Source organism: Lycium barbarum, chromosome 11, assembly GCF_019175385.1.
Source record: "Lycium barbarum isolate Lr01 chromosome 11, ASM1917538v2, whole genome shotgun sequence".
Lineage (NCBI taxonomy): Eukaryota > Viridiplantae > Streptophyta > Magnoliopsida > Solanales > Solanaceae > Lycium > Lycium barbarum.
Window position 1 is genome coordinate 36,096,479 of NC_083347.1, and position 60,948 is coordinate 36,157,426.

The window sequence follows — 60,948 nt, forward strand, 5'->3', positions numbered from 1 at the left end:
TTTCGGACAAGGTTTGTGTTTGCTTTGTCTTCTCGCATATTCAACATGTGGCTCGCACGTTGAGCTCGCAAATCGTGCAACCTTTCTTCTGAATTCCTCAGTGGCCTGTCATGATATGCGGTGCACTTGTGGCTTTACAAGCATGACATGCGGCTCGCATGTTGTGCAAGGTATGTCCTTGCCCATTTTGCTCCATTATGCTCTCCGAACATCTTATCCTAGAAACAACATAAACACACGAAAATTAACACCAAAAGTGCTTGAAGAGTCACAAAATCCTAAGAAATTAACATCGAATATGCTGTAATTTAACGGCACATCAACACCCCCAACTTAAAGTATTTGCTTGTCCTCAAGCAAATCAAAACCACAATCTCAGTGAGGATCCTTCAATACAAGCTTAGGTAGGGCTACTATCATTTTCAAAGCACATTCTTCTTCTAAGCACAACTCTCATGACTTTGGTTGGTACCAACAATTAGGCTACAAGCATGTGACCTTTAACCAATTAACTCCCTCATTTCAAAATACAATTTCAAGAATACAAAGAGATTCAAAACAATCAAGCAACAACACTCAAGCCTCAATAAGTGACTCAAAACCACTAGCTTACTAGATATGCTCATTTGACTTAACTTGAAATTTTTCAACATCACCAATCTATCGTAGTCCATATGCCCTCATAAGAAAGAAAGTCTCAAAATCACTATATTCACAACAACAACTACACAAGGGACATATACACAAAGTCACTCACACTCAACAAAGAAATTCTAGTGCTGACAATTATCACACCATAAGCTTGCCCTTATTTTCAATCATCACTAATTCAAGAACATTCGGTTGGAGATCACATAGGGACTTTTTAAGCTGTAATGTAGGCTTAGGGAAGGGTAGAATAAGTATTATGGATACAAGTGGCTATTCCCTCCTTGAACACTCCACAATACCTTTTGTCCACTCTCCTCTTCATTTCAAAACAACACTCCTTCCTTTGCATACTAGTTTCCCCAATTATTCCAATTTATTTTTGAGCAACCATTTTCTTGATTTCTAATGTTTTTGTTCTTTTCCAATTCCTTTTTCACAAATATACATTTTTTTGCACAAAAAGTTTGCAACCTTTTTGTATTTTTTTTCAAATTTTCTTCCTTTCTTTTGACTTTTCCACAACACCAACCTTCACTACTTCTCAAGCAACACTAACACCCCCAACTTAGGTTTTTGGCCTCAAATTCACAATTTCATGTTCAAGGAGGGAAAGGTTCAAAAGAGAGATTTTTCATCAAAAAGGGTAAAGGCTTGTAATGTGGCAATCAAAGAAAAGGTCATAGGCTCAAATGGGGTTACTAGTGATATTATTAATGCAATGATAGGCTAGAAAGGCTAAAGTGACGGTTTCAAAAATAACAAAGATAGCCCAAGGTCATCTCTCCAACCAACATAATCAAAATTAGCATTGAAAGATTAACTGGGCAAGTTCTACATGATAAAAGTAAGCACAAGAATTATTCAACAAACACTCACTACACATGGCATATGAACTAGTCAAGATGGAACAATTTCACTTCCTAAGCAAGAACAACTAGAGCAATATCTCATAATCCAAAGTAAACCCAACTAGTAGGTAAAAAGTCACCAAATGAGCCAAAAAGTTGTCACAAAGATTATTCTTTCCAATGCACCTTGCTTTTTAACTTTCACAAAACATTTGGAGGGGTATTCGCATTTCAACATTTCACATGCAAGAGACTAACTCTATTAGTACCAAACAAGCCAAGATTTTTCACATTTTTCCTCAAAGGAGAACCTACATTTAAAATTTTGAAAACGACTAATTTTTTTTTAAAACGATGGGTTGCCTCTCACCAAGCGCTTAATTTAACGTCACTGCACGACGATTACCTTTACCACTTTTTCTTCCATTTGGAAGATATGAATTTGCACCTCAACTTTGAATCAAGATTATGATGACGATCATGGGGCAGTGGTAGAAAAGCAAAGAGGCCAACTCTCGGGTATCGCATTTTGCACTTCTTGACCCGTAAGTGAGGCATACCATTTTGTCTTCTTGGCATAGCAAACTTCAAAATAAAAATGCTTTGATCTTCATCTCCAAAATTCTCCATAGGCTCAGTTCATTCAACTTCCATATCACCCACCAAGCACAATGTTGAAAAATGGTTAGAATGAGGTCTAACGCGCATAAATTCCAAACTTGCATGAATTTTGACATTCTCACCCAGAAATGAACTAGAGTCTTCAAAAATTATTTTATGAACTTTTTTATGCAACTCTAGTATCTTTTCTTCAACTTCAGCATCATTCACTATTTTTGGGTTGGTTGGTTGGCAATTCACCATTAGCTCATGAAAATCAATCTTGACCTCTTCTTCATTGGAAACCAACTCAAAAATAAAATCCATGGCCCTTTAATATTGAGCATCACATGCCTCAACCTTTGCATTCAATTCGGCCTCCAATTTCGGGATAGCAATTTCAAGTAACTCCAATCCTCGACTTTGCTCAACATGCATTTTTAGAAATTCTTCCATCATCCATGAAATGCCTTCACGGTGATCCCCATAGGCTTCAAGTTGTTGAGCTTGATTCATTAGCCAATCTTGGCTAAAAATTTCCATTCTGTCAAGCTTTTCTTCTTTGTGAGAGTCGTCCAACTCTTGTAAAAATCAATCCACGGTGAGATACACCTTTTGGATAGTTTCATCATCTCCATGTTGAACTTCTTCCCACAATTTGGTCAAGACTTGTGTCACGACCCAGCTAGGGGCCATGACGGGTACCCAGATCTACCCTAGCGAGCACCAACCATCATACTTACCAACAGACTCATCTTAAGTGCATTTATTATTCTCAACACAACTCGTCATAAGGAAACCGTTATCACTTCCAAAAACATATTTGCATCTACGTGCATAAGCCCCTCAGGCTATTAACATGATATACAAATATACAATGTGGTTATCATGGGACATCTACCACCCACATGTACGTATCTACGAGCCTCTACTAGAGTACTAAGACATAAGGACGGGACAGGACCCCGTCATACCTAAATATATATATACACAAAAGAATATGACCATAAGTAGCACCTCCGGAGTAGTGGAGTGCTCCTGTGAATCCACTGACAAACTCCTACGGGTCTGCACCGTCTCCCTGTCTACCTGTGGGCATGAACACAGCGTCCAAAAGAAAAAGACGTCAGTACGAAAAAGGTACTGAGTATGTAAGGCATGAATAATACTAGCACAATAAAAAAATAAAGAAACATGAGGCGAAGATATAACCTGCTTAACCTTTACAGGTAAACACATGCTATGCATATCAAATATACCATCATCGTTTACCAGCGTCCGGGTAAATATCGCACGCCGCCCACTAGTGGTGTCATGTCCAGCCCTCTAGGCACAGTGTAATCATAAGCAGCCCGCATTAGCGGTGTCATGTCCGGCCATGTAGGCACGGTGTAATCATAAGCAGCCCGCCTTAGCGGTGTCATGTCCGGCCATCTAAGCGCGGTGTAATCTAATCATCATATAGTCATCATAAGGCACACATTAAAATCCATTACATACTACAACACTATCGGGGTGACGTAAGGTCGAGAACCCCCGATTCCATTATGGAGTAGTCATGATCAACATGTCTCACCTTGAAGGAACTAACATTATAAGGTGAATCTAGCAACAATGAATAACATTAAAGTATCGTATAAGGATCATTAGCTTCGTAGAAATATCGTATCATGAGCTTTAGAGTCTCTAGACTTAGACTCATCATCATTATCATCATATTCATAACATATCACTTATCTTTATCTCATGAGTAGTTCTTAATAGTCATAGGCTTATAATTTCCAGAGTATGAGAAAGTCATGGAAAGATAAGGAATTCATATTGAAAGGATCGTGCCTTAGGAAAAGAAAGAACTAGCCTTACATACCTTTTCGCCTTTCTAACTTGTCGACTAAACGCTTTCCTCCAATGTTCACGATTCTACCTTCAAGAGACTTCATACCAAGATTAGATAATTGGAACATACTTAGGCTTAAGCTAAAGCTAACGAAAATTGGGCAGCACTTCCTTTGTTTCTACAACTTCCTCCATATGGTATAATAGCTCCCAGCCATCAATAACAACATTCATAATATCATAATAAATAACTTTGTTAAGTTGTCCATTATCCAACTCTTACAATTCCCTCTCAAGTCATCCATAACCATGGTTATCACCCAACGTTGTATTCATCCACATATAATACTTCTCCAACATTCTTAATATTATTTATAACAAGATTATACTCATAATATCTCAAGAACTATGGTTCATGTCAAACTATAATTCAAGAACACCCTTATTCCCACATTTGAGTACCATATTCTACTTTCTTCCATAATCCAAGTCTTTCAACCCCTCAATATTCTTAATGACATGAAATGATCATAATACTCACCTTTGATTATCAAGGAACGGGTTTTGGATAGAAATGCTTCACTTGAAGAAAACCCTAGCTCCACTTCCAAAGAAATTCTTGACTTCTCGCAACCTCAAAGAGCTTCCTTGCACTTGATTTCCTTGGATTAATGATGTTGATCTTTGATTTTCCTTGAATTCATATAAATAGAGTGGGTGGAATATTCTAGAGAGTTGGAGAGAAGTGGAGAAATAAGAAATTAGGAATGGGAACATATTTTTATACTTGAAAAATACTCAGCCGGTCGGGTGTTATACGGACCCTTATACGGTCCGTATAAGTGACTGTATTTCACCATCAGGGAAATCCCTTCTTCTGTTGGGTTATACGGACCCTTATACAGATCGTATAAAGTTATACATACCGTATAAGTGGTCATATAACTCCACTTTTCTGAAATGATTTCCGTCGTTTCATTTGATCTCCAATCCGTATGGAACCTTCTTAGCACTTGTTTAACACTTCATTAACAATCTAAGGAACGTTAGAACCTTCCCTCAAAACATTATTAAATCAACATTAGCTCAGTACTTTGCAAACCCTTTTCCAAAACGTGACTTATGCTTGACATTCTTCAACGAACTTTCTCCTCTTGTCTCAAACGTCTTTGAATCTTAATTAGAACCGTTAAGTAACCTTTCTTACTTGTAGAAACATCATATACTTCTCACCCTGCGTTAGTCTATCTACTATACAACGACATGAAATTTTTCTGAGTTGTAACACTCTTCTCCCCTTTAAAAACATTTGTCCTTGAATTTTAAGTTCTTGGAAATTCTACAGACATTTCGCCAGAGTTTTCCCTGTAATATGGCGCTACCATCCTATCACAACAGCCCACAATAACATCGCCTCACCGGGCTACAACACAATAGCAAGAAGTTAAGGCCACATACGATCAAAAGCATAAAAAGAAAACATACATACCTCATAATACCGATGTCTCATCTTGAATCTCTTCCGGGGGTGAAATCAAGTGTGGGTACTTGGACTTCATGTTTTCTTCCGCTTTCCAAGTCATTTCTTCTCGGTTGTTGTTTCGCCACAAGACTTTGACTGAAACTACTTCTTTGTTTCTAAGTCTCCGTACTTGCCTATATAGTATGGCAATGGGTACGTCCTCACAAGTCAATTTTTCCGTAACTTGAACATCATCTACTGGCACGACCCTAGTAGGATCTCCGACATACTTACGGAGCATCGATACATGAAAAACTGGATGGACTGATTCAACTTCTGGAGGTAAGTCCAGTTCATAAGATACTCGTCCTATCTTGCGGACAATCTTATAAGGTCCAATGTATCGAGGACTTAATTTTCCCTTCTTGCCAAATCTCATCATGCCTTTCATCGGCGATACCTTCAGGAATACCTAATCATCAACTTGGAATTCTAAGTCTCGCCGATGGTTGTCCACATAAGATTTCTGGCAACTTTAGGCTGTCAACAATCGATCTCGGATATCCTTAATCTTTTCCGCCACTTGTTGAATCAACTCCGGACCTATTAGCTGTGCCTCTCCTACTTCAAACCACCCAATTGGGGATCTACACTTCCTTTCATATAGAGCTTCATACGAGGCCATTTGAATACTGGAATGATAGTTGTTGTTGTATGCGAACTCAATAAGAGGTAAGTGGTCGTCCTAACTACCACCGAAATCTAGCACACATGCCCGTAACATGTCTTCCAAGGTCTGAATAGTGCATTCGGCTTGCCCATCAGTTTGTGGGTGGAATGCTGTGCTAAGTCTCACTTGTTTTCCCAAACATTCTTGGAAATATTTCCAGAATTTAGCAGTAAATTATGCACCGCTATCTGTGATAATAGATACTGGGATACCATGAAGTCTCACTATCTCCTTAAGATATAACCTTGCATAATCTTCTGCCGAATATGTGGTTCTGACTGGAATAAAATGAGCTGATTTCGTGAGTCTGTCCACGATCACCCATATGGAGTCACACTTCCGTCGGGAACGAGGCAAACCTACAATGAAATCCATGTTGATCACTTCCCATTTCCAGGCTAGAATTTCCATGGCTTGTAGAAATCTTCCTGCCTTTTGATGCTCAATTTTCACTTGTTGGCAATTCAGACATTGAGCTACAAATTCTGCTATGTCTTTCTTCATTCCATCTCACAAATACATTAGCTTAAGATCGTGATATATCTTTGTCGCTCCTGGGTGAATAGAATATCGAGAATGATGAGCTTCTTCTAGAATCCGACGACGTAGTCCTGCAACATTTGGAATACATAGCCTGTGTTTGCACCCAAGAACTCCATCTGCAGAAATTTCAAATGACGACTTCTTTTTCTCAGGAAATGTATCTCTATAGTGACTCAACTGAGGGTCCTCATATTGGCGCTCTCTCACCTCCATATCTAAGGACGAAACAGCTGGGTTGTGAATATTGATTCTTGCATTGCCCGAATTAATTAGACGAACTCCGAGCTTGGCTAGCTGGTGGAGCTCACGAATTAATTCTTTCTTCTCCAGAGGGACCTCACATAGACTACCCATTGATTTGTGGCTAAGTGCATCAGCTACTACATTCGCCTTTCCGGAGAGGTATAAAATACTCACATCATAATCCTTTAATAATTCTAACCACCGCCTCTGCCGAAGATTCAGCTCCTTTTGTTTGAAAATATATTGGAGACTCTTATGATCTGTATAAATATCGACATGAACGCCATACAAATAGTGTCTCCACATCTTTAATGCATGAATGACCGCAGCCAATTCAAGATCATGGGTCGGATAATTCTTCTCATGTTTCCACAACTGCCGGGAAGCATAGGCAATGACCTTACCGTGTTGCATCAGTACACAGCCTAACCCAACACCAGAGGCATCACAATACACAACATAACCGTCTGGTGCTTTTAGAAGTGTCAGGACTGGTGCTGAAGTCAATCTATTTTTCAATTCCTGAAAACTACGCTCACAGGCATCAGTCCATTGAAATTTTGATGATTTCTGAGTTAGCTTTATCAATGGTCCAGAAATAAAAGAAAATCCTTCTATGGTAGCCTGCTAATCCTAGAAAGCTACGGACTTCAGTAGGCGTTGTGGGCCTTGGCCAAGTCTTCACAGCCTCTATTTTCTGAGTATCAACTCGAATACCGTCAGCTGAGATGATGTGGCCCAGAAAAGTCACAGAATTTAGCCAAAACTCGCATTTTGAAAATTTTGCATACAATTTTTGAGTCTGAAGAATTCCAAGGACAATACCCAAATGGTTTGCATGCTCTGTTTCTGACCGAGAATATACCAAGATGTCATCAATGAACACGATCACAAATAGATCTAGAAAGGGCCTGAATATGTTATTCATCAGATTCATAAACACCGTCGGAGCATTAATCAACCCAAATGACATCACCCGAAATTCATAGTGACCATATCTCATTCTGAAAGCTGTTTTGGGAATATCTTCTTCTCTAACTCTTACTTGGTGATACCCCAATCGTAGATTAATTTTGGAAAATCATTTGGCACCCTTTAATTGGTCAAACGAATCATCGATCCATGGAAGCGGGTATTTATTCTTTATCGTCACCTTGTTCAGCTACCTATAGTCAATGCACATCCTTAGGGAACCATCTTTCTTTCTCACAAATAGGACCGGTGCTCCCCACGGTGGCGAACTGGGCCTAATGAATCCCTTCTCAAGCAAATCCTTCAGTTGTGACTTTAGCTCTTTCAACTCTGCAGGAGCAATTCGGTACAGAGGAATAGAGATTGGTTTAGTATTCGGTAACACATCAATAGCAAAGTCAATCTCTCTTTCCAGAGGAAGGCCTGGAAGTTCATTCGGAAATACATTCGAAAATTCATTCACTATCGGGACGGATTAACAAGTTGGTGGCTTTGCTTCGGTATCATGAATCGGACTAGATGGTAAATATAGCCTTTGGCAATCATCTTCCTCGCCTTGAGGTAGGAAATAAACCTACCTCTTGGAGACGCTATGTTACCTTTCCATTTAAGCACTGGTTCTCCCGGAAATTGGAATCGAACTATTTTCGTTCTAGAATCCACATTCGCATAACAATAAACTAGCTAATCCATGCCTATAATCACATCAAAATCTAACATTTCCAACTTAATTAAATCAGCAATAGTCTGACGATTACATACCACCACCGCACAATTTTTGTATACTTGTCTAGCTATTACGGGACACCAACCGGAGTGGATACCTCAAGAGGCTTAATTAGCTCGGGTCTCACCCCAATACGGTCAGTAATATAGGGAGTAATATAAGACAACGTGGAACCCGGATCAATCAACGCATAAACGTCATGAGAGAATATGGATAGTGTACTTGTAACCACATCCGGAGAGGACTCAAGATCCTAACGTCCGGCTAAAGCATAAATACGGGGTTGGATACCACCTGAACTGGATGCTCCCCCTCTGCCCCTACCACGGCCTGCTAGAATCTGGGGAGTCTGCCCTACGGGGTGCACAGAAGAACCGACGACTGATCCTGTGGGCTGAGCCCTACCTCTGCCGTACCTCGAGGGACAATCGCGCATCACGTGCCCAATGTGTCCACAAACATAACAAGCTTCTGAACCTTGGCGACACGGTCCCGAATGTAACTTTCTACACTGACTACATCGTGGAACCAGTGGTCTCCTCTGGCTAGGATCACCTCCAAACTGGGAGCCTGAGATCCTCAAACTGTGACCCGGACTAGAATAAATGGGGCGATCAAATATCCTGCCCACAAATGGAGGAGGTGCATCGCGGACTGGCCCGAATAACTGGAATACTGTTGCTGCTGACCCCCTCTATACTCATTACTAGCACCGGCCGATCTAGCTCTCTTGCTCTGTCCTCTATCAATATCACGCTCACCCCTCTGTGGCTGTTGCTGATCCTTTAAATTCTGGGCGTGGGCCTGAATACGGGAAATGTCCATCCCCTCCTGTAGTGAAGTCGTCAGACAATACTCGAACAAGTGTGGCCCTAAGCCGCTCACAAATCTATGCACTATATCTCCCATGTCAGCCACCATAGTCTAAGCATACCTGGCCAATGAATTAAAATGAAGGCTACACTCCCGGGCACTCATATTCCCTTGCTTAAGATTCAAGAATTTAACAGCTCTGGCCCGTCGAACCTTGGGTGGCAAATAGTGGCGGATGAAAGCATCTACGAATTCTTGCCAAACTGGGGGAGGTGCATTTTCCTTTCTTGAAGTTATCCAGTTATTATACCAAAGAACCGCCACATCCCAGAGTCTATAAGATGCCAACTCCACGGATTCAGTATCGAAGGCATGGATGATTCTCAACGTTCTCAGCATCTCATCAATAAAACCTTATGGGTCTTCATCTGGCTTTGACCTAAAAAATTCCAGGGGATTTAAACTCATCAAATCACGGCCTCTAGCACTAGTCACCCGGTCACCTGGACCCGTACTCTGTCGCTGATCCTGAGCGGCAACTAGCAGTGTCAATAACTGAATAGCTTCAATCATTTGTTGACCCGAACTACCCGGTAGAGGAACTGGAGGTGTAGAAGCCGGAGCTGAAGCCCCCTCTTGTTATTCTATAACAGGCGGAGTGTGAGAGGTACTGGATGGAGTGTCATTATGGGATTCACCTTCTTCTATATTTATTGGTGGCTCCCTTTACATCCGTCTTTCCATCGTAGCGTTGCCCTTTTGGGCGGCTGTGGCTTTTCTCTTTACCGGCATCGCTGAAATCATAACGCATAATTAGGGAGGAGAAAATCTTATAACATGGCTCTATGACATGATCTAATAAGAAGAAGAACAGTCATTTTTCCTAAATGCCCCGCAGCCTCTTATTTATAAGTGTGTCGCGCTTCACACCCATAAACAAGACTCTGTTGGACACGGCTCGTAGACACACTCTAGGACGGAATTGCTCTGATACCACTTTTGTCACGACCCAGCTAGGGGCCATGACGGGTACCCGAAGCTACCCTAGCGCGCACCAACCATCATACTTACCACCAGACTCATCTTAAGTGCATTTATTATTCTCAACACAACTCATCATAAGGAAACCGTTATCACTTCCAAAAACATATTTGGATCTACGTGCATAAGACCTTCAGGCTATCAACATGATATACAAATATACAATGTGGTTATCATGGGACATCTACTACCCATACGTACGTATATACAAGCCTCTACTAGAGTACTAAGACATAAGGATGGGACAGGACCCCGTCATACCCGAATATATATATACACAAAAGAATATGACCATAAGTAGCACCTCCGGAGTAGTGGAGTGCTCCTGTGAATCCGCTGACAAGCTCCTACGGGTCTGCACCGTCTCCCTGTCTACCTGTGGGCATGAATACAACATCCAAAAGAAAAGGACATCAGTACGAAAAAGGTACTGAGTATGTAAGGCATGAATAATACTAGCACAATAAAGAAATAAGGAAACATGAGGCGAAGATATAACCTGCTTAACCTTTAAAGGTAAACACATGCTATGCATATCAAATATACCATCATCGTTTACCAGCGTCCGGGTAACTATCGCACGCCGCCCACTAGTGGTGTCATCTACGGCCCTCTAGGCACGGTGTAATCGTAAGCAGCCCGCATTAGCGGTGCCATGTCCGGCCATCTAGACACGGTGTAATCATAAGCAGCCCGCCTTAACGGTCTCATGTCCGGCCATCTAGGCGCGGTGTAATCTAATCATCATATACTCATCATAAGGCATATATTAATATCCATTACATACTACAACACTATCGGGGTGACGTAAGGTCAAGAACCCCCGATTCCATTATGGAGTAGTCATGATCAACATGTCTCACCTTGAAGGAACTAACATTATAAGGTGAGTCTAGCAACAATGAATAACATTAAAGAATCGTATAAGGATCATTAGCTTCGTTGAAATATCGTATCATGAGCTTTAGAGTTTCTAGACTTAGACTCATCATTATTATCATCATATTCATAACATATCACTTATCTTTATCTCATGAGTAGTTCTTAATAGTCATAGGCTTAGAATTTCCGGAGTATGAGAAAGTCATGGAAAGATAAGGAATTCATATTGTAAGGATCATGCCTTAGGAAAAGAAGGGACTAGCCTTACATACGTTTTCGCCTTTCTAACTTGTCGACCAAACGCTTTCCTCCAATGTTCACGATTCTACCTTCAAGAGAATTCATACCAAGATTAGATAATTGGAACATACTTAGGCTTAAGCTAAAGCTAACGAATATTGGGCAGCACTTCCTTTGTTTCTACAAGTTCCTCCATATGGTATAACAACTCCCAACCATCAATAACAACATTCATAATATCATAATCAATAACTTTGTTAAGTTAGCCATTATCCAACTCTTACAATTCCCTCTCAAGTCATCCATAACCATGGTTATCACCCAACGTTGTATTCATCCACATATAATACTTCTCCAACATTCTTAATATTTTTTATAACAAGATTATACTCATAATATCTCAAGAATTATGGTTCATGTCAAACTATAATTCGAGAACACCCTTATTCCCACATTTGAGTACCATATTCTACTTTCTTCCATAATTCAAGTCTTTCAACCCCTCAATATTCTTAATGACATGAAATGATCATAAAACTCACCTTTGATTATCAAGGAACGGGTTTTGGATAGAAATGCTTCACTTGAAGAAAACCCTAGCTCCACTTCCAAAGATATTCTTGACTTCTTGCAACCCTAAAGAGCTTCCTTGTACTTGATTTACTTGGATTAATGATGTTGATCTTTGATTTGCCTTTTTATTCATGTAAATAGAGTGGGTGGAATATTCTAGAGAGTTGGAGAGAAGTGGAGAAATAAGAAATTAGGAATCGGAACATATTTTTATACTTGAAAATTACTCAGCCGGTCGGGTGTTATACGGACCCTTATACGGTCCGTATAAGTGACCGTATTTCACCATCAGGGAAATCCCTTCTTCTGTTGGGCTATACGGACCGTATAAAGTTATACAGACCGTATAAATGGTCGTATAATTCCACTTTTCTGAAATGATTTCCGTCGTTTCATTTGATCTCCAATCCGTATGGAACCTTCTTAGCACTTGTTTAACACTTCATTAACAATCTAAGGAACGTTAGAACCTTCCCTCAAAACATTATTAAATCAACATTAGCTCAGTACTTTGCAAACCCTTTTCCAAAACGCGACTTATGCTTGACATTCTTCAACGAACTTTCTCCTCTTGTCTCAAACGTCTTTGGAATCTTAATTAGAACCGTTAAGTAACCATTATTACTTGTAGAAACATCATATACTTCTCACCCTGCGTTAGTCTATCTACCATACAACGAAATGAACTTTTTCCGAGGTGTAACAACTTGCCCATATTTTCCATTCCTCCCCATTATGCTTTTCAAAATTTCCTCAACTTCTTCTTTTTGAGAATTGGAGATTTCTTCTTCAAGGTTTTGCTCTTTTTCAAGTTGAACCACTTCTTTACTTTCACAACTTTCGTTGCGGTCACAAGAATTCTCGGGCTCATCTTTTAAATTTGAAATCTCTTCTTCAACCATTTCATTTTGAGGAGTCGACACTTCCATGACAATTGAGGAATTTGCATCCTCTAATGAATCATTCATTCTTTTCATAGCTTTTCCATTTTCTAAAATAGATTGCTGGATGATTTTTCGCTCTTCCTCCATCTTAGCTTCCCGATCTAAGTATGTTTGGAGCATTGCCATGATACCTTCAAATCCGGTACTTTGTCCTTCACTTGCCATTTCATTGTCCTTGTCAAACTCAAAAGCACAGCTAGCATTTTCGTTAGAACAACTTAGGGGAGGGGAGCAAAATAATTGGGACAATCACCCCTATGTCCACCTTGACCACCACATATATTGCAAATATTTCCATAATAGAATTGAGACGGTACACACATCTCTCTCCCGGGAGCATTTTCACAATCTTGCCAAAAGTGGGGTCCTCCACAATATGGACATGGGTCATCAAAATATGGGTTGCAACCATCAAGCCCGCTTTCATTCCAAGATGCCATAGTGACACAAGTAACAAAAATAAATAACAAAACTAAAAACTAACACAAAGAAACACGAAAAATCACGAACACATATTCACAAGTTTGGACCAAAGCAAGCAAGCTTAAATCCCAAACTAACCCAAATATGCCAAATTGTTCCCCGGAAACGGTGCCAAAATTGATAACGTCCAAATCCACTCCTCAAAGAGAAAGTGTACACGGTCGTATGCAATATAATTTACCCAACTATGAGTCGGGGTCGATCCCACAGGGAACAATATACTGGGCAATTAAGAAAGTAAGGAAATTTCACTTAATACGCTAAGTTAAACGATAGATAATATTTTGGTTTTTGAGAAAATTATAACTAATGCGGAAATGTAAAGTAACCTAGAAAGCAAGTGGAATGATCAATGGCCACAAGCATGGTTAATAAGAGATTACACTCAAGTAGCGATTCAACGTATTTTACAATTTTACAACTAAGAACGAGGTTATGTTAATAGATAATGATTTCTAATTTCATCAAAAGTCTCTCAACCAAATCAATGAATTTCACTCTAAGCTTTCTCAAGCCTTAGAGTGTAATGTTAAACACAATCAATTCAACCTCAAGTAACTTTCCTCTCTCGAGCTCAAGTCATTAGATGAGGGTGATGCCTCAAATCCTTGTTAACTAATCTTTCCCAAATCGATTTTTCTCTCTCGAACTCAAATCAAATTAAATGGGATAGTCCTAGGGTTAGCTAATCTCTTTGGAAACATTCAAGAATGAGATTAATTAAAGAAACAATAACCCACTTCATTAGGAATAAAATCATTCAATACATAAGTAAAATCTTATCCTACGAAACAACATAAACACACGAAAAGTAACACCAAAAGTGCTTGAAGAGTCACAAAAGCCTCAGGAATTAGCATCGAATATGCCGTAATTTCACGGGACATCAACCATATATAACTCTAACTCTTGTACTATAATACAGAGGTGGATCCTCTCATTAGGGGATCAGATTCTCGCTTTTACATACATTGTTCGTACTTTTGTCTCTGTAATCACAAAAACTATTCAAAATCTCTTAAGATCGGCTCAGGTTCGAGGCAAAAAGGCTCCAAGCTGGACCAATTAGCTGTGTTACTCAATTACCAATCAAGGCTATCTTTTTTCTTGCCCTTTACGAATCTTTGCTTGTCATTACTTATTTCATTACTTTACCAACAGATTACACCACATATTCTTTAACCACGTATAAATTCAATTGTTACCTTTTTTAGGGGTAAACAATTTGGCGCCCATCGTAGGGCGAAGGATAATAGTGGTGGTTTATTTGCAACCCTACTTTCACTTGTTCTATTGATATTTGTGATTTCAGGTTTGCTTTAACATGTCAAACCTTAGCCCATAAATCCACTTGAAAAATGATGATTCAAGTCACCACGACGAGAACCTCAACAATGGGGTACCAGCAAATGACCTGCCCCATATTGATCCAAACGGCAGCCTTCCCGTCGATCCAAATGTCGTCAATTCTAATTATGCTATCGATAATGGCACCCAAACCATTGATAGGGCATCTGTACGAAAGACACCCGATGATGCGGGGGAAGAAATTAATTTGCATTTAATTTTTAATATGTTGCAGGAACAACAGGAAGCTATAGCCTAACTCCAAAAGAAGAAAACAACACAGGAACAGCGAAGCTGAACCAAATCAATGAGCCGGTCTGTGGGGGAGATAGAGTAATTTACAATTGCAACGGGTCAGGTTCTAACGGGTCATTCAAGGTCTTGAAAATTCTCGAGGCATTGGCCAAACTGATCGACACCAATAAGAAGAAGGTATAGAACTACAACTCTCGAGTGGACCAAATCCCCGAAGCCCAACCAATTTTATCCGGGTCGGATTCCAAACGTTATATTCGGAGACCATTCCCACCAAGTGCATCCCCGAAGTTAATCCCGAAGAGGTTTAAGATGCCAGATATCCCTAGGTTGATGGAACAACGGATCTGCAAGAACACATGACTTATTATACCTGCGCTATAAACGACAATGATCTCAAAGAAGACGAAGTTGGGTAGGTGTTGTTGAAGAAGTTCGGCGAGACATTATCTAAAGGGGAAATGACATGGTATTGTATGTTATCCGAACACTCTATTAACTTTTTTGAGATGCTTGCAGATGCGTTTGTGAAAGCTCATGCTAGGGCTCGAAAGGTCCAAGCGAGGAAGGCTGACATATTCAGAATAGCCCAAAAGGATAACGAAGTACTCCGAGAGTTCGTAACAAGGTTTCAGAAGGAAAGAATGTTGCTGCCCTCGTTTCCTGATGAGTGGGTAGCCCAATCTTTCACTAAGGGACTCAATTCTCGTATCTCTACAGCCTCGTTCAAACTAAAGGAGAATTTTTTGGAGTATGGAGCAGTTACATGGGCTGATGTCCATAACCGGTATGAGTCCAAAATTCGAGTGCAAGATGATCAGCTCGAACTTCCCCCAGGTTCGGCAAGCCGAAACAAAAATATGGAGAGGCTAAAAAGGGTGATAGAAACAAAGTTGAGACCATAAAAGGACCGGTATCAGCCACACGGCCAGCCTGATAGGTCCGGCTTTAGGACGGATAGAGGAAGAATTGATCACAACCATAATTTGGTAAGAAATGACAAGCAAAATGATCACGGTTCTGGAAACACGGGTTTGCAATTCAAGAGTAACCCCGTTGGGGCATCTGACACCAGTAAGAGTCTAAGGTTGTCTAAATACAACTTCAGCGTCGACACTGCTGGTATTGTTTCTGCTATTGGTGACATTAAGGATGCGAGGTGGCCAAGGCCACTTCGGACCGACCCTGCCAACAGGATCCGAACGTGGTATGCGACTATCACGGGACTCATGGCCACCGAACCGAGGACTGCCGACAACTAAGGGATGAAGTCGCTCAGTTATTGAAGAATGGACATGTACGTGAATTCTTGAGTGACCGAGCAAAGGGTCATTACAAAAACAAGGAGGCACATAATAACGCTGAACTGGCGGAACCCCTGCACGCAATCAACATGATTATCGAAGGAGTAGAAATTCCTCGAGGTCCGACGATGAAGAAAATAAAGTCTCGATCACTCGGAAAAGAGAACCAGAGATTATGTACCGGAGGATCCATTTCCTTCGGCGACGAAGACGCGGAGGGCATCATTCAACCACATAATGCTGCTTTGGTAATCTCTGTCCTTATAAATAAATCTCAGGTTAAATGTATTTTGATTAACCCAGGTAGTTCGGCCAACATTATTTGTTGGAAAGTGGTGGAGCAGCTGGGACTGTTGGACCAAATTGTATCGGCAGCCCGGGTCCTCAACGGGTTCGACATGGCATGTGAAACTACGAAGGGAGAAATTACTCTGCCAGTAAACCCCATCGGCAACATATAAAATTCTACGTCATTGACGGTGAAATGAGCTACAATGCTTTATTCGGCAGACCGTGGGTACACAACATGAGGGCAGTGCCCTCAACTTTGCATCAGATGCTGAAATTTTTTACCCCGGGGGGAATAAAAACAATCCATAGAGAGCAACCGGCAGCAAAAGAAATGTTTGCAGTCGAAGAAGTAACTCCAGCACTGAAATCACCCGCACCCAAGGATGCTGAAGATTTGAACAGAGGGAAAAGTACCAAATAGCAATCACAGGACTCGAACCCAGCTACAACTAAAGACGAGGAGAAGATGGACATCGAGGAAGACGACTTCGGCGTTCCGGGATCGTTCGTGCTACCAGATGAATCGGACGCAACCAAATCGACTGTGGAAGAATTGGAACAAGTTATCTTATTCGTTCACCTACCCGATAAAAAGGTATACCTCTGCACAGGGTTGGCCCCGGAGCTCAAACGCAAAGTAATTGTTTTTCAAGCTAAAGTCGGGATCGTTCATGGTACCAGATGAATCGGACGCAACCAAATCGACCGTGGAAGAATTGGAACAAGTTATCTTATTCGTTCACCTACCCGATAAAAAGGTATACCTCTGTACAGGGTTGGCCCCGGAGCTCAAGCGCAAAGTAATTGTTCGCTGATTGTTTTGCATGGTCCCATTTAGACATGATAGGCATTACACCCGAGGTGACAACGCATAAGCTAAGTCTTGATCATAATTTCATCCCGGTGAAGCAGAAACGAAGACCAATGGCCGAGGTCAAATATAAATTTGTCAAGGAGGAGGTAAAGCTTTTAAAAATAGGTTCCATCTGGGAAGTTAAATACCCGGACTGGCTAGCTAATGTAATTGTTGGGCCTAAAAAAGGTAATAAATTCAGAATGTGCATAGATTATAAAGATTTGAACAAGGCATGTCGAAAGATTCCCTTCCTTTGCCTAACTTCGATCGAATAATCGATGCAACGGCAGGCCATGAATTTCTAAGTTTCCTCGACGCTTACTCCGGGTACAACCAAATTCGGATAAACCGAGACGATCAAGAAAAAACTTTTTTCATAACTAAATATGGGACTTACTACTATAACGTAATGCCATTCGAATTAAAAAATGCTAGAGTAACTTACCAACGCTTAGTTAATCGAATGTTCGAAGAACAAATAGGGAAAATAATGGAAGTTTATATTGACGATATGCTAGTTAAGTCTGTGGAAACAGAGGACTATTTAAAGCATTTGCAGGAAACTTTCAATATACTACGCAAGTACAACACGAAGCTAAACCCTCAGAAGTGTGCCTTCGAAGTAGGTTCGGGCAAATTCCTGGGCTTCATAGTGTTGAATCGGGGAATCAAAATCAACACGGACAAAATTAAGGCCATCGAAGTAGTCGACGACATAAGAGGAGTACAAAGGTTAATCGGGAGGATTGCGACCCTGAGCAGGTTCATTTCTCGATCTTTGGATAAAAGCCATCAGTTCTTTTCTTTGTTAAAAAAGAAGAACGACTTCATCTGGACACCGGAGTGTCAACAAGCCTTGGAGGGATTGAAGCAATACTTGTCAAGACCACCTTTGCGGCACACTCCGAAGGCAGATGAACAACTGTATTTGTACCTGGCGAGGTCTGAGGTCACGGTAAGTGGCGTTTTAGTTCGAGAAGAGGAAGGTACGCAATTCTCAATCTATTATGTAAGTAGAACTTTGGGGGATACAGAGAAACGTTATCCTCACTTAGAAAAATTGGCTTTAGCTTTGTTAAGTGCATCTAGGAAACTAAAGCCTTATTTTTAGTGTCACCCTTATATGCGTGGTGACCACATATCTATTAAAAATGTCAAGCATAAACCGGAGTTGTCCGGTAGGTTAGCAAAATGAGCAGTTGAGATCAGTAGTTATGATATCAATTATAAACCTAGAACGGCTATAAAGTCCCAAATCTTAGCAGACTTCGTAGCAGATTTTACACCCACAATGGTTCCCGAGGTAGAAAAAGAACTTTTGTTAACCTCGAAAAAAACCTCGGGGATTCGGACCCTACACCCGGATGAAGCATCAAACGTGAAAGGGTTCGGACTTAGAATAGTACTTAAAGCCCCTGTTGGCGATATTATGCGACAGTCCAAAGAACTTTAAAATTGATTAAAAATGAAGCCGAGTATGAGGTTATGATTGCAGGTTTAGAGCTGGCTAAAAGATTGGGAGCTGAAATCATCGAAGCAAAATGCGACTCACTTTTGGTCGTCAATCAAGTAAACGGGGTCTTTGAAGTGAAGGACGAAAGAATGCAGAAATAATTGGAGAAAATCCAAGTGATTTTACATAGATTCAAAGAATGGACCATGCAGCAAGTGCTTAGGGAGCAGAACACCAAAACCGACGCATTGGCCAACTTGGGTTCATCGGTAGGGGCGGAGGAATTTAATTCAAGAATGACTTTTCAACTGATGAACTCTGCGGTAGAAAGCAGCCATGCCGAGGTAAACACAACTAGCTTGACTTGGGACTGGCGCAACAAGTACATTGATTCTCGAAGACGGGAAACTGCCCACGGATCCTAAGGAATCTAGGGCTCTTCGGACCAAAGGGGCAAGGTATTTCCTGGTCAAAGGCAAATTGTATCGAAGATCATTTTACGGCCCTTTGGCTAGATATTTGGGGCCTGGAGAAACCGATTACATCATGTGCGAAGTCCATGAAGGGACTTGTAGAAACCACTGTGGAGCAGAACAGTTGGTTCGAAAGTTGATTCAGGCCGGATATTATTGGGATCATATGGAAGAGGATGTAAAGAACTTCGTTCAGAAGTGCAATGAATGCCAAAGGCATGCTCCAATGATCCATCAACCGGGGAATTGTTACATCCGGTATTATCTCCATGGCCGTTCATGAAGTGGGGGATGGACATTGTCGGCCCTTTACCTTAGGCACAAGGTAAGGCTCGTTCCATAATGTTTATGACTGACTATTTTCCTAAGTGGGTTAAAGCACAGGATTTCGAAAAAGTCAGAGAAAATGAGGTCATTAACTTTATCTGGGACCATATCATCTGTCGGTTCGGTATTCCAACTGAAATCTCATGCGACAATGGCCGACAGTTCATAGACAATAAAGTCAATGATTTCCTCGAGGGTTTGAAAATAAAAAAGTTAATGTCAACTCCGTATCATGCAAGTGCAAACGGGCAAGCAGAGTCAACAAACAAAACAATCATTCAGAACCTAAGAAAATGGTTGGATGAGTCCAAGGGCAGGTGTGGAAAGAAGTTTTGCCAGAAGTACTTTAGGCTTATAGAATGACCTCGAGGTCAAGCACCGGTGAATGACGAAGTTGGGGAGCTGAGTTTAAGATTCCAATATGCAATGGAAGAATAGAATGACGAGGCTATGGCTGTGAAGCTCGACTTAACGGATAAACTTCACGAAGCGGCGTTGGTCCGTTTAGCAGCACAAAAGCAACGGATGGGAAGATACTACAATCAAAGGGAAAATTTTCGGCACTTCAGAAGGTTACTCTGCACACCAAAAACCCCTACGAGTGGAAGCTGGGTCCGAATTAGGAAGGACCGTACAGAGTAACCAGAATAACCGGTAAAGGCTCATACAAGCTTGGCTCAGAAGATGGCCAACATCTGCAAAATAATTGGAACTGGGCACACTTGAAACAATACTCTTGCTAAGGTATGAATCGATCACCCTCTGTGAATTCTTTAAAATTACTCGCTTGACCCTTGCAGGTACAAACCGAAGCAAAGTTAAAGAGGTAAGAATTAGGTCTGAAAACACGTGTTGCACTTTTTTTTTTCCTTAGCTTGGTTTTGTCCCAAAATGGGTTTTCTGGCAAGGTTTTTACTGAGGCAACAATGTACAGCGTGTTACTTTCATATCAAAGAACGGCCAAGCATTATGTAGAATCTGTGGCTAAGAGGGCCAGGAAAACCGAGTCAACTTCATCTCCACCTCCTGCTCATTCCTTTGGGCAGGAAAGTCTTGACTAAAACCCTCGTTCTCGAGTATGATAGACTGCAAAAAAGTAAAAACTCATCATATAATGAGAGTCACTTGAAATAAATGAAACCTTTCTCAAAGGATGGGATGTTTACCCAATTCGCAGCATGCATGCTCTCATTGAGGAGACACTTCCAGGAGACTCGCCCCATTTTCTCTTTGTTGGATTTTGGCACAAGGGGGCGGAGATAGCTGGCTACCCTGATAGGCCAGGACAAAATTAGTTTTCTCGAGAACGGTAATGGTGACCGACCTCGCTCTTTTCGGTTTGACACTCAGGGCAGGGAAAATGTCCACGAGCTTCGACTGCAAGCCAGTTTCGGATACCCGGGGGGATCGAAAAGACTTTCTCGATAATTACAGAATGACGAGGTGGCCAAACCAGGAGGCATCCGTCGTCACAGGGGACGTGGTAGCAACCCCTGCTTCGAGAAACATGTGGTCAAGACTTTCCTGCCTAAAGAAATAAGCAGGAGGTGGAGAGGAAGTTGACTCGGTTTGCCTGGACCTCTTAGCTGCAGGTTCTACATCCGGGGACGTGTCATCCCCAACCACGACAGTCTCCAACTTGCGCAAGATGACCGTCAGCGGGGTCGGTGAGTGAACGACATCAACAGTGGGGACTAAACAGTTTTCTATCATGCCCTCGACACGATTCGTCAAACCAGTGGCAATATTTTCCTCCAAAACATCTACCGGATTGGGTTCTGTCTCGGCGGTAATGGTTGAGGCGGGGCCGGGGATGACTCTCGCTATAATATCATCATCCGAAAATTTCCTCAAACCCCGCAATCCTGAAGCACCGCCGTCATCGTTGGAGCTTTTCTTTCTTTTTCGGCTCAACGAAGATGACTTTCGGGGCCTGGAGGACTTGGCTCTCTTTTTCTTCTCCTCTGCCTCAGCAATGAGCTGCACTGAGACCGACGGGTCAAACTCTAAACCTGGCACGGCAGGGGCAACGGTCGATTTGGGCCTCGGGGTTACGGGCCCATTTCCCAAGCCTGAGAAAAATATCAATATTAGAGAAGGGGATAAACAAAAGGAAGAACATAGGGAAAAATAAACCCACTTACCATGATTTTCTTCTATCCACTTTTTGTGGGATAGCTCCTTCCACGTGCACAATTGATGCGGGTACTGGCATATAATGCCCTCCACCCAACCGTAGAAGTTGTCTATTTGATTCGAGACCCATACAACAGCTGAAATGAAATAGAATTAGATGAACATTTAGAAGCACGCAGAGAGGTTAAAGTTCTACGATGCTTACGAGTATCGTTTCACCGCTCGGGAAATGGCATGGATCCCTTCAGGATAATCTCATAGTCTTGACCCTGACAAAACGCTTCAACCAGCCTCGGTCTCTATTTTTATCAATGCTGGAGAGGATAGGGTGCTTTTCTCGTTTGGAAAGCTTTATGACCCCGCCACGAAAGACACGAGGGTAATATATCCGGATCAAATGATACAGAGTGAATTCCGCATTGACGTTATTCACCAAAAAGCAAAGGCAAGTTACAATCCCTCAAACATTCGAGCTGATTTGTGTAAGGCACAAATTATGTGTTTAGCACATATCTAGAATGACCTGATCGATCGGGGAGTCAAAATTGAACATGAAAGGGTAAGTGTAAACACTTGAGTATCCCTCTACGAAAGTGGTGATGTCATCGTGCGAAACCGGAACGACGATCTCTGAAAGACGGTCTGACCAACCGTATTTGGTACAGACTCGCTGTAAGTCCATCGCCTTAATCAAAGAGAGGTACCGTCGGAGATTAAACCCCTTGTCAGACTTTTTCACGGCCGCCTCTATGGCAAACTCGGTGTTGAAATGGAAGTGTGCGGGCAGATATCTTGTGGCTAAGGTTCGAAGGGTTCGGTTCGTGCACTAACCCTAGGGCTAGTGCCGACGTTGGCCGCCCGAGGTAGAGAAGTATCTGGGGAGGCATTTCTAGAAGAAGATCGAGAGTTCGTTGTCATTTTTGAAGATGTGAAGATAATGTATGAAGATTTAAAGGTTTCCGGTGAATATTTAGAGAAGTTTATGAAGATTTGAAGAAATTTATAAAGATTTAAGGGCTTCTGATGAGGGTTGAACGTTTCATATGAAAGGTAGAGTGAAGAACGGGGAGTAAAAAAGTAAGGTAAATAATGAAATGAGAAGGGAATAGGACTATTTATAGGCGACGAGTAATTATGGCAAAACGCATCGATCAGAGAATCGAAGGGACGTCCAATTGGGAAGCCACACGTGTCCGAAGTCAGATGTACATGATGTTAAAAGACGTTTGTTTTCCCTCCTATTTCAAAACTTATACAATAAGGTTCTACCGAGACCGACATTCCACTTCTCGTTATTCCGATAGAAATTCGGACAAAAGGAAAAATCCGTGCACAAAAAGATCCAATCCAGTTTGAATGAAACTGAAAGCAGATAAAAGCATTCATAATCCAAAAAGATCCCATTCGGTTCAAAATAAAACTCATATATATTGAAAGATACGCAACTATCTTGGTTATATTAATCGTATAAAATATGGCCAAACATATGGTTTTAAACAAAAAACGGGGGGAAAATTAGTCCAGTGACTCGAAGGTTAGGAGCCTTGGTTCGCAACCTCGGGCGATTTGGCAGATTCACACTTCGATTCAGCAACCTCGGTTTGTCGAAATTGGAATCTCGAGGAGCAGACTTAAGTCGCTGATTCTCCTCTCGAAGGCGTTCAACCTCTTTTTGGAGGTTTTCATCTTGTTAGGAACCAAAATGAGGCGAAGGCCACATAACAGCTCCTTCAAGTAATATATTCTTCCGAGATGACGTAGCAGGTGGCATGGCCGAATTGCCACTGAGACTATTCTGCATGGCAACATTGACTTCGGCTGGAGGCTCATCATCATCGAGAATGACTACGGGAGCTTAATTCCCTCTAGAAGCTTCCCTCTTAGCCTCTGAAAGTAGGTGACGAGATTGGACCCTGGAGCCAATTACTGTGAAGGAAACTAGGATGGTTGGAACATCTCTTTGCTTCCGTTTCTTGCTCGAAGGAATAGAACCTTCAACAGCTTCTTCCTTGGAAGCAGTCTTCTTCTTCGAGGAAAGTCTCTTCGTTGGAAGTCCTGAAAGTAAGGATCCTAGCGTAAGGCACACAACGGATAAAACTTGCTAGTAAATGTGAAAGAAGGTAAAAAAACTTACCATGATTCTTCCCTCTTCCCCATTCGGCGGAAATACTTCTCTATGAGCGGGTCAGGTTATGAGAAGCACCTAGTAATGCGATGACCTAATCAAAATTCTGATTATGAGCTCCAGTTCGATCGAAATCGGAGTAGGATTCCATTATTCGGGAAAGGCTTGGATAGAGAACGATGGAATTGGCTTGTCCGAATCATAACAAATCGGTGTAGCCAGTCTCTATCATAATTATCCTCTAGGTCAATGAGGCCTCGTGCTCCATGAGGATACAGATGCACTAGGCCACCTCGGATGACTCGTGGAACATAAATGTGGATCAAATGATCAAGGGTAAAAGAGACTCCGGCTACGTTGGCCAAAAGATTAATACAATACACCAATCTCCAAACTTGCAGAGCAACTTTCCCAACACAAATCCGATAACGGCGACAAAAATCCAATATTACCTGAGGAACGGGAAAAGAATAACCAATTGCAAAGGGGTATATGTAAACCAGAGTGTAACCTGCGACATGATGGTTGATTCTTGTCCCATGGCTAACTTGGATGATGTCAATGTCGGCGTCCAAGTTACAATCATTTCGAAACTTGGGGATAGTGGCAGCATCAACAAATGATTCGAAGCTCTCTACAGATTCAAGATGGTTCGAAACCTTACAATCGCTTTGGTACTTGAAGCCAGCGGGGAGAATGTCGGCAGCAAGGAACTCAAGTTCTTCACTGGGACTAGAAGTTGCCGTTGGAGATGGTGGTAAAGAACGGGATGGCGGTGAAGGAATAGCAGGAGACTGAGTTAGCAGAGGAATAAAAGACATTGTTGAGAAGAGGTTGGAAGAAAGAGATTTTGAAAGCTCTGATGTAAGGTTTTTTCTAGAGGGTTTTTGCTATGTAATGAGACTAAGTACATGGCTTAACGTGAGTAGAGCACTTACTTTTTATACACAAAGAGTTGAAAGCTGAAGAGTTGGAAGATAGTTACCAAGGCTAATCGCTACAGTGGTGTAATAATGAGCAATCAACATCGTGCAGAGTGCATCAACATCATGCGAAATTGAAGAATGTCTTTTCAGGCGGCGGAGCTAGATCTTCGGTGTTGCTGCTATGGATCGGTTTCGTTTTTGGTTTAAATCTATTCCCCGGAGTCAATGCTTTCCACCGGGAAATTGAGGGACTATCTGTATACGGTATAAATCGGGGTAAAATATTCAGGTCCGACGATGGAAGATCGGAGCAAGATATGAGAATTGGCTGTGAGATGTAACGTCGGTTCGGGTTCGACTAGTCGGACAGAATAAAGCCCGAGGTATCACAAATCGGAGGGGTGCTAGTTGACATGAACGCGAGACCATAATTGAATTTAACAATCGCGAAGCACACACGGTAATTTAGTCCCCACCAATGGTCTCATCAACTGTAAGCTTAAACATTTTTTTTACGCCAGTATCGTCAAACCTCCTTATAACGACGTTGTCGGTCTAGATAATTTTGGCTGCTACGTAACGAAATGTTATTTTAAAGAACAACATAATATAACATAACATAAAATGTCATGAGTTCCAAAGAAAACTTGTCGTTTTAATTTTGTTTTCTTAACATAAACATGCATTTTATTCATCTTTCAAGGCAAAAAAGTACACTTTGATCTTTGATTGAAGGGAGTTTACATATCTATACTCCATAATCATATTTGCAAAATGGTAACTATCCCAAAGAGGGAGATAAGTTAAATGCATTGTCTTAAGGGCTTTAGGATCCTATAAAAAAATAGGAAATCAGCCTATCCAAAAAATGTTGCAATTTGGGAGGATCAAAGTTGATGTTGATTCTTTTCTTCAAGGTTGTTCGAAAGGATGGTAAACTCCACCTATCCATAGTCATGAGTCTGGTTGTTAGGACAATTATGGCTTAGAGTTGCCAACTTGTCAGCCACTTTGTTTCCTTCCTTGTAACAATGCTGCATTATAAAACCAGGCAGCTCCATGTATTTTCTCAGTTCTTCCACTTTCTTAAATAGCCTCCAAGGTATAGAACTGACTTCATTCACACAATCTACAAGTAACTTTGAGTCACTTTCTGCAATGATGTATTAATACCCTCTATCAATACACATTTTGATGCCAAAGTAAAGAGCGGCAACTTCAGCCCAATTACTTGTGCCTGCACCCAAGCTCAAAGAGTAAGCTACTACGAGATGACCCTCATGATCCCTTATCACTCCTCCCCTACCACAAATGCCATCTTTACAACTCCCATTAGAGTTCAATTTGACAAAGCTGATAGGAGGTTTGAACCATTTAACTAAGGTAGTAACTTTGAAATTGAAATCTCTCGTCATAACTTGAGAAACACCGTCGCACGTAGGCTCTGTAATAATACTCCCAAACTGATTTTTAACAATCTGCATAATATTGAAGGAGATAAAGAAAACAGACTTCCTTATGTTTGACCTCTCTTTGCCATATCTAGCACCATATCTGGTTCTCTACATTTCCCAGGATGTAATTGTTGGAATGCATCTGCCAATAAGAGTTTGCACTGGATTTTTGAACTTCCATTTCCACCAGGTTGTGACCAGCTGTCTATAAGAATTATTATTGTACTTAATGCCCTCTGGACCACACATAATCTTTCATAGTGCTTGAGCAAAATCTCCAGAGTAAAATAAGTGCTCCAGATCTTCACTAGTAGGATTTTTGCAACATGAGCATCTAGAGGGAGCATTAATGCCCATTCTAGCAATTCTGGTATCTGTAGGTATCCTGTCCCTCAAAATTCTCCATACGAGGAAGTTCATCTTAAAAGGGACTATCTTATGCCAAGTCATGGAATTAATCCATGATTTGTCCCTTCTGCTCCTCGCCAAGTTCCAAGCTAATGCCACTGAAATTTTCATTGTTTTCAGCAATCCAGATAGGTTTGTCCTTTGCATTGTTGTAATGGCTACTTCATTACGGTCAAACTCTAGATTCTTGGCCCAACTATATATGGGAAGTTTAAAAGTTTTCTCATTATATATATATATATATATATATATATATATATATATATATAATGTAGTTTAACTTATCCTCATACCCCTCCCCTCTCCCCTCAAACAAAAAAAATAAAATAAAATGAATTAGATTACGAAAGAACATTGTATAAGATAAGGAAAAAAATCAGTGAGAACTTTGCAAAAGAAAAAACTGTACTTGATATGAGTTGCGTGACGATATGATAGTTGGGACTGGAGATCATTATTTTATGTAAAGGTGACACAAAAGTTGAACTCGAAGGAATAAGCATTCCAAAACTATGGTAAAGAAAATATTCCTTCATCCTTATTCAGAGGACCTTTAGTAAAGAGCATTTTACTTTTAATATTGAAACTTCTATGCAAATTTGGATTATTCGAATTTCGAAGCGAATACTAAACATCTAGGGGCAGCGGTAGTTGTTAACATTAGGTTTAGATTGTGCGATTTGAGATAGAAAGAAAAAGCAAAAGATAGAACCCGCAAGGATGATCGAGTTGATTGAGCTTTCGAGCCTGCAAGCAGAACCTAATAATTTTAGTACAAATTCTATATATTGAAAACATTACTAAATATATGTAAAATTAAATTCTAAATCGGATTACTAATACTTGAAAGCCTTATCCCAGAGTTCGGAATTTATAAAATTAAATCATGAATTTGTTTTTTATTAAATTTAAATAAAAAGAAGAAGAAATATTCCATCTCTGTCCATCCAGCACATCCAACTTCCAAGGAATTTTGACAATTTATCCAGCTTAATGATGTGCAATTCTTTGGGAAAAGGAGCGATGTTGCCTTTGAAAAGAAAAAGATGCTGTATGCTTTTTAGAACATTCCAGATTTTGTTGAGCAAGCTATGAGTAAAAGTTATACTCCCTCCATTTCATAATAAATGTCAATTTAACTAAAAATACGCATAATAAAAAACTAATAATGCAATATGAAGTTTACTAAACTATCCTTATATAATAAAATAAATTACTTTTTTCTCTTAATTAAAACATGCATGAGTAATTCTTTTGACATTAGGAATTTAACAATATCAAGTTATTATCTACTAGTGCTATTGATATAAAAGTAGATTTTTTTCTTTATAGAACATTTCAAAAAAAATTAAATAATAAAGATTTGTTGTTTTGTGCATTTGCTCATTATCTTGCTGTCATAATATTTTGTTTATGCATCGAATTCCTTTTTCTTTCTTTTCTTTTATTTCTTTTGAGTCGAGGGTTTTTCAGAAACAACCTTTCTGTCTCACAAGGATAGAGATAAAGTTTGCATACACTTAACCTTCTCTAGACCTCACTTGTGAAATTACATTAGGTATGTTATTATTGTTGTTGTAATTTGTAAATAAAAAAAAAACTCAACTAGGAGTTGCATAATCATATTACAACAAAAAACTAAAGCACAAGAAAATTTTGGTTTTTCATTTTTTCTATTTGATTTGGATGAGAAATTTACATTCTTTGTTTTGGTTAGGATTCAGATTATTTGAAGTAAAACTCTATGAACAATATATTTAAATATCATTTTTCTATTTAATGTGGCGTATAAATATCTTCTGTGCTTATACCTTCTTGGTCAAGCTCTAGGCAATTAGAGATTACTAATATTTCTGAAAAAACAAAATACTTATTTTATAAAGTTAAACAAAATACTCTTTCATTGTGAAAAATAATCAGGAAATTCGCAAGCAACTTAAAAAAAAAAAAAAAAAAGATTAATTGACCAGCACATAAAATCACAAATCCATCAAAATTCACAAGCAACTATTAAACTGTACTCCAAATAGGAAATAAACCAATAAATAAATTAAATAAAGTGCTCGTACAAGCAACAAACGCCGTCGTCGATGTCGCAGGTGAAATAAAATTCTCATGAGTGTAGGCATCAATCAATCAGTAAACAACAATTTCTCTCTCAACTCTCAATCCTCCCAATTTAGCAACAAATTTGGCATATATCTACAGTCAATTAGTTACAAAAAATGGTGTCGTACGTGAGCTTATTGATGTACGGAGTGGGAGGGATAGTGGTAGCAGGGATGGCAATACTTGTTGCATTTCAGGAGAAACTAGTGTACGTGCCTGTATTGCCTGGACTGACTAAATCATATCCTATTACTCCCGCTCGGCTTCGACTTCTCTATGAAGATGTGTGGCTTAGATCTTCTGACGGTGTTCGTCTTCATGCTTGGTTCATCAAACTCTTCCCTGACTGCCGAGGTAGAGCACTTGTTTAATTATATTTTAAAGGCATTCCTCATGTGTATTTTTCTTGAGATTTGTGTTTGATGTTTAGTTTAATTATACTCTAAAACTCGTGAGATGAGCATAATTTGGATATATTTGTGTTTTTTACCAGCACTTGTATTGTTATGTTTAATTATATTCTTTCGGCGTTTGCGATTTGTACGTTTGTTGAGATTTGTGTTCGATATTTCCTCTAATTATGCTGAATAACTTGTGATATGTGGCGTAATTTGGCTATATTTGTGATTTTAAAGTAAGTGCTGGTCAATTAACCCATTTCTTGAAGCTGCTACTGAATTTCCTATTATCTTGACCTAATTTCTGTTGTACAGCATTTTTGCTTAATGTTTTACCTGAATTGGTGATTATGGATGAATGTTTATAGCTGCTCTCAGAATTTGTTAAACTGACATGAGAGTTTCTTTGACCAATTTAATGATATTTTTCAGCATTTGCGATGTGTATGTTTGTGAGATTTGTGTTTGATGTTTGGTCTAATTATACTGGAAAACTAGTGAGATGAGCGTAATTTGGATGGATTTGTGATTTTAAAGTAAGTGCTGGTCAAAAAAAGGGCAGCCCGGTGCACTAAGCTCCCGCTATGCGCGGGGTCCGGGGAAGGGCCGGACCACAAGGGTCTTCAATTAACCAATAATTTTTTAAGCTGCTACTGAGGTAAAACATGATTATTTTGACCTAATTTCAGTTGTACAGTTTCTTTTCTTTTTTTTTTCTTTTTTTATGTTTTACCTGAATCGTACGAGAGAATCGGTGATTATGGATGAATGTTTATAGCTGCTACCAAAATTTGTTATGAGAGTTACTTTTACCAAAATTTGTGTTAGATGTTTACTCTAATTAGACTGGAAAATTCGTGAGATGAGTGTAATTTTGGGTGGATTTGTGATTTTAACGTAAGTGCTGGTAAATTAACCGATTTTTTTTTTGAATTTGCTACTGAATTTCCTGATTAATTTGACCTATGTTCGATATGTACTCTAATTATACTGGAAAAGTCGTGAGATGAGTGAATTTGGGTATATCTGTGATTTTAAAGTAAGCGTTGGTAAATTAACCAATTTATTTTGAAATTGCTACTGAATTTCCTGATTATTTTGACCTAATTTCAGTTGCACAGCCTTTTATTTTTATGTTTTACCTGAATTGTTCGAGAGAATAGGTGATTATGGATGAATGTGTATATGGTTACGGAGATTTATGTGCGATATGTACTCTAATTATGCTGAAAACTCGTGAGATGAGCGTAATTTTGATGGATTTGTGATTTTATGTGCTGGTCAATTAATCAATTTTTTTTTATTTTTTTTTTGCTTGTGAATTTCCTGATTATTTTGACCTAATTTCAGTTGTACAGCTTTTTGTTTTATGTTTTACCTGAATTGTGCGAGAGTATTGGTGATTACAGATTAATGTTTTAGCTGCTACCAATTTTTTGTTAAACTGATGTGAGAGTTATTCTTACCAAATAAGCATGGTTGATGTGGTTTTCTGATCTGCTCGTCAATTTCTGTTTTGAAGATTCTACTTAGTGATTGACTCGTTGGGTGATTTGATTGTGTAAATGAGCTAAAAGTTTCATTTAAAATGATCATTTCCTGGGTTCAAGAATTCCTATTGCTGCCAATAGTTTTGCCAAAATGTAGTAGCGACAAACTGTTTGAATGCTGCTACAGATGCACATCAATATCTACTAGCTGAGATTAAAAATCCTGATTGTAAATTAGCGTGTATGATAGTGTTTTTCGGTTGACAAGGCAAGAAGTATGGATGTGGCGCAGGGTTTCTAGTTAGCCATCTGTCACAGGAAAAAAGGAACCTAAGTACAATATCGACATTCACCTTTGAACTCCAAGTCAGTAGCTCATTTGTGTATTTAAACTAAAATATCTTCAGTACACTTCAACCTAACCACCTAGCTGGAGCATGCATCACTATGATGTTTCCGCATTATTTTCTACTGATACAGGAAGTGGTGCTATAAGGATTTTAAACTAATTTGGATGTGCTGTCCACTTGTGATTAGTTTTTGATTGCTGGTTAGTGTAATTTAAGCTGAGATAGTATTTTTGTTCTGCAGGTCCAACTATCATATTTTTCCAAGAGAATGCAGGAAGTATCCTTTTGCTATAATGTCTTCTAGAATGATTTACTGACTTTGTTTCCATATTCCTTTTCTTGATCTACCTCTTGCACTCATGTTGTATAAGTCAACACTATCTAGTTTGGATATCCTTTACTAGTTAATTGTAGATATTGCACACCGTCTTGAAATGGTTCGCATAATGTTACAACGTCTGCAATGCAATGTTTTTATGCTTTCCTACCGAGGGTATAAATCATTTCCCGTATTTGTCAGTTTCCTGTCTGTGCTTTGTCTTTGACAATACTGGTGGTTTTTCTTTTTACTTATTTCTAATAATTTTGTTGTAACAAAGTTACGGCGCCAGTGATGGATACCCTTCTCAACACGGGATCATAAAGGATGCTCAGGTTTTGTTAGCTTTCCCAAATTTCATAGATTTTGACCTAAACCCTATCGGTGAAATTAAATAATTATGCTTGTCTTTTCAAAAGGCTGCACTGGATCATTTAGTTCAGAGGACCGATATTGACACATCAAGAATAGTAGTCTTTGGAAGGTCACTTGGAGGAGCTGTTGGATCTGTTCTTACCAAAAACAATCCTGACAAGGTACTCTAGCAATTAATGATTCTTCTTGTCATGCTGCTAGATGTTAATATTGTTACAAGTCTGATTATCTCTAACTTGTTTAGTTTCCTTTTTTACTATTTAAATTAAGCTCAACAAGGGCTCCATCACGGCAAAAGAATTCAGTGTACTTTGTTAAGTTTCTTTCAAACTTATATTCTCTGTGGGTACTCTTGACACCTGATTGAAGTAAATAAATTTAGAGTCACTCTTTGGAGGTTGGTGAGAATACAAGCTTGCGATAACTGAACAAATCTGAGTTTATCACCAGGATGAGAGGGGCAACCTATAACAAATGACGAAGGAAAAAAGAAAACCTACTTTTTTTTGAGAATGAAAAGAAAGCTGCTTTTCTTTCCCTTTACAGTAAAGAACAATCTCTTTGCACCAAAATTATTGACCATAAGATAAGATATTAGCCTGTAATGTAGTATTTTATGTAATACATGTAGAATTACAGGCTACTTATCGTCTGTGTGGGATATCTCGTTTTTGTGATGTCTGAATTTAATTTTTTTAATCAGTTTCTCAATGGAGGAGTTTGGGAGGATGTTTGCTTCCATTTTCTCAAATAAAATAAAGGTCCATATAAACTTATGTTGTTAGTCTCTTGGGTGTATACCCTTTACGATTTATCTCGTGACGGTGATGCTCTTTAAGTTTATGATCCTCTTTTGCACTTATTTGTTCATTATGTAACTAGAAACTTATGATGCTCTTGTAGTCTTAAGTAGTACGCCCCATCAGAACCTGAATTTGCATCATGCTACTCCATTTTTTTCTTTAATCTTCATCCATATTACATCCAGTTCATGCATAGGAGAAGAGGTTGGCAACAACAACAACAACACACACAGTGTAGTCCCACAAGTGTGGTCTGGGGAGGGTAGGATGTGCGCAGACCTTACCCCTACCTTTATGGGGTAGAGAGGCTGTTTTCGATAGACCCTCGGCTAGAAAGAAAAGACAGGGATGCGACAACAAATAGCAAGATAAAAAGCATGATATCTAGAAAAATATGACAACAAAATAGCAAGTTAGAAAGCAAATGAGGCAACTGATAGTAATACACATTGAAGAAAAGAAACTACGCGATTACTATCTAATACTACTAATACGGCGACCACTCACACCTTTGATTAAGCACGTATCTAGGTCAAGCTGTGCATAGAATAGAGTCCTTGTCTATTTTGTTTAGGGTAATCTGTATGCACCTCTTTTTTGTTTCTTCCCCTTCTGTGTCTGTCTTTCTGGGTTTTATTCCAGACTTTTCTAGTCCAAGGTATTTAAATTGCTGAAGGTGCTTATAACTTGTACATGTTTTTGACATTTATATCCTAGTTGTCTTTCACTATTGTAGGTTGCTGGGCTCATTTTGGAGAATACTTTCACCTCTATCCTGGATATGGCTGGAGTTCTCTTGCCATTCTTGAAGTGGGTCATTGGGGGAAGTGGCTCAAAGGGTTTCAAGCTTCTTAACTTTGTTGTTCGATCTCCATGGAATACCATTGATGTCATTGGTGAGGTGAGGATGCATCTGTGTAACACTCTCTGTCCAATTGACTTAAGTTGACTTTTTCTTAAGAGTAATCTTCAAATTTATTATTTATTGACATCTATGAAAAGTAAAGGAAGTTGTGAAGATGTCACTAAAGTTTGCAAAGTTTATAAGTTTAGTTCTTGGAGGGATTAAAATTACATTATAGAAAATAGTTCATAATTTTTAGGATGGACTAAAACAGAACTAGGTAAATTAAATTGGATAGAGGGAGTGAATTTCATGGTTTAACTAATAGTGGACTGTTCTAAAGTAGTAACCAGGACAAAACATTTCGGATACATTTTTCTTAATAAGATCAAATTTTTTTCTAAAACGAACTTTATCTTCTGACATAGTTGAATACTGCGAAATGCGCATGAATTTCATTTCAGTCGTATGTTTGTAATTTCATAGATAAGATGCGAATGATGGAAGAGATCTGGTAACTGTTCTTGCACGTTTTGATAACAGTAGGGTTTCTTATCGACAATGAATCTGTATATTTTTTTAGTAGCCTGAACCATCTTAGATTTTCTTTATCACCCCCTCCCCCCACCCCCAAACCCCACCACATCTCTTTTTTGGAAAGGAAGCTGGTTGAAATTATGTTTCTGCCTATTGTTGTCCTTGTTATGTTCAAGTTAACTCAGACTTCTGGCTTATTGTTATGTTCAAGTTAACTCAGGCTTCTGGCTTATATTCTCTGATGCTTTTGAGCGCAGATCAGGCAACCAATCCTCTTCCTATCTGGACTACAAGATGAGATGGTTCCACCATTCCACATGCAGATGCTATATGCAAAGGCAGCTGCCCGCAACAGGCAATGCTTATTTGTGGAATTTCCGAACGGGATGCACATGGATACCTGGTTGGCAGGTGGGGATCACTATTGGAGGACAATTCAGAAATATTTGGAAGAAACTGTTCCAGAGAAGAAGGATGATGAATCAAAGAAGGATAAGGAATTGTCCTCTAAGCAAAATGGTTAGTTGCAGATATCAAACTTCACCTGCTATTATTCTACAATCTTTTCTTCGCTGTATGGTTTTGTGCATCTTAATTTTCGTCTAAGAAAATAATTGTGAAGACATAGATGATAAATTAGAGTTGTATAGGCTGCAAGCCTCCGATAGATACGTTGACAGTCAACTTGAAACTGTCCTGTAAACAAAAACTTGCTCTATCAAAGACTGGGTCAAGTATGATTGATCCTTCTGGATGTCTCAGAGGGAAGTCATGTCCTATTTTATCAGCCTAAGGAAAATCTCTATACCACTTTGTAATGTCTAAAATCTATTGTCTCGAAAATCAACACATAAGATAGAGTTCGGAAAGGACATTTGAGAGAATGATATCCGATCGGTGTCTAATAATTCGTAGAACAGTAAATGCTATTAATTCTTTGGATTTAGCTCCTGTTATAACTCCTTTCCATACCATAACTACAAAATTATTTAAGTATTACCTTTCCAAAATTGAATTGCCTGCTACCTCGCATAGCCACTTATCTTCACCTTGTGGATCATTGTTTCTCAATGCGTTGAAGTTTGTATGCTGATGAACTTACAATATTTACAAGTTTGTATGTGGATGCACTTAAAATCTTTACGAACAATCGTTTCTAGGCTAATTGTGGCTGTTTGGTTTGTGATATCATTTGCAGTATCTGCAGATTCTGTCGCTAGCTGAAATCTTGAGTTTCAGGCAGTTCAGATGTAACTTTGGATTCCAGCATTCAAACACGTTTCTTTTGATGTTGCAGTGACCAAGAGCACTTTGTGATATCAAGTTATGAAAGTGCATCCTTTCAAATTTATTCTTCTGAAGATATTTTTGCTGTCCTATTTTCAGAAGGCAAAAAGATGTGAATGGTCTTCATTTATACTACATCTCACTAACAATACTAGGCATCTCCAAGTATAGGTCCAGCTGACTCGTGTTGTATGAATAAGGATTCAAATGTTTCAATTGTATGCAAAACGTAAAATGCCGACTCTACTACACAGTGACAGAGGGAAGGCGTTCTCTTGCCTGAATGGGTTACTCTTATTTTGGTGTGATGCTTTTTCTTCAAACCGAGCTATATGAACCTTCAGTCTATGTATTCAATCTGTTTGTATGTTTCCCTTAGTTATTACTACCTTATTTTCGACAATTGATGAGGTAAAAATGCTTTACTCTGGGAAATTCTTTCGTGCAACAGATTGACGCATCGTCAATTGATGAGGTGAAAATGCTTTACTCTGGGAAATTCTTTCGTGCAACAGATTGACTCAGCAAATGGAATTAAGAGAACTCGGTTTCTTTTATGCGTGAATGAATGGAAATGAAGTTCGGATATACAAGAACAAACATTTCTCAGATAGTATTAATGACACAGAATATTTAATCAGTAAGGATCTTGTACATGAGGACTATTAGCTTAAAGCTAGTGAGGTTATTTTGAACACTTGTTCGTCTTCAATTGCCGAGTTTTGAAATACGACTTGCATAACCTGCCATCGAATTGATAACATAGAGCATTAGGCGATCAATACTATATATCATTTGATGCAATCTGATGAAGCGGGCAATTTTAACAACATACCTAGAGTAGTCCCACAAGTGAGGTCCGGAGAGGGTCAGATGTACAAAGATCTCTACCTTTTGGGCTAGGGAGACTGAAATACAAGAAAAAGAATATTACACCTAAATATGAAAACGTGCAATCTAATATATCTCAAATTACCATTTGGTGGAAGACATCATTGCTTGTAATTTAACAGGAGTAACGTTTATAATTGGAAATATATTTAGCAGGTGTTTGGCCATAAAAATCAAATATTGTTTGCTTTGTTTGGAATTTTTGAAGTTGGAGCTGAAGATGGAGTAGTGTTTGGTTATAGTTTTTGCAAAAAGATATTTGATTGTATGAATGTATTGAAAGTTAAAAACATGAGTTTAGGTGTTTTCTAAATTCCAAATACAACTTGGTACTTTATAACCTATAGACCCAAACCCTCGATAATCCTTGTGGTCGTCGAGATTTTTCACTTAGACACATTAACTAAATCTTGTTCCATTTAGACACCTGATGTAGGATCGACTGTGTTATTTAGATACGATTGTGTCATTTAGATACTTTTCGTATAATCTGTCAAATAGATAGAGCGAGCGTAACTTGTCAAAACAGCAAATAATGACAAGCGGCATATACATACCCAAAGCAATTACTATTAAAGAATGTATTTTAGTACTAGTAATTAATTACTAAAAAAGTACTACAGTAACATCTACACAAAACAAAAAAAGTTACAGGTCACCGCTGACCTTCACCCCCCGCACTCCATCTTCTCCGATGAGTCAACGCCGGAGCTCCGGCGAAACCCAAGCAACTACACCACTGACAGCTCCCCTTCCCCTTCATCGCTTCAAACGACAAGCAACCCCAGCCCCTTCGACTCTGATTTTTAGTGAGAAATCTCCATTGTTGTACCCAATTTGTTCTCCATCTCCTTCCTTGAATAAACTACTGGTCCATTCTGCTTTAAAGGTTTGATTTTATCCTTTTTCTACTTTTGTTTTTTCGCGCTGATGACGGATCGTTCTGATATAGTTGAATATGTTTGAATTTGCTATTTTTTTTTTATTGTAGTTTGGAAATCGCCTGGAGATGGGAAAGTGCTATCTTAGAGTGAGCGAAGAGTATGAGCTTTTTCTTAAAAATGGTGGGAGTAAAGAAAGAGATTGGTGAAATTTGCTATTTTCTTGTTATTTTTCCTAAAAATGGCGGGAGTAGTTTGAATTTGCTATTTTCTTATTAATGGAGCCTTCTAGAAGGTGGTGGTTTAAGGTGGAGGAAAGGTTGAAAGAAGAGAGAAGGAAAAAGAAGGATTAAAAAAAATTAAAAAATTGTAAAATTTAAGGTCTTCACCCTTGTTTAATATGTAATTCATCCAAGTTATCAGATGCAAAAAGTATCTAGTGACATAATTCAACCTTATCTCACGTGTTTAAATGAAATAAAATTTAATTATTTAAGTGAAAAATGTCGACTACTATGAGGGATTGTGATGGGTTTGGCCTAACTTGTAAGGTAAACTTAATCTTTAGAATATACTAATTGCACTGTCTTTATCAACACTTATTGTTATAGTCTAAACAATCTGAGACCATAATTATCCCAACAAACAAAAATTAACATTAACCAGAGCAAAATTTTCCAATTCACCAGCCCCAAATCGAATTCCAGTGCCATTTTAACCAGCTCTATCCTCACCCAATCAACACGTGGACTCTCATTCAGTAGCCAAATATACAACCAAGTGACTAAAAAAAGAGTCCAGAACTAAAATGACTCAATAAAAAACGAAGTGAATCAAAATACCCAACAAAAAAAGCTACAAAATTACTTTTAGCGCAGTACAGTTCACGGAGACGGAGCCGTTAACTGCTTTAGCGCAGTATTTTACTGCGCTAAAGATTTTTTTTTTTGTATATCGCAGTAAAATACTGCGCTATAACGAGCACTAAAAAAAAATTGGTAAACTTTTTCTTTTTGGCAACACTTAGTGTGTTTTTTCATACTTTGACCAACAATTAGTCGTGTGTCAAGATTTCAAAACGTCAATATTTTATATAGAACTTGATATTTTTTTTCTGCGTACAATAATGTAGGCTCAATACATCAAGGATACGTAGACGTTCGGATCGTCATTTTAGGGGTTGAAAAGATACCCGAAGTAAGTTTTGTTTGAAAAAACTTAATGTTTGACTGTAAGGTTATTTTAGTCAACTTTATATGTCGAGAAAATTAGTCAGCTTTGTTTTCAAAAATTGAAACCACAGAAGTGAAATTGACATTCACATCTACATTATCCCGGGGTTTTTACGTTGAAATCTATGGCGTATCATCGTATTATAAGTAAATAAAATTGAAAATTTTACGCTAATTTAGGGGGAAATTGAAATTGAATGGGATAAAAGGTGTTTTTTTAAAAATCGGCTCGGCCAAACTGTCTTGCGGTCGTTTGTCCGCATAGATCTTGGAAAAATACCCAAAATAAAAAAAATCGGGTAAATCAGACGTCCGAGCGCAAAGTTATGACCATCTAAAGTTTGATCACTTTATAACTAGCTTTTCTCTCTATATTTTTTAAATACTTTTTTATCCAATTAAATTAGATTTATATTGAAAATAAAGTTATGTCTTGATTAAAAAATAACACGCTTAAATCAAAATCTTAAAACTTAAACCTAAAGTTTCCAAACAAAACTTACTTCGGGTACCTTTTCACCCCCTAAAACGACGATCCGAACGCTTATGTATCTTTGATATATTGAGCCTACATTATAGTACGCAGAAAAAAAAAATCTGGTTCTAAGTCTTGATACACGACTAACCGTTGGTCAAAGTATGGAAAAGAGAACTTTAAGTGTTGCAAAAAAAAAAAGATTTATTAAAATAAGATGTTGCGATCTTTTTATGAAAAAAAAACACTAATTGTTTTTTAAGTGTGTTATTTTTAATGCGTAACTTTATTTTGAATATGTTGCAAAAAGAAATCGCGTAAATCGGACATACGAGCGCAAAAAATTGCGTATATTCGAAATAAAGTTACGTATTAAAAAATAACACACTTAAATCTAAACTCTAAAAATAAAAAAATTTACGCTAATGACAACAAGTCTTCATATAAAAATGGACGTCTATGTATATAGAACACTCAAACCTAAAGTTTTCAAACAAAATTTACTTCGGGCACCATTTCAACCCCTAAAATGACTATCCGAACGTCTACGTATCCTTGATGTATTTAGCGTACATTATTATACGAAGAAAAAAATATCAGGTTCTATATAAAATATTGACGTTTCGGAATCCTGACACAAAATTAATCATTGGTTAAAGTATGAAAAAAACACTAAGTGTTACAAAAAAAAAAAAGTTGGCCAAAAAACACTAAATTTTTTCAAACAAAATTTACTTCAGACACCTTTTCAACCCCTAAAATGACGATCCGAACGTCTAGGTATCCTTAATGTATTGAGCCTACATTATTGTACGCAGAAAAAAATATCAGGCTGTATATAAAATATTGCCGTTTCGGAATCTTGACACACGACTAATCGTTGGTCAAAGTATGAAAAAAATACACTGAGTGTTGCAAAAAAAAAAAAAAATTACCAAATTTTTTTTTTTAGTGCTCGCTATAGCGCAGTATTTTACTGCTCTATAAAAAAAAATCTTTAAGCAGTTAAAGGCTCCGTCTCCATGAACTGCAAGGTAGTTTTGTAGCTTTTTTATTTGTTGGGATATTTTGATCGGAAAAGGGCCAAAATTACCCCTGAACTTTGAAAAATAGTTCATCCATACCCTTCGTTATACTTTAGGGCCAATTATACCCTTACAGTTATACTATGGGGTCAATTATACCCTTATGTCTAACGGCTGCCACGTGGCATCATCTCAGCCCTTCAAAATTATTTTACCCTCAAATAATTTTTTACCCACTAAAATAACTCAAAACGACCCGAATTTTTTTTTTCCAGCAAAAATAATACGAAATTATTTTTATATTTTTTCTGGAAAAATAATTCCCTATTATTTTTGCTGGAAAAAAAAATTCGGGTCGTTTTGAGTTATTTTAGTGGGTAAAAAATTATTTGAGGGTAAAATAATTTTGAAGGGCTGAGATGATGCCACGTGGCAGCCGTTAGACATAAGGGTATAATTGACCCCATAGTATAACTGTAAGGGTATAATTGGCCCTAAAGTATAACGAAGGGTATGAATGAACTATTTTTCAAAGTTCAGGGGTAATTTTGACCCTTTTCCGTATTTTGATTTACTTGATCTTTTATTGAGTCATTTTGGTTCCGGACTCCTAAAAAAACTCACCCCCGGTGTACATTAGCATTTCTCTTTTGTCCTTTTTTTCTATTCATCTTATCCAACACGTACCTCAATCCCCATTTTAAAACTATTTGAAACCTCACGTCCACCAATAAAATTCCTCCACGTCAGTACCACACCTACTGCATTGCTCCAATGCAGCAATTCTTCATTCAAATTTGTCTCTGTTTTTATTTCCACTTCGGTTCATTTACCACCTGCTGTACCTTTTACTCATCATCTGACCAAATTCACCCCACAAAAAAACATACAATTACAAGAATACCCTTGTTCATTTCTTTTAGTAGTAGCACCTTTATATTCCTTTCGTGCCTAAAAAGTTGTTGAAAATACTTTGAAACAGAGACAAAAAAAAGAGAGTGACAGTGTAATTGTAGCAATGGAGGGTGGTGCTCAGTATAATCCCCGCACTGTAGAAGAAGTATTTAGAGATTTTAAGGGGCGTCGAGCTGGCATGATCAAAGCCCTCACTACTGGTATGTTATAATAATATTTCCACTTATACACTGGAATTTTTCTTTCTTTTTTTGGTTTTAGCCCACTAGTTTTTTTTTTGGCCTTTTTGGGTTTTGGGTTATGCAACATTCTGATCATTGTTGTTTAATGTGTTTTTTTTTGCTTTTGCAGATGTTGAGGAGTTTTATCAGCAGTGTGACCCAGGTTAGTTAGGGATCTTTTTATGTTCTTTTTGATAAAAATTTCAACATTTGGTATATGTGTGTTTTAATTATTTTTTTCCCCTGGAAAACTCTTTACGCTATTTTTTTTCCCCGTTGGGTGTATTTTGCTTTGTGGGTGTTTGTTCTCAGTTCTTAAGGTTTTGAATTTGACTGGATTTGGTTGGTTTTGAGTTTTAATGTTATTTGCCTGCTAATTCAGTAATTGCTTTTCAAGAAGAGTGAACATGTACTCAGTACCAGTTTCTCAAAAAAAGAAGAGTGAACATGTACAACACATTTATTGGGTGTACAGATTAACAATTTTTTACTGTTTTTGATGTGACACAAATGAAACCTTTTATTTTATTTTATTTTATTTTATTTTAAATTTGAGATAATAAGGCATTATTCTGTAATCAAATTTCGGGGTTTGGGTTAAAGGACAGAAGAATGTAGATGAACTTTATTCGCCTTGTTCTTTTTTTTTTTTTTTTTTTTTATTCTTCTCAATTATATTCAAGCAAGTTACTTAATTTGCTAAACATGAAACTTGTGGGTTGTCTGTTTTCTGGCCATGACTGTTCTTTTTGAGGTAGCAGTGCTATCTTCTTTGCTGTGTATATATGGTATACCATGTTTTGATTTTGCTCGACTTACTGTGTTTTAACTGGGAAAAAAGCATTTACTGTTAAACATGATATTTAAAATATCGCATCCAGTTCAAAATTTTAGAGTTTGCTATGGTATTCGCTGCTTGCTTCTACAGCTGTTTGTAATGCTTCAAGAACATTTTTCTCCCTGAGTTTGTTTTGCCCAAAACTGCTACCTCTTCTGTCTGCAGTTGTGTGCAATGATTGTGAATTCGTTGTGAGAGGAAAAAACTTTAATGGAATTGTGGGCAAATTCTCAGTGATTAAGCTTTGTGCTCACATTGAAATTGCCATGTACTGGTTGGTTGGAGTTCAACTGGAGATGAGAAAATCATTATCACGGTGTTATCCACTTAATATGTGTCGTCCCTCAACAACATGACTCCGGCAATCAATCACTTGATGTTTAAAGTTTCATAGCTTGGAAAATATTGGTCTAACTTCATATATGGGCTTCATTTTTTGGCTTTGATTGAATAGGTATTGCTAATGTGGGGCTCATTTTCTGTTGGATCCTTTCTTGCTTACTGAGCAGCTTTATTATTGACTTAAGTCTCAAGTTGTTAATTTTATGTACTCTAGTTTATGATTTCAGCAAACTATAATAGTTTTTCTTCATCAAATTTATAAATTTCGTGACAAAAGATTGAATTTAGTGCCTGATTTTGAGGCTAAAATACTTTTTGCATTATAAAGATATGGGTGAATTGAATGTTTATTCTGCCTTCCCTGCAGTAAGATGCCGTCTCTTATTGAACGAGTTTTTTTCCTGATTGAGATTAGTCGATGCTCACATTCTCTTTCTCACTTCACATTGGATGGAAACCTTGCAGAAAAGGAAAATCTGTGCCTTTATGGATTTCCTAGCGCGCAGTGGGAAGTGAATTTGCCTGCCGAGGAGGTGCCTCCTGAGCTACCAGAGCCAGCATTAGGTATAAACTTTGCTAGAGATGGGATGCAAGAAAAGGACTGGTTGGCTCTAGTTGCTGTCCATAGTGATGCATGGCTACTCTCTGTTTCCTTCTATTTTGGTGCCAGATTTGGCTTTGATAAAGCTGACAGGTAAACTCAATTCTACAACAATCTTTAAGAAAACAGTTTCTTGGTCCATCTGTGCTTTCTTCTAGTTTTCTATCTTTATAGGCCAGCTTCAAGTGATTTATTTGTGTATATTTTCTTTTTTTCCTTTTTAATCTATCATAACTGTATCTTTTGTTCAAATTTCTCCTTCCCAGTTGCCTCTTGCTGCAATGATGAGTTTGCTTTAAATCATAAGTAGTTATCATCAGCCTACAAGCCTTTGCCTTTTCTGTTAACTAAACAATGTGACTTTGTAAAGCATTCTGGAGATATGCTTATAAGCATAAGTGAATCTAGAATTTCTGGAACATGGGTTTTAAAAAAAAAGAAGGAAAAAATGTATTAAGTGGGAATTGATCCCTAGTCCTCTAGATAAATAACTCAATCTTAAACCAAGTGCACCATTTAGCCTTTCTGTAGCATGGGTTCCAGGCTTCCAACATATAATATTATACTAATTTTAGAAAATATATACATAAAATACCTAGTTTTATGGAGAGACCATGTGTTCACGTGCCCCATGTTTACCACCTAAAATCGCCCCTGCTTATAATTACACCTTGTCAGACATCTATGTGCTTGCTCTAATGTAGAAATGCAGTTATTTCCTTGGTGTGGTAGTCTACTGAGTATGGGAAGTTTCATCACTTTGCTGAATCTTTTTGATCTCCTTGATCTAGGAAACGCCTTTTCAACATGATGAATGATCTGCCAACTATATATGAAGTTGTTACTGGAGTGGCCAAGAAGCAAGTAAAGGATAAATCAACTGTTTCAAATCACAGCAGCAACAAGTCAAAGTCAAATTCTAAAGCGGTACAGTTGGAAACCTCTCCTATCCCCCATCCTTCTCCCTTTCCTCAAAAAGATGTTGTTTGTTGGATAATAGTAGTTGTGCAGTACTCTTTAATGGATTCCCCTTGAAAGTGTTTAATTTAAAATCTTCAGCCCTGTGACATCGCCACTGAATATTTTGCCTCGAAATTTATGGTTGCTGGACAAAAGATATGGTTAATGGATCCTCTGTGGTTTGAGCCTCAAAAGTTAATTGTTTAGTCATTTTCTTGTATAATTGTTTACCTAGATGTTCGATGTAGAAGCAGAATAGGCTTGGGTCTATACATTTCTGGGCAGGTCAGGAGTGGTTGCCTGCTTCTAATTTGAGGAAGGCTTATTACTCAGTTAAAGTGATTTGAACTAGAGTAATTACAGTTGTTTTGTATGCTTAAGTTTGTTAGAAGAGGCTTTCGGGTGCATAGGGTAAAGTCAGTATTCGAGTTATTCCAAAGAGGTATAGTGTGAGGTCAAGGATGAGACTCCCATGAAACCTTAGTATTGTCTTTTTTAAAAAAAAAAATTCATCCAATGTATTTTATGTCTACCTCAACTCCTGATAACTGACCTTTCGCATTGTAGGTTCTTAATCTAAAATCATTTTGCGATTTTCGCACTGCTCTTGTGCAACATTCTTACATTGTATTTTCCTTTGCCCCAACTTTTGTACGTTTTTGGTTGTCTTCAGTGAATAGAATCAAACTGCTTGAAAAAATGAACCTTCTCTTCTCAAAAGAAAAAAAGAACATGTGTCTTCTTGCTGTTGCTTTTGTGCTGAGTTTACTGTCTTCTGATTCCAGTGCAGTATGCTCTCATTTAGACTTTGATGTTACTGTGTCTGCGACATTGTCATTATGGCTATCTGAACGCACCAGGCCACATGTAACCTATATCTATTTGATAACATCTTAGTAATAAATCCATGCTTCATTGGCTTTTCTCCATGCATGGCCTAGCAGATATTGAGATTGTTTTATTTTAAATCTCAGGGTAAATACTCAAAGCCTCAAGTAAAAGAAGAGGATGATGGATTCGATGAGGAAGAAGATGATGAACATGGCGACACTCTGTGTGGTGCATGTGGTGAGAACTATGCTTCAGATGAATTCTGGATCTGCTGTGACATATGTGAGAGGTGGTTCCATGGCAAGTGTGTGAAGATCACCCCTGCCAGGGCCGAGCATATAAAGCAGTACAAATGCCCTTCATGCAGCAACAAGAGGATACGCCCGTGAAATCCCCTATCAGATATTTGCTGAGTTCCACAACTTGTAATTGTTCATGTGAACTCAGCTCACTGCCATCTTACAATATCAGCAAGCCATGTGTAGTCAGGGTTCTGGTCTCAAACATTTATATATCAGGATGCTTTACTAGTTTAGTTCTCTTTAGGCAGGCACTCTTTTATTCAACTCTAAACAATTTGATATTTAGGGATTTTAATCTTATGAGCAGTATCAATGCTAACTATTGCAGTTCATCTGGAGCATGTTGTAGCAGCTATATTTTTTGTTTTGTCAATTAAATGGGTGCTCCTTGTTTGATCATAAAATGTGTTCTCCGTCATTTCGAACACAATTAAATGATGTGTTTTTGGAATGACTGCTCTGAGCATTTGCCTCTTCATGGTTACAGCTTATGACCTAGTTGACAAGTTATAGATTAGGTGGAATAAAACATGCCAATCAAGGTTGAATTATGCACTTAATGGGCGCTGTCAGAAGTGTGAGATACCTGTGCTGGTCTTATACCAGTTTCAATGTTGTGAGATTCCTGTGCTGGTCTTATAGTAGCTTCATACATTGAAACTATATATTCTCTGCTGTATCTACCAGCTGCTGTCTTGGACCAACGTGAAATCCTTTATTGCATTGTGGAATATCCTATATCTTCACAAAATATCCTTTGAATAACTTACTTATGATGCCTGAACCTATTGTTTCCCCATTAAGCTTCTGTGACTATTAGCATGAGTCTCTTTCCTTTCAACTTATGCTTTTTTCTGTTCTAGATATACACTACTCCCTTGGAAAAGAATCATCATTGTCATCCTTGATGTAATTAAATTTTCTTTTTAACATAACACATTGAGAAGGTATATTCACCCTCTTAAGGCAGCAAAAAGCATTTTCCAAGTTGGCAGACTTTGTGGCTTAATTCATACCTGCCAGTTACATTAAGCATCAATTACTTCAATATCAAACGGATATATAGCATTCTTATTGCTTCTTTTGGTTTTTGTCTTTAACTCTCCAACTTTCTCTGGTGCATACCTTGAGAGATCAACCCCCTAATAGTTTGAGATTCATGTGAACTTCAAGGGGTAAAAACAGAAAGAAGGCTATCTGAAGCATGGAAATCGAACATCTACTTCAAATTGTTAGGTAATACCCCCCCCCCCCCCCCCCCACCCACCCTTTCCCGGTTCAATTTATTTGTCTTAATTTGACCCGACACGGAGTTTTAAAAAGTAAAGAAGATTTTTGAATCTTGTAGTCTTAAACTAAAGATATGTGTAATGCACTAAAATGTCCTTTAATCTTGTGGTCTAACTCTTGAACATTGACTTATGAAACGTTGAAATTAAAGAGTTGCTAAATTAGGAAAAATACATTTTTTTTTTAACAGACTAAAAAGGAAAGGAAAGTAAAACAAACAAAATTGAATCAGATGGGATAATTGTTTAAACCTTTAGACCTTAAAAAAATAATGTCGCGAATACAATTCTTTATTGCGGTTGTAGGAATTCTTGTTTAAACATTTTGACCTTAAAAAAAACAATGTAGCGAATACGATTCTTTATTGCGGTTGCTGGAATTCTTGCAAGTTACACTAACCAGTTCAATTGAAACTAAGAAGGGACCTGAAAAGAATATAGAAGAAAGAGGCAATATATCTTGAGATGACTCTTGTCATATGCAAGTATGTATGTTACCATGCATAAGTGATTTTACCAAAAGCATGCTATGGAGAAAGAACACTTCATGGGAAATACGTCATTACTTGGTCTCATGAGCAATCCTTTTGGCACTCCTACCAAAAACACATTTCAACCCATTTTGGAAAAAGGAACTCTTGTGATATACAAGCTTTTCTTTTCTTTTCTTTTTCGGGGGGATGGCAACTGGAAAAATTCCATCATATAAATAAATCATGTTCTACACTGCTACCTCAATCTAATTTTTTCATTAGGAAATATAACATTTGGATTTCGGATATGTGGATTTAATGCAGCTAATTCCTTCCATTTAGCCCCTGTACCATGGACGCGTGATGATATACTCCATAACGTCTCACCAGGCTGCACTGTTGTAGTTGCTGAAGAAGCAACTGTTATGGAAGATTTATTACCAGCCTTAGACTTCATTAATGGATGCTTATTCTTCTTTCCCATTCCATTCGCGAGCAACCAACGCGATCCAGACTGTTGTTGAGTTGACGAACCCCATGATTTCTTTTTACCTTGTTCTGTCTTTAAACCTGCAACATGCACTTCAGTGATTTTGTACTGAGGGATTTGTTCTTCCTCAGGAATGTTACCTTCTTTGACCTCCACAGCAGACTCCTTTTTGTGGGGCTCGGGTTCATCATCATCGTCGTCGTCGTCTTCATTGCTGTGAGAAACTGTGCTGTATATCTTAGGTTTAGGTGTTACAAACACTCTCTCCACTTGAACAAGAGCAAGCATAGGGGTACCAACTGGCTCATAATTCCTTAAAGGATCACGAAGCTGCACCATTAGGGCCACTGTAAAGCTGTTTCCCAACAATCCGCAATTCTTACCCTTGCCACGTCTCTTCGACCTGCCTCGAAACAAGTCAGTGCATGTAGCATGATGGGCTGCAAGCAGTTTGGAGGTCCGCTCACTAATTTCATCTGCATCGTCAATTTCTCCCGCGTCCAACCTCATCCATTCTTCAAGAGTAAGGGATAAGCCTATAAGCCCATCAACATCACCACCACCATTGTCTTGAACGTCCAGTAGCTGCAATCCACCTGTTCCTTCTAGACCTACAGATCCTCCAAAGTTGACCCTCTTTCCCTCGATGGCTGAAAACTCACCAATGGATTGTGGGCTTACATTCGAAGGTATGTCCTCATCTGACATGCCTGACTGTATTCTCAAACCCTCAATTGAAAGGGCTTCAATTTTATCCATCGCCAAAGGAGCAAGGTCCTCTAATGATACGTATTCTGATTTGTTCTCAGCGTCAAGAGAGTTACTGGACTTTGGTCTCTGCAAATTTACCTTTTTGCTTTGAGTACCAGCCATATTTTGTCCAAAATCAAATTCATGCTGTAACGAATCTTGTCTGCAGTAGGTACAAGTTATATAAGACAATTTCTTAATAGCAATAATGTGATGGATATGTGCAATTTCAAATATAAAACAGAATGTGAAAAGAAATTCAAACCTCACAGTTCCTTCAAAGCTTGGTGCAGTTTCCCATCCTATATGTTGCATGGTCTGCCCAGTAATATCTTCCAAAGGCATCAATTTATTTGCCTGAATAGAGAGCTTTTCAATCCCAATGGAAGCTAAATGATGCAGTATGTCCATTATACCAGATCCCATTTCTGCAGGAACCACCACTGGACTGGATACCTGCATTATCAAACTCCCCCCACCCTTGGCTTTCTTGAAAACTGCAGGGTTCATTGACCTTAAAAATCCTCCATTTTTAGTCTTAATGAAGGGTCCCAAGCCTTCTCCCAGAGGAGGCAATTGGTGAGGGTCCTCAAGAGGAGTATCAATTGGGCTCCCAAACCCGCTTGAGCTCTTAGGAGGGGAATATTGAAATGCCCTCTCGTTCAAGCCCCATTCACGCATCAAAACTTCTGTCTCCAAGTCCTCCAACATGGAGGCCCTGGTTTTATTGCTTGTTTCTTCAATTTCTATCTTTGGCATCTCCATATAAGAATCTACATTAGATGAATAATCAAAATCCTCATAAATGCTCCTCCAATCGGGTCCAGTTGGAGAATCACAAGAAAATTTTTGGTGATCAGTGTCCATATCAAAGTTAAACAAGGAACCCCCACCGGCTAGAGTATCCTTCTCAAATTGCCTCAACAGTCGTTCTCTTGGGGAATCAGGCTCACTTTCAGAACTCGGGGCAAATGGACTGTCCTCTATCCCTAGCATATCCAGAAAATCACTAGCCACAGATTCAGTGTCGCAATCCAAGCTTAGGGATTTTCCCTTCCTAAGCTCCCCAAAATTTTCTTCTATGTCCAAGCTTTCATCAGGATTTATAACTTCATTTTCATCTTCTTGAGAATCTAATCCCTCATTTGCCAAGTCAGAGACACTCTTTAATGCAGACTCCAATTCTTTCATGATTGATTCTTTGGAAGATTCATCTGTCTCGAAATTGCAGGCACTCACCTCTTCATTCTCAGTGTCAACGTCCTTGGACAACAATGCAAGCTGTGGCTCCTCTTCACGGGACATCCAAAGACTACTATCAGGTTCAACATTCTCTTCCAAAGGAGCCTCACTAGTTTCCGTGGTATCTTCTTCTCCCTCCCATACCTCTGAGGCAACTTCTACAGCTTGATCTCTGATAGAAACCTCACTTGAGTGACCCTCATTTTCAGCATTTCCCTTCTCAGGCTCCGATAACAAGGCTAATTCAGGTTTGAGGGTCTTAACATCATTACAGAATACACCTATCTGCGGTTTGCAATCAACTGAAGATTCCACTTTCTCTTCCTCAAGTTTCTGATACAGCACATTGACAGATATGTTATGTTCAGACGAAGGAACTGGTAAAACCTCATGAAGATCTTTTATATCCTCTGCGGAACGCTGTGACGCAGAAGATCGAGCCGGAAGGCTTCCCGCTCGCCTTGTTGTACTACTCAGCTCATCATTTTGCTCACATTGTGCCAAAAGTTTAGCTGCATTTTCACTATTGCGCCTCAAATTGTTCCCCTCGAGAAGAAGACTCCTGTTGCTGGGAAACACAGTGAAAGTTTTCCCAACTATGTGATACTCAAAACTGACATACATAATTGCACCTTTAGCCCTACCTGACAACCTGAAACTAGTCGTCCACTTGCCCGAGCTATTCTCCTCCAGTTCATCCAATGCAAGAGGAAGCAACCTGGTAAGATCAACCCGATGCTTTCCCAAATCAAGCTCAGCAGTACCAAATATCGAAGCATACAACAAGAAATGTTTCGCCTCGTACTTAGCTGATTGGTTGGGGCCATTCTTACTACCAGATATAGAACATGTATGTGTCAACTGTTCCTCAAACTCAGCTATCCCTTCTGAAACCACAACTGGACGAGTCGTTAACTCGCCATCACGTCTCTTCCAATGCACAACCAGGCAAAGCTCATCAAACAATGTTGGTAGCCCTTCAATAGAATGGACTTGAACAGAAAAACAACAATTAAATTTTTTGTTCCTAACAGCTAGGGACTTTAAGCCCTTCCAACTCCATATAGATTTCTTACTCTCCTTCTCTATTGAATCTCTACCATCATCTTTATTCTTCGATTTCGCGTCGAATAAATGTGTTTTTCCAACAGACTTAGAATAATTACTATCCTGTAACATCAAACTCCTCCTTCCAATTTTATCCAAATATAAGGCTTTATTTAAAACTTCAATATCATCCAACAATTTCTCATTTCCAGAATTTGAACCCCTTTTCTTCAAAGAATCCATTTTTGACATCATTCTACAAAAATAACATAATCTTACAGTTATACAAAAACCAATATCACATAATATCAAGAACACAATTCAAAAAATTGTAAATGTAATACAATTCAAGATTCAAAATTTCTCTATGCTTAAGCAAGATTAACCTGTAAAAGAATCTATATTATGAAAAAAAAAAAAGATAAATTTCTTCAGAAAGAGAGGTAAAAGAAAAAAAAAATTAATTGATAGGTTCTATCAACATTGAATCTTGTAATTGAGCATCAAATTTGTCTGCAAGTTCTGAACATAAAAAAAACAAAAAAACTGTCCTATTTAACATAAAGAAATGAACTTTTTTTTTTCACATGAAGAAAATGAAATTTGGAAAAGAAGAATAGAGAGAGTTTGAATTTCTTACAAGTTTTGAATTAGCGATCTATTAGGCGAGTGTTTCTCCTTAATTATGATTGTCTCAAAACATGTTTCATTTCTCTCTGTATTTTGGCGTGGTCTTGTTTATTTTAAAAGTTCAAACGTAGAAAAAATTACACAAATGGTCCCTTATATTTGAAAGTAGGTACAAAATAGTCCCCCTTAAGTATGTACTTAACAGTTTTGGTTATTAAATTTGCCAAAAGTTAACACTTTTAGCCTCTGTTAGAAATTTACCGAACTGTTTGTTAGATTTGATGGGAGCTAATAAAACAAAGAGAAAAAATCATGAGAACTGACATTTAGAGGTACATTTTTTGTAGTTTACTGAACTCACATTAAGTTTTCTCATTAATCAATTATTAAGAATAATAAAATGAAAACCTCAATGGGTACACACATATTACATAAAAGGTCCACAAGCTTGAGATATTCAGGTCACACAACCTTCATGGATAGTGAGGAATATACTAAATACTAAAGAAACTTTTGTCCAAGCTGGTCACGGTGATGTAGAGGAGGTAAACATGACCACTTTCTCTATTAAAAAGATCTATATGCAATTAAAGGGGCTATGTGAAGTGGGTCATAATAGATGGAGGATCAGGGGTGGACATATGCCCCTCTCTACGTTGCAAAGTCTGAAAATCTACACCAACAGGATTTGGGCCAACAACATGTGTGTCCATGCTTATGATGGTTCAAGAAGGACAAGATCAGTGAGATTGAGTAGATGACAATTGGGCCGGTGGACTTTGAGATTATGTTCCAGATAATGCACATAGACACATCCTACAATTTTCTTCTAGGAAGGTCATGGATTTACATGGCTCGGGCAGTTCCATCCACTTTATATCAGGTTATTAAGTATGAGTACAACCACCAGGAAATCATCGTTCATGGGGAGGATGACCTGTCCATTTACCTAGACCCATCTATTCCATGTATCGAAGCTAGAGCAGCATGTGAGTCTATTGTCTATCAAACTTTTAAGGTAGTGTCGATCGATCAATTCAAGTAAGAAAAACCCATCGTGCAACCACATCTGTCTTCCACCTCCTTAATGATAGCAACATCAATGTTGAAACATGTTTATTAGCCCGGGAAAGTTCTGGGTATATATTTACAAGGGAATGTGGACTAAAAATCAAGGTATGGTCGGCTTTGGATTCAGATCAACAAAGTTTAACAAAGACAAAGCCAAGAATTATGAAGACAGTGGCTGGACTCTGCCAAAGCCAGTTCCTCACATTTCTCACTCCTTCATCAAACCTAGTTACCAGAAGTTCAAGCTTCCGCTCATGAGGACATCGAGGAAGTCTGCCAGGGTCTCAAGCAAATATTTTTTGAAGTGAGTATGGTCCAGATCAGTAAAGGTACTAGTCGTGTTGATGTGTAGCTCGTAGGCCAAGTGTTGAGTTGAGCAAGGGGGAAGCAACTCCTCTCCCCATAAGGAAGGAGTCTTAGTAGTTTTCTTTGCTTCCTTTTTTATATTTGGATTATTATCAGGGTTGTAATCCATATATTTTAAACAATTTCTTTGTATTGATGTTAACTCTTCTATCCTTTTCAAAATTTAATGAAATGAAATAATTATTTAATAGTAAATTCTATCTGTTTCCCTTTCCTAATTCTTATCTTTCATTTTTTATTTCTGTCTTGATAATGCCGGCTTTAAAAATATGACATGCATGTGCTCAGATCTTAAAGAGTTGTTTGTTCTCGAATCCATAAGTGAAGAGGTTGAATATGATGAAGATGATGCTTTTAGGGAAAAATAAGGAATTGGAACAATTTGAGAACAAACCTAAGCCTATCTTAATGAAATCGAGCCAGCTAATCTGGCAAGTACCGAGGAAGTCAAAGAAACAAAGATAAGAATTTACGCTCAAAGAACCACTGATGACATAATCGAGATATTATTTGAATATAAAAACATGTTTGCTTGTTCCTACAATGACACGCCGGGGTCTAAGTGTTTATTTAGTAGTTCATAAGTTGCCTAAATACCCTGATTTCCCACTAGTCCAACAAAAAACAAAAAATCATATCGGATATGAGTGATAAAATCAAAGAGGAAATTATGATACAACTAAGTGCAAATGTGAGCAAAACCATTTGATACACTACTTGGCTGACAAATGTTGTGCATGTACCCAAGAAGGACGGGAAGACCAGAGTCTGTGTTGGTTACAAGGATTTAAACAAAGCTAGTCCAAAAGAACACTTTCCCTTACCCAATATCCACGTCCTCGTTTACAATTGCGCCAAACACAAGATTCAATATTTTGTGGATTGTTATGTCGGGTATAACTAAATTCTGATGAATAAAGAGGACGGTGTAGAGAAAACTGCCTTCACACCTCTATGGGGTACTTATTGCTACAGGGTCATGTCGTTCGATTTAAAGAACGTAGGGGCAACTTATATGAGGGCTATGACCACCATCTTCGATGACATGATGCACAAAGAGATTAAAATGTACATCGATGATGTGATCATAAAGTCCAATATAGAGTTGGATCCTTCTAAATTAAACCATTTGGGAACTGCCATCCCCCAAAAAAACAAGATTGAAGTTATGAGTTTACTTGGGAGATTGAACTATATCAATAGATTCATAGCTCAACTCATGACCACATCTGAGCCCATATTTAAGCTTTTGAAGAAAGACGTCGTTGTCAGGTCACAGACGATCGTCAGCAAGCTTTTGACAAAATTAAAGAGTACATATCCAACCCTCTGGTGCTAGTCCCGCTAGAACTCGGTAGGACTTTGTTCCGAGATTTTCCAGTGATGTACAACTTATTTGGATGTGTTCTTGGTCAACATGATGCCACAAGTAGGAAGGAACAAGCAATCTACTATTGGAGCAAAATGTTCACTACCTATGAGGCCAAGTAGACACTTCTGGAAAGGACATGCTGCGCCGTAACTTGGGTCGCTCAAATGCGGAGGCATTACGTTTTGTATGTAAAGACCCAGCTATAGGGGTGACTTAGAAAACTAGGCCTTCGTTGGGAATTTTGAGGCCGCAGGTGAGTCGGTAGCACGTTTTTATGTGTTTGTGCATGTTTTGTTTGCGTCTGTAGGGCCTTGGATTGGTGTTGGGATTTTTGGGTAGAAGCTGGTGCAAAAACCCGAGCTACTAGTCAAAATGGACCGCTGCAGCAGGTGATGGACCACTACAGTTGGTTTGTCGCTGCAGCGGGGAGGCTGGACTTTAATGAGGTCCTCCATAGCAGGAGTCTTTCCGCTATAGCGAGACTGCAACGGTCGACAGGAGGCAGAATCTGTGTTTTATATTCTCTATTTCGAGCCCATTCCCCACATAACATGTCAAGACCCTACCAGAGGACCATGAAGGGCACCCGGAACTAACCTACCGAGCACCTAGGAACATATATCTCATAATCATTTCTAGGTGGACCACAAGGATAGCTCATGGGTATCATAATCTGTAAAGGTTCATAAATCACAAAATAACGGCACAACTCTACATAATCATCAACAACTATGCCTATCATCACAAGCCGCCAAGGCTACCACAATATTATACAACAATATAAACTGATAAGGTTATGAAACGTCTAACTGTACACACATGTATATGAGCCTCTACATAGAATACAAGTGACCATAAGGACTAATGCCAATAGGCTGCAGCCCCGAAGCAAATGGAGCGCTTTTGAGATTCCGCTGATGAAGCTCCTATGGGTCAGATACGTCTACTTGTCTACCTGCGAGCATGAACGCAGTGTCCACAAGAAAGGACGTTAGTACGAACAATGTACTAGGTATGTAAGGCATGAATAACAACATAACCCAAGATATGGAGCATAACATGATATAAAGAGATAACCTGTACTTCTGATTGCCTCTTAAGGCGGCCATGTAGGCGCGGTGTTATCTTGCTCGGCCATTGAGGCTCAGTGTTATATATATATATAGTATCTTTCCCGGCCATTAAGGAGCAATAATATATAATATCATGCCCGTCCATGTAGGCGCGGTATTATAAAAGTTACATATATAAATACATATAGCATGCATGAGAGCCCAATTAAACATTTCTACTCTATCGGAGTGACGTGAGGTCGGTAACCTCCTATTTATTATGGAACAATCATCATCGCTATATCTCACCTTGAAGGAACAATTATCATAAGGTGAGATCAACAACAATGAATAAAATTGAGAAATTCATGAAATAAACTCAATAATCTCATAATAGCATCAAGACTGTAAAGTTTGGAATCTCTAGAAATAGAATCATCATCATAGGAAACATCTATCCTTAGCAATAGAAGAACTTTGAGAATCATGAACTTCTAGCTTTTTGGGAATAAGGAGATTATGGAAAACATGTATGGGTTAATAAGAAAAGAATCATGCCTTTAGAAAGAAAGGGACTAGCCTTAACATACCTTGTCATTTTCTTAACTACTCAATGCTTATCCTCCCAAGCTCATAAATCTACATTCAAGAGAATTTATATTATTGTTAGGCTTATCGTCATATGCTTATCTTAAGCCTTCAAATTAAACCCTTTTAGAATCTGCCGAAATTCGGGTAGCATCTCCCCTATATCTTCCACTCCCTCCAATCTTCAAATAAAACATCAACAATTCCATAATCAAAAGATTACATTCAAACTATACCCAATTCAATCCCAAAACTTCTTTTCATAATCAATCCATAACAACAACTTCATACAACCCCTTATACACTCATATACGACAATTCCTTAACATAATTATGATCCCTCATAACAAGATTATGCTCAAAACATACTAATAATTATAACTCAAGTTAATTCACAACTCAAAATATCATCAAATGCATATTTGAACTTTTCCTCCAATTTTCTTCTCCTCAAATCTTAACATAATTACCAAACAAACTCATAAACATGAAACTATGATGACATCTTACCTCAAAATTCAAGAACACTTCAATTCCATGGTTTCTCCACCTTAAAAATACTCACCTAAACATCTTCAAGAAGAGGAGACAAGTGTAGACCTCACTTGGAAACCCTTAATCACTTTAATCTTCACTTTGATCCTTGGTTTAGGCTTGGAAATATGTTGGAATATGTTTGGAGAAGTTTCTAGGACTTCCTAGGACTTGGGGCTATGCTAAAAATGAAATAAAAATGACCAAAATTGTCATATATACTTGTAGGAATATATGTGCATGTTGTAGAAGTTGGAAGAATGTTCTAGAGGATTTGAGATATGTTTAGAGAGGTTTGGATATTGGATGAATGTTGTGGGAAATTCTAGAGAGGTGTGGAGGTGAGAGATGGTGAAAAATTGATGAAAAATGATGAGTTAAAGGGGTATTTATAGGTGTGTGGGTCGTTTTATGCTCCATTGGGCCGAATTAGTGGGCCTTAAGTGAGTTTCTAGAGAATTCGCGTAGATTCACAAGCTTCTGGCAGTCCGTCTTAAAACGCCCATAACTCCCTACTCCGATGTCTTATTGACGAACTAATTGTTGCATTGGAAACTACATTCGACGAACTTCATTTTAGGCTTTTGAATCACCTCAAAACTCCTGATATCCCAAGAGATATACCTCTCTGAAGTTGACCTAAATTTCTACCAAATTTTTCCCAAATTTTTGCTTATTTTCTTCGATTTGCTCGATTCCAGAACCTTTAGACACTTGCTTAACACTTGTTAAGAGTACTCCTTAACCTTATAAGGGTTCCATAACCTCTCCGAGCTTACGTTATTTTACAAACGACGTGAAATATTTTGGGGTGTAACATAACACCAAAACAGTTTCCAAGAACCGCTGTGATGAAATTCTAAGGCTAGGGCTAAAGTATTCTTGAAAGGTAAGTCTCAACCCCTTGACTTGCTTATTCCATTATTAGTTAAAGGTCTTTTAATAGTGAATAAAATGGCAAAACCCTAGAACTTAAGAAACTCTTGATTAATGAATGGTTTTGTTGAATTTATCGCTATTTAATCATCTAGGAGTATAGATTACCACTTCTTAGGATGAGAACTGGTCTATTAATGATGGAACTTGTTGAATGAGACCTAGGGTTTCATAAAGATGATAACTTTGGCATAAAAACTGCTTGTAAAAGGGTTGGGATGATTAGAAAACCCATGAATAGATAGAATATGATTATTGGGGTTGATATTATGCTGAATTCACGCTTAGTGATAATTCACCAATTTGAAAAGGACAGAAGTAATTGGGTTCTTTTCCCTAAAGTGTTGTATTATTTGAGTAGATGATTTGAATACTTATATAGCTCTATATTTCTAGACTTTGAATGTTCGGAAGCTTTGCAAAAGGCGAAAGCTATCGCAGAGTGATTACATTGTTCCAGTTCTGCTTTGAAGTAGGTTACGGTCTACTTAAGTTAGACTTTTATTAGTTGATTGTATGTGTTACGAAATTGATAGGAGAAGCATGATTAGGGCTTCAGACATAAAGTGTGGTTGGTAATTCCTACAGTTTGATATTGATTGTTTAATTATGTGATGAACTAATATGAAATGATAAAGAAGGAGTTCATAAATACTCTTCTTGTTGACTTGGAGAATTCCCTTATTCATGTTGTTAATTGTTGAGTCTTGATATGACTTGTGACATGGTGACTCGTGTTCTCTGATATTGATTGTTCCCATTCCTTGTTGTTTGTGGAACGGAAATACATTGTGATGAGAAAGATATTATAAATATGAACTGGTTCATTTGACAGGGGGCGAGGATGTGGCCTAGTTATGGGCTCGTGATCCGAGGTCAGTTTCGGAGCGAGTGGTACATGGACACCATGGGTCCCCTGCAGGTCATGGCTAATGGGTCAAACACTACCATTTAGCACGTGTGTATGGATATGTGACAGAGTTTATTTATGGCATGACTATACTTTTGGAGATTTTATTATCTCTTATATCCTTGAATGCTTTAAAATTGGCTAAGTAATGTGGTAATCGTTTAGATGGTTAGTTAAGTAGATTGTTCGCCCATTAGGTAATTTATGTGGGTGTCACTCACGACTGTTTGGGTCGTGACAAAGTTGGTATCAGAGCTCTAGGTTTGTCGATCTCATTGTACAAGGACATGTCTAGTAGAGTCTTGCGGATCGGTACGAAGACGTCTGTACTTATCTTCGAAAGGCAATGGGACACTAGGAAAATTCAATTTTTTTCTTTATTTTGTCCTCCTTGATTCCAATTGCTATATGGATGATTCAAATTGGTATCTGAATTTTTTTTCTCTCATCGATGGTGAGGACTCGTGCGGCAGCAGCAGTTAATGAGGTACCCGTGTCAGCCACTGGGGTCGCAGCTCGCGGTGAAGGACAGACCGTTGGGGCCGCAGTTCATGTAAGAGGCAAGGCAAGAGGTCGTGGTCGTGGTAGAGGCAGGGGAGAAGCACCACCAGCCAGGGGCGGGGCTCCTGCGGCTGGTCAACAACGCGCTAAGTCCCATGAGCCTCAGGTAGTTCCAGATGAGGTGGCAGAGTTTGTAGCAGCACCAACACAGCCAGATATTATAGCTCTTCCAGTGTTGTCAGATATGATGGTCCGAGTGTTGAACCTGCTAAATGGTTTGACAGAGGCAGATGTGTTACCAGCTGTTCCAGGTACATAAGGTGCCAAAGTGAGAGATCCAACTCCAAGCGGAGTTCGTGCTCTGGGGTTACAGCATGCTGCAGCTGTGGCTCCCCGTCTAGATGAGGCTCCAAGATTGGAGGTGTTTCCTAGGCCAGTGGAAAGTCCGGTGTTAACCGGGGATGAACATGGTTTGTCTTAGAGGTTCACTAAGATAAAGCCTCCAGAGTTCTTCGGTACTGAGGTTGAGGATGCGTACGAGTTCATTATGGACGGTCATGAGATGCTTCATAAGATGGGGACAGTGGAGAAAAATGATGTTGAGTTCGTGACCTTCCAGCTCTTGGGTGATGCCAAGTTATTGTGAAGCGCTTTTGTAGAGTGCAAGCCAGCGGGATCACCTTTGTTGACTTGGACTCAGTTCTATTATGTGTTTCTAGACAAGTATGTTTCTCGTACTTTGAGGGACTGCAGGAATGATGAGTTCAACAGTAAGGTAATTTGTTTATGGCTGCCTATGAGGCTCGTTTCCATTCGTTGTCTCACTATGCCCTCCAGCTTGTACCTACTTAGGAGGAGAGGGTTAGGATATTTGTGAAGGGGTCAAACACTACCCTTTAGTTGTCCGCTCTTCAGATCGTAACAACAGGTGCTTCCTTTCAGGAAGTGGTGGATCATGTTCGGACTGTCGAAGGAGTTCGACAGGAGGGTTACCATAAGCATGTAGATAAAAAGGTTCGAAAGGGTGGTGGTTACAGTGGCTCTTTCGATATGGACCAGAGTTCCCAGTTTTATTCGGGACGCCCTATTCAGTCAGCCATGCAGGTTTTGGCTAGAGGCCCATCAAGGGCCGGTCAGTACTATTCTGATCAGCTAGGGGGTTGCAGGTCAGAGCTCTAGATCATGGTGGTTATTCGGCTTTGTTCATTTTGTTCAGCGTCCGACGCTAGACCGCGGATGCTTTGAGTGTGGTGATACGGGGTATTTCAAGAGAAATTATCCCAGACTTAGGCAAGGTGGATAGGGTACTCAAAATGAGGCTTCTAGAGCCCCAGCATTAGGTAGAGGCGGAGGATCTTATGGTGGAAACCGTGCTCAGTTTGGGTGTGGTGGTCACACAGCTAGTAGAGGTGATTATCAGCTCGGCAAGGGCGGAGCTCAGACAGGGCAGGTTGATCGCAATGGTTCGCCGGCTACTGGTGGACGGGTTCATTGTTATGCCTTTCCTAGCAGGACAGAGGCTGAGGGCTCAGATGCCGTTATTGCAGGTAACATCTCAGTTTGTCACCGGATGACTTCTGTATTGTTTTACCCGGGTTCTGCATTTTTTTAGTGTCTACATATTTCTCTATGAGTCTTGATATGGTCTGTGATTTACTTTATTCCCTTATACATGTATCTACTCCAGTTGGAGATTCTGTAGTTGTAGATAGAGTTTTTCAATCTTGTATTGTCACACTTATGGGGTATGGCACCTAGGTTGACTTCGTAATCTTTGACATGGTAGATTTTGATGTCATATTGGGTATGAGTTGGTTAGATCCTTATCATGCAATTCTGGACTGCCATGCCAAGACAACCACTTTAGCTATGACCGGGGTGCCTAGACTTAAGTGGAAGGGTAACCTTAGTCCCTCCCCAAAGAAAATAATTTTCTTTATTCGTGTAAAGAAGCTAGTGGACAAGGGGTGTTTGTCTTATTTGGCACATATTCATGACACCAGTGTTAATGGTCCATCTCTTGAGTCAGTTCCTGTGGTAAGTGATTTTGCGGAGGTGTTTCCCGCGGACATTCTAGGCATGCCACTGGACCGTGACATTGATTTTTGCATTGACTTAGAGCCAGGAACCCACCATATTTCTATTCCGCCATATCGGATGACACCAGTAGAGTTGAGGGGATTAAAAGATAAACTTCAGGATCTTCTTAGTAAGGGTTTCATTCGTCCGAGTGTCTCCCTGTGGAGCACTTTTGTTCTATTTGTGAAAAAAAAAGATGGGACTATGCGGATGTGCATTGTTTACCGCTAGTTAAATAAAGTCACCATCCGAAATAAATATCCCGTCCCCCGTATTGATGACTTGTTTGATCAGCTTCAGGGGGCTTCCGTGTTTTTAAAAATTGATTTGAGATCGGGCTATCATTAGTTAAAAGGTCGGGCAGAAGATATTTCTAAGACTACTTTACGGACCAGGTATGGGCATTATGGGTTTCTGGTTATGTCTTTCGGGCTTACTAACCCCCCAACTGCTTTTATGGATTTGATGAATGACATCTTTATGCCATACTTGGAATTTTTTGTGATAGTGTTCATTGATGACATTCTGGTTTATTCAAAGAGTAGGGAAGATCATGAAAAACATCTAAGGATTGTTCTGGGGTTGCTAAGAGACAGAGAGTTGTATGCCAAGTTCTCTAAGTGTGACTTTTGGCTTATGTCTATGTCCT

At 38.8% G+C, this 60,948-nt stretch overlaps 3 protein-coding genes and 1 long non-coding RNA gene across 5 annotated transcripts; 2 read left to right on the forward strand and 2 right to left on the reverse strand.

The window, feature by feature from the left end:
- Nucleotides 1-28,962: 28,962 nt before the first annotated feature.
- Nucleotides 28,963-35,826, forward strand: LOC132616973 (alpha/beta hydrolase domain-containing protein WAV2). The gene is made up of 8 exons (XM_060331790.1): nt 28,963-29,406; nt 31,532-31,567; nt 31,705-31,783; nt 31,890-31,944; nt 32,029-32,145; nt 33,524-33,688; nt 34,426-34,687; nt 35,367-35,826. The coding sequence occupies exons 1-8, from the start codon at nt 29,169-29,171 to the stop codon at nt 35,390-35,392; spliced, it is 978 nt and encodes a 325-aa protein (XP_060187773.1). The 5' UTR covers nt 28,963-29,168; the 3' UTR covers nt 35,393-35,826.
- Nucleotides 35,827-36,060: 234 nt separating this feature from the next.
- LOC132616974 (uncharacterized) lies at nt 36,061-37,658 on the reverse strand. Its single transcript, XR_009573486.1, has 3 exons — nt 37,013-37,658; nt 36,291-36,363; nt 36,061-36,198 (listed from the first exon to the last, which is right to left on the reverse strand). It is a non-coding gene; the product is annotated as an uncharacterized LOC132616974 (long non-coding RNA).
- Nucleotides 37,659-40,806: 3,148 nt separating this feature from the next.
- Nucleotides 40,807-45,307, forward strand: LOC132618195 (PHD finger protein ALFIN-LIKE 4-like). Its single transcript, XM_060333260.1, has 5 exons — nt 40,807-41,074; nt 41,226-41,258; nt 42,741-42,969; nt 43,668-43,803; nt 44,811-45,307. Exons 1-5 carry the CDS (start codon nt 40,978-40,980, stop codon nt 45,054-45,056), a joined length of 741 nt encoding a protein of 246 aa, XP_060189243.1. The 5' UTR covers nt 40,807-40,977; the 3' UTR covers nt 45,057-45,307.
- Nucleotides 45,308-46,911: 1,604 nt separating this feature from the next.
- Nucleotides 46,912-51,820, reverse strand: LOC132619022 (protein PLASTID MOVEMENT IMPAIRED 1-RELATED 1-like). 2 transcript variants are annotated; one of them, XM_060334013.1, is made up of 3 exons: nt 50,901-51,820; nt 48,237-50,516; nt 46,912-48,134 (listed from the first exon to the last, which is right to left on the reverse strand). In XM_060334013.1, exons 2-3 carry the CDS (start codon nt 50,513-50,515, stop codon nt 46,988-46,990), a joined length of 3,426 nt encoding a protein of 1,141 aa, XP_060189996.1. In that variant the 5' UTR covers nt 50,516; nt 50,901-51,820; the 3' UTR covers nt 46,912-46,987. The 2 variants fall into 2 exon arrangements, with proteins under 2 accessions (XP_060189996.1, XP_060189997.1); XM_060334014.1 differs by lacking the exon at nt 50,901-51,820 and having other exon boundaries at nt 48,237-50,886.
- Nucleotides 51,821-60,948: the final 9,128 nt, after the last annotated feature.

What these genes read in the sequence shown, in the direction of transcription:
- LOC132616973 (XM_060331790.1), top strand. Translation starts at nt 29,169, where the DNA reads ATGGTGTCGTACGTGAGCTTATTGATGTACGGAGTGGGAGGGATAGTG. An exon ending in CCATTGATGTCATTGGTGAG is followed by an intron (nt 33,689 to 34,425) that starts GTGAGGATGCAT and finishes TTTTGAGCGCAG; the next exon opens with ATCAGGCAACCAATCCTCTT. An exon ending in ATTGTCCTCTAAGCAAAATG is followed by an intron (nt 34,688 to 35,366) that starts GTTAGTTGCAGA and finishes TATCATTTGCAG; the next exon opens with TATCTGCAGATTCTGTCGCT.
- LOC132618195 (XM_060333260.1), top strand. Translation starts at nt 40,978, where the DNA reads ATGGAGGGTGGTGCTCAGTATAATCCCCGCACTGTAGAAGAAGTATTT. An exon ending in GGCTTTGATAAAGCTGACAG is followed by an intron (nt 42,970 to 43,667) that starts GTAAACTCAATT and finishes TCCTTGATCTAG; the next exon opens with GAAACGCCTTTTCAACATGA. An exon ending in CAAAGTCAAATTCTAAAGCG is followed by an intron (nt 43,804 to 44,810) that starts GTACAGTTGGAA and finishes TTTAAATCTCAG; the next exon opens with GGTAAATACTCAAAGCCTCA.
- LOC132619022 (XM_060334013.1), bottom strand. Translation starts at nt 50,515, where the DNA reads ATGATGTCAAAAATGGATTCTTTGAAGAAAAGGGGTTCAAATTCTGGA. An exon ending in AGCTTTGAAGGAACTGTGAG is followed by an intron (nt 48,135 to 48,236) that starts GTTTGAATTTCT and finishes TACCTACTGCAG; the next exon opens with ACAAGATTCGTTACAGCATG.